The sequence below is a fragment of the Somniosus microcephalus genome, chromosome 4 (genome assembly GCF_052327205.1).
Source record: "Somniosus microcephalus isolate GS21.2 chromosome 4, FLI_Smic_1.0, whole genome shotgun sequence".
Taxonomy (NCBI): Eukaryota; Metazoa; Chordata; class Chondrichthyes; order Squaliformes; family Somniosidae; genus Somniosus; species Somniosus microcephalus.
In genome coordinates, this window is record NC_140990.1 from 33,935,122 (window position 1) to 33,997,236 (window position 62,115).

The 62,115-nt window shown below is 49.8% G+C and overlaps 2 pseudogenes; one reads left to right on the plus strand and one right to left on the minus strand.

Annotated features, from left to right (window-relative positions):
• The first annotated feature begins 14,369 nt into the window (after positions 1–14,369).
• On the plus strand, positions 14,370–15,607 carry LOC147118590 (syncytin-1-like; annotated as a pseudogene).
• Positions 15,608–25,847: 10,240 nt separating this feature from the next.
• On the minus strand, positions 25,848–45,800 carry LOC147118591 (uncharacterized; annotated as a pseudogene).
• Positions 45,801–62,115: the final 16,315 nt, after the last annotated feature.

The window sequence follows — 62,115 nt, forward strand, 5'->3', positions numbered from 1 at the left end:
CAGTTTCGGGGTAGAGGCGGTGGAGGTGTAGGACGAGGATGGGGTGGGGGGAGAGGACAGTTTCGGGGTAGAGGCGGTGGAGGTGTACGACGAGGACAGGGTGGGGGGAGAGGACAGTTTGGGGGTAGAGGCGGTGGAGGTGTCGGACGAGGATGGGGTGGGGGAAGAGGACAGTTTCAGGGTAGAGGCGGTGGAGGTGTAGGACGAGGATGGGGTGGGGGAAGAGGACAGTTTCGGGGTAGGGGCGGTGGAGGTGTAGGACGAGGATGGGGTGGGGGGAGAGGACAGTTTCGGGGTAGAGGCGGTGGAGGTGTAGGACGAGGATGGGGTGGGGGAAGAGGACAGTTTCGGGGTAGGGGCGGTGGAGGAGTCGGACGAGGACAGGGTGGGGGGAGAGGACAGTTTCGGGGTAGGGGCGGTGGAGGTGTCGGACGAAGACGGGGTGGGGGGAGAGGACAGTTTCGGGGTAGAGGCGGTGGAGGACAGGGTGGGGGGAGAGGACAGTTTCGGGGTAGAGGCGGTGGAGGTGTAGGACGAGGACGGGGTGGGGGAGAGGACAGTTTCGGGGTAGAGGCGGTGGAGGTGTTGGAAGAGGACGGGGTGGGGGGAGAGGACAGTTTTGGGGTAGAGGCGGTGGAGGTGTCGGACGAGGACGGGGTGGGGGGGAGAGGACAGTTTCGGGGTAGAGGCTGTGGAGGTGTCGGACGAGGACCGGGTGGGGGGGAGAGGACAGTTTCGGGGTAGAGGCGGTGGAGGTGTCGGACGAGGACGGGGTGGGGGGAGAGGACAGTTTCGGGGTAGAAGCGGTGGAGGTATAGGACGAGGACAGGGTGGGGGGAGAGGACAGTTTGGGGGTAGGGGTGGTGCAGGTGTCGGACGAGGACGGGGTGGGGGGAGAGGACAGTTTCGGGGTAGAAGCGGTGGAGGTATAGGACGAGGACAGGGTGGGGGGAGAGGACAGTTTCGGGGTAGAGGCGGTGGAGGTGTCGGACGAGGACGGGGTGTCGGACGAGGGCGGGGTGGGGGGAGAGGACAGTTTCGGGGTAGAGGCGGTGGAGGTGTACGACGAGGACAGGGTGGGGGGAGAGGACAGTTTCGGGGTAGAGGCGGTGGAGGTGTAGGACGATGACGGGGTGGGGGGAGAGGACAGTTTCGGAGTAGAGGCGGTGGAGGTGTCGGACGAGGACGGGGTGGGGGGAGAGGACAGTTTCGGGGTAGAGGCGGTGGAGGTGTCGGACGAGGACGGGGTGGGGGGAAAGGACAGTTTCGGGGTAGAGGCGGTGGAGGTGTCGGATGAGGACGGGGTCGGGGGAGAGGACAGTTTCGGGGTAGAGGCGGTGGAGGTGTCGGACGAGGACGGGGTGGGGGGAGAGGACAGTTTCGGGGTGGAGGCGGTGGAGGTGTTGGACGAGGACAGGGTGGGGGGAGAGGACAGTTTCGGGGTAGAGGCGGTGGAGGTGTCGGACGAGGACGGGGTGGGGGGAGAGGACAGTTTCGGGGTGGAGGCGGTGGAGGTGTTGGACGAGGACGGGGTGGGGGGAGAGGACAGTTTCGGGGTAGAGGCGGTGGAGGTGTCGGACGAGGACGGGGTGGGGGGAGAGGACAGTTTCGGGGTGGAGGCGGTGGAGGTGTAGGACGAGGACCGGGTGGGGGGGAGTGGACAGTTTCGGGGTAGAGGCGGTGGAGGTGTCGGACGAGGACGGGGTGGGGGGAGAGGACAGTTTCGGGGTAGAGGCGGTGGAGGTGTAGGACGAGGACAGGGTGGGGGGAGAGGACAGTTTCGGGGTAGAGGCGGTGGAGGTGTCGGACGAGGACGGGGTGGGGGAAGAGGACGGGGTTGGGGGAGAGGACAGTTTCGGGATGGAGGCGGTGGAGGTGGAGGTGTCGGACGAGGATGAGGTGGGGGGAGAGGACAGTTTCGGGGTAGAGGCGGTGGAGCTGTCGGACGAGGATGGGATGGGGGGAGAGGACAGTTTCGGGGTAGAGGCGGTGGAGGTGCAGGACGAGGATGGGGTGGGGGAAGAGGACAGTTTCAGGGTAGGGGCGGTGGAGGAGTCGGACGAGGACAGGGTGGGGGGAGAGGACAGTTTCGGGGTAGGGGCGGTGGAGGTGTCGGACGAAGACGGGGTGGGGGGAGAGGACAGTTTCGGGGTAGAGGCGGTGGAGGTGTCGGACGAGGACGGGGTGGGGGGAGAGGACAGTTTCGGGGTAGAGGCGGTGGAGGTGTAGGACGAGGACGGGGTGGGGGGAGAGGACAGTTTCGGGGTAGAGGCGGTGGAGGTGTCGGACGAGGACGGGGTGGGGGAGAGGATGGGGTCGGGGGAGAGGACAGTTTCGGGGTAGAGGCTGTGGAGGTGTCGGACGAGGACGGGGTGGGGGGGAGAGGACAGTTTTGGGGTAGAGGCTGTGGAGGTGTCGGACGAGGACGGGGTGGGGGGGAGAGGACAGTTTCGGGGTAGAGGCTGTGGAGGTGTCGGACGAGGACCGGGTGGGGGGGAGAGGACAGTTTCGGGGTAGAAGCGGTGGAGGTATAGGACGAGGACAGGGTGGGGGGAGAGGACAGTTTGGGGGTAGGGGTGGTGCAGGTGTCGGACGAGGATGGGGTGGGGGGAGAGGACAGTTTCGGGGTAGAGGCGGTGGGGGTGTCGGACGAGGACGGGGTGGGGGGAGAGGACAGTTTCGGGGTAGAGGCGGTGGAGGTGTCGGACGAGGACGGGGTGGGGGGAGAGGACAGTTTCGGGGTGGAGGCGGTGGAGGTGTAGGACGAGGACCGGGTGGGGGGGAGAGGACAGTTTCGGGGTAGAGGCGGTGGAGGTGTTGGACGAGGACGGGGTGGGGGGGAGAGAACAGTTTCGGGGTAGAGGCGGTGGAGGTGTCGGACGAGGACGGGGTGGGGGGAGAGAACAGTTTCGGGGTAGAGGCGGTGGAGGTGTAGGACGAGGATGGGGTGGGGGGAGAGGACAGTTTCGGGGTAGGGGCGGTGGAGGTGTCGGACGAAGACGGGGTGGGGGGAGAGGACAGTTTCGGGGTAGAGGCGGTGGAGGTGTAGGACGAGGATGGGGTGGGGGGAGAGGACAGTTTCGGGGTAGGGGCGGTGGAGGTGTCGGACGAAGACGGGGTGGGGGGAGAGGACAGTTTCGGGGTAGGGGCGGTGGAGGAGTCGGACGAGGACAGGGTGGGGGGAGAGGACAGTTTCGGCGTAGGGGCGGTGGAGGTGTCGGACGAAGACGGGGTGGGGGGAGAGGACAATTTCGGGGTAGGGGCGGTGGAGGAGTCGGACGAGGACAGGGTGGGGGGAGAGGACAGTTTCGGGGTAGGGGCGGTGGAGGTGTAGGACGAGGATGGGGTGGGGGGAGAGGACAGTTTCGGGGTAGGGGCGGTGGAGGTGTCGGACGAAGACGGGGTGGGGGGAGAGGACAGTTTCGGGGTAGAGGCGGTGGAGGTGTCGGACGAAGACGGGGTGGGGGGAGAGGACAGTTTCGGGGTAGAGGCGGTGGAGGTGTCGGACGAAGACGGGGTGGGGGGGAGTGGACAGTTTCGGGGTAGAGGCGGTGGAGGTGTAGGACGAGGATGGGGTGGGGGGAGAGGACAGTTTCGGGGTAGGGGCGGTGGAGGTGTCGGACGAAGACGGGGTGGGGGGAGAGGACAGTTTCGGGGTAGAGGCGGTGGAGGTGTCGGACGAGGATGGGGTGGGGGAAGCGGACAGTTTCGGGGTAGAGGCGGTGGAGGACAGGGTGGGGGGAGAGGACAGTTTCGAGGTAGAGGCGGTGGAGGTGTCGGACGAGGCCGGGGTGGGGGGAGAGGACAGTTTCGGGGTAGAGGCGGTGGAGGTGTAGGACGAGGACGGGGTGGGGGGGGAGGACAGTTTCGGGGTAGAGGCGGTGGAGGTGTCGGACGAGGCCGGGGTGGGGGGAGAGGACAGTTTCGGGGTAGAGGCGGTGGAGGTGTAGGACGAGGACGGGGTGGGGGGAGAGAACAGTTTCGGGGCAGAGGCGGTGGAGGTGTCGGACGAGGACGGGGTGGGGGGGAGAGGACAGTTTCGGGGTAGAGGCGGTGGAGGTGTCGGACGAGGACGGGGTGGGGGGAGAGGACAGTTTTGGGGTAGAGGCTGTGGAGGTGTCGGACGAGGACAGGGTGGGGGGGAGAGGACAGTTTTGGGGTAGAGGCTGTGGAGGTGTCGGACGAGGACCGGGTGGGGGGAAGAGGACAGTTTCGGGGTAGAGGCGGTGGAGGTGTCGGACGAGGACGGGGTGGGGGGAGAGGACAGTTTCGGGGTAGAAGCGGTGGAGGTATAGGACGAGGACAGGGTGGGGGGAGAGGACAGTTTGGGGGTAGGGGTGGTGCAGGTGTCGGACGAGGACGGGGTGGGGGGAGAGGACAGTTTCGGGGTAGAGGCGGTGGAGGTGTCGGACGAGGACGGGGTGGGGGAAGAGGACGGGATGGGGGGAGAGGACAGTTTCGGGGTAGAGGCGGTGGAGGTGTCGGACGAGGACGGGGTGTCGGACGAGGGCGGGGTGGGGGGAGAGGACAGTTTCGGGGTAGAGGCGGTGGAGGTGTACGACGAGGACAGGGTGGGGGGAGAGGACAGTTTCGGGGTAGAGGCGGTGGAGGTGTAGGACGATGACGGGGTGGGGGGAGAGGACAGTTTCGGAGTAGAGGCGGTGGAGGTGTCGGACGAGGACGGGGTGGGGGGAGAGGACAGTTTCGGGGTAGAGGCGGTGGAGGTGTCGGACGAGGACGGGGTGGGGGGAAAGGACAGTTTCGGGGTAGAGGCGGTGGAGGGGTAGGACGGGGTGGGGGGGAGAGAACAGTTTCGGGGTAGAGGCGGTGGAGGTGTAGGACGAGGACGGGGTGGGGGGAGAGGACAGTTTCGGGGTAGAGGCGGTGGAGGTGTAGGACGAGGACGGGGTGGGGGGGAGAGGACAGTTTCGGGGTAGAGGTGGTGGAGGTGTCGGACGAGGACGGGGTGGGGGGAGAGGACAGTTTCGGGGTGGAGGCGGTGGAGGTGTAGGACGAGGACGGGGTGGGGGGAGAGGACAGTTTCGGGGTAGAGGCGGTGGAGGTGTCGGACGAGGACGGGGTGGGGGGAGAGGACAGTTTCGGGGTGGAGGCGGTGGAGGTGTAGGACGAGGACCGGGTGGGGGGGAGTGGACAGTTTCGGGGTAGAGGCGGTGGAGGTGTCGGACGAGGACGGGGTGGGGGGAGAGGACAGTTTCGGGGTAGAGGCGGTGGAGGTGTAGGACGAGGACAGGGTGGGGGGAGAGGACAGTTTCGGGGTAGAGGCGGTGGAGGTGTCGGACGAGGACGGGGTGGGGGAAGAGGACGGGGTTGGGGGAGAGGACAGTTTCGGGATGGAGGCGGTGGAGGTGGAGGTGTCGGACGAGGACGAGGTGGGGGGAGAGGACAGTTTCGGGGTAGAGGCGGTGGAGCTGTCGGACGAGGATGGGGTGGGGGGAGAGGACAGTTTCGGGGTAGAGGCGGTGGAGGTGCAGGACGAGGATGGGGTGGGGGAAGAGGACAGTTTCAGGGTAGGGGCGGTGGAGGAGTCGGACGAGGACAGGGTGGGGGGAGAGGACAGTTTCGGGGTAGGGGCGGTGGAGGTGTCGGACGAAGACGGGGTGGGGGGAGAGGACAGTTTCGGGGTAGGGGCGGTGGAGGTGTCGGACGAAGACGAGGTGGGGGAAGCGGACAGTTTCGGGGTAGAGGCGGTGGAGGACAGGGTGGGGGGAGAGGACAGTTTCGGGGTAGAGGCGGTGGAGGTGTCGGACGAGGACGGGGTGGGGGGAGAGGACAGTTTCGGGGTAGAGGCGGTGGAGGTGTCGGACGAGGACGGGGTTGGGGGAGAGGACAGTTTCGGGGTAGAGGCGGTGGAGGTGTCGGATGAGGACGGGGTGGGGGGAGAGGACAGTTTCGGGGTAGAGGCGGTGGAGGTGTCGGACGAGGACGGGGTGGGGGAGAGGATGGGGTCGGGGGAGAGGACAGTTTCGGGGTAGAGGCGGTGGAGGTGTAGGACGAGGCCGGGGTGGGGGGAGAGGACAGTTTTGGGGTAGAGGCTGTGGAGGTGTCGGACGAGGACAGGGTGCGGGGGAGAGGACAGTTTCGGGGTAGAGGCTGTGGAGGTGTCGGACGAGGACGGGGTGGGGGGGAGAGGACAGTTTCGGGGTAGAGGCGGTGGAGGTGTCGGACGAGGACGGGGTGGGGGGGAGAGGACAGTTTCGGGGTAGAGGCGGTGGAGGTGTCGGACGAGGACGGGGTGGGTGGAGAGGACAGTTTCGGGGCAGAGGCGGTGGAGGTGTAGGACGAGGACAGGGTGGGGGGGAGAGGACAGTTTCGGGGTAGAGGCTGTGGAGGTGTCGGACGAGGCCGGGGTGGGGGGAGAGGACAGTTTTGGGGTAGAGGCTGTGGAGGTGTCGGACGAGGACAGGGTGGGGGGAGAGGACAGTTTCGGGGTAGAGGCTGTGGAGGTGTCGGACGAGGACCGGGTGGGGGGGAGAGGACAGTTTCGGGGTAGAGGCGGTGGAGGTGTCGGACGAGGACGGGGTGGGGGGGAGAGGACAGTTTCGGGGTAGAGGCTGTGGAGGTGTCGGACGAGGACAGGGTGGGGGGGAGAGGACAGTTTCGGGGTAGAGGCGGTGGAGGTGTTGGAAGAGGACGGGGTGGGGGGGAGAGGACAGTTTCGGGGTAGAGGCTGTGGAGGTGTCGGACGAGGACAGGGTGGGGGGAGAGGACAGTTTCGGGGTAGAGGCTGTGGAGGTGTCGGACGAGGACGGGGTGGGGGGGAGAGGACAGTTTCGGGGTAGAGGCTGTGGAGGTGTCGGACGAGGACGGGGTGGGGGGGAGAGGACAGTTTCGGGGTAGAGGCGGTGGAGCTGTACGACGATGACAGGGTGGGGGGAGAGGACAGTTTGGGGGTAGGGGTGGTGCAGGTGTCGGACGAGGATGGGGTGGGGGGAGAGGACAGTTTTGGGGTAGAGGCGGTGGAGCTGTACGACGATGACAGGGTGGGGGGAGAGGACAGTTTGGGGGTAGGGGTGGTGCAGGTGTCGGACGAGGATGGGGTGGGGGGAGAGGACAGTTTTGGGGTAGAGGCGGTGGAGGAGTAGGACGAGGACGGGGTGGGGGGAGAGGACAGTTTCGGGGTAGAGGCGGTGGAGGTGTAGGACGAGGACCGGGTGGGGGGGAGAGGACAGTTTCGGGGTAGAGGCGGTGGAGCTGTACGACGATGACAGGGTGGGGGGAGAGGACAGTTTGGGGGTAGGGGTGGTGCAGGTGTCGGACGAGGATGGGGTGGGGGGAGAGGACAGTTTTGGGGTAGAGGCGGTGGAGGTGTCGGACGAGGACGGGGTGGGGGGAGAGGACAGTTTCGGGGTAGAGGCGGTGGAGGTGTCGGACGAGGACGGGGTGGGGGAAGAGGACAGTTTCGGGGTAGAGGCGGTGGAGGTGTCGGACGAGGACTGGGTGGGGGAGAGGACAGTTTCGGGGTGGAGGCGGTGGAGGTGTAGGACGAGGACAGGGTGGGGGAAGAGGACAGTTTCGGGGTAGAGGCGGTGGAGGTGTCGGACGAGGACTGGGTGGGGGAGAGGACAGTTTCGGGGTAGAGGCGGTGGAGGTGTCGGACGAGGACGGGGTGGGTGGAGAGGACAGTTTGGGGGTAGAGGTGGTGGAGGTGTCGGACGAGGACGGGGTGGGGGAGAGGACAGTTTCGGGGCAGAGGCGGTGGAGGTGTCGGACGAGGACGGGGTGGGGGGGAGAGGACAGTTTCGGGGTAGAGGCGGTGGAGGTGTAGGACGAGGACGGGGTGGGGGGAGAGGACAGTTTCGGGGTAGAGGCGGTGGAGGTGTCGGACGAGGACGGGGTGGGTGGAGAGGACAGTTTCGGGGTAGAGGCGGTGGAGGTGTCGGACGAGGACGAGGTGGGGGGAGAGGACAGTTTCGGGGTAGAGGCGGTGGAGGTGTCGGACGAGGACGAGGTGGGGGGAGAGGACAGTTTCGGGGTAGAGGCGGTGGAGGTGTCGGACGAGGACGGGGTGGGTGGAGAGGACAGTTTCGGGGCAGAGGCGGTGGAGGTATAGGACGAGGACTGGGTGGGGGAGAGGACAGTTTCGGGGTGGAGGCGGTGGAGGTGCCGGACGAGGACGGGGTGGGGGGAGAGGACAGTTTCGGGGTAGAGGCGGTGGAGGTGTCGGACGAGGGCGGGGTGGGGGGAGAGGACAGTTTCGGGGTAGAGGCGGTGGAGGTGTTGGACGAGGACGGGGTGGGGCGAGAGGACAGTTTCGGGGTGGAGGCGGTGGAGGTGCCGGACGAGGACGGGGTGGGGGGAGAGGACAGTCTCGGGGTGGAGGCGGTGGAGGTGTAGGACGAGGACAGGGTGGGGGGAGAGGACAGTTTCGGGGTAGAGGCGGTGGAGGTGTAGGACAAGGACGGGGTGGGGGGAGAGGACAGTTTCGGGGTAGAGGCGGTGGAGGTGTCGGAAGAGGACGGGGTGGGGGGAGAGGACAGTTTTGGGGTAGAGGCGGTGGAGGTGTAGGACAAGGACGGGGTGGGGGAGAGGACAGTGGAGTTTGCACATTCTCCCCGTGTTTGCGTGGGTTTTCTCCGGGTGCTCCGGTTTCCTCCCACAGTCCAAAGATGTGCGGGTTAGGTTGATTGGCTGTGATAAATTGACCCTTAGTGTTAGGGGGATTAAATACGTGGGGTTACGGGGATAGGGTGGGATATGTGTTGGTGCAGGGGTTACGGGGATCGGGTGGGGTATGTGTCGGTGCAGGCTCGATGGGCCGAAATGGCCTCTATCTGCACTGTGGGGTTTCTGTGTGATTCTGTGTGTTTCTGTGAGGACGGGGTGGGGGGGAGAGGACAGTTTCGGGGTAGAGGTGGTGGAGGTGTCGGACGAGGACGGGGTGGGGGGAGAGGACAGTTTCGGGGTAGAGGTGGTGGAGGTGTCGGACGAGGACGGGGTGGGGGGAGAGGACAGTTTTGGGGTAGAGGCGGTGGAGGTGTAGGACAAGGACGGGGTGGGGGAGAGGACAGTTTCGGGGTAGAGGCGGTGGAGGTGTAGGACGAGGACGGGGTGGGGGGAGAGGACAGTTTCGGGGTAGAGGCGGTGGAGGTGTAGGACAAGGACGGGGTGGGGGAGAGGACAGTTTCGGGGTAGAGGCGGTGGAGGTGTAGGACGAGGACGGGGTGGGGGGAGAGGACAGTTTCGGGGTAGAGGCGGTGGAGGTGTCGGACGAGGACGGGGTGGGGGGAGAGGACAGTTTCGGGGTAGAGGCGGTGGAGGTGTAGGACAAGGACGGGGTGGGGGAGAGGACAGTTTCGGGGTAGAGGCGGTGGAGGTGTAGGACGAGGACGGGGTGGGGGGAGAGGACAGTTTCGGGGTAGAGGCGGTGGAGGTGTAGGACAAGGACGGGGTGGGGGAGAGGACAGTTTCGGGGTAGAGGCGGTGGAGGTGTCGGACGAGGACGGGGTGGGGGGAGAGGACAGTTTCGGGGTAGAGGCGGTGGAGGTGTCGGACGAGGACGATCCGGTGCCTGTTACAATTCTGGCCAGACTGGGCACTTGGCTAAAAATTGCATCAAAACAGCAGCAACCAAATTATAACTGGACTCACCCGGCTGGTAACGCTCCACCTCCACCTCCACCTCCACCTCCACCTCCACCTCCACCTCCACCTCCACCTCCACCTCCACCTCCACCACATCCGTATGTGACCCCAGCCCAGGTACATGCTAGACCTCAAACTACATTTTCTGTTCAAAATCCATTTGGACCACAAAATCAAAATTCAAATCAATTGGGCCAAGGATTCAATTGTCGGTATAATCAATGACTAGTTGCTCCATATCCAAGTGCTGCAAGTAAACAATTACCCGTTGTTTCATTAAATGCCACAAGCGAGCCTGAAGTAAAAATACGAATACAGGGAAAGGATATTCCATTTCTCGTGGATACTGCCGCCACCTTTCCGATCCTTACGAAACAGGATACACAGGGAATTCCTATTTCCACCAATCAAACCTCAGTAACTGGGCTATCTGGGACAGCTCATCAAATGGTTTTCTCCAATCCCATTAATGTCCAATTCAATGATTATGAAGACAGTCATTCATTCCTACTCTAATGAACCAACCATTCTTGCACCGGAAATATCAATTGAAGATTGAACAAATTTTTATCGGACCTGAAGGAATCGCGGCAGGAGTAGAATTCTCCTCCCATAGCCAGACCTTGTTTAAGGTTAAAAGTAGTGTTCCACACTGCACCCTTGTGGTTACAGACACATATAAACCCCAGGATCTAGGCCCAATGGTTCAAAGAATGCGAGGATATTTAGTGCAAAGGGAATGGCAGACATCTGGTGGAACTCTGGCTAGATATGACGGGGAGGGAGGCTTCTCTATCAAAATGGAGAGGGAAATATATTTCGATGCTGTCTTAGCAGAAAAGATACTTTCGGTCACCAGCTTTCTATTGCAACGTGAAACAGAAGAACTTCTTGCTAAAGTCCCAGAGCAGCTATGGTCTACTCACCCTAATGAAGTAGGGAAAATGCTTACCGCACAACCATATAAGGTAGCGATCAATTCAACCGTACCACTTCTTAAGAAACCCCAATATCCCTTGTCTCTAGCTGCAGAACAGGGTATCGAGCCAGTAATTACTTCGCTGCTAGCCCAAGGGATAATAGTCCCAACTAAAAGCCCTTGTAACACACCAATCTTTCCGGTCCAGAAACCCAATAGTGACAAATGGAGATTTGTTCAAGACCTACGAGTCATAGAGTCATAGAGTCATACAGCACAGAAAGGGGCCCTTCGGCCCATCGTGTCTGCGCCGCCCATCCATCCCTGTCCAGTCTAATCCCATTTTCCAGCATTTGGTCCATAGCCTTGTATGCAATGGCATTTCAAGTGCTCATCCAAATGCTTCTTGAATGTTGTGAGGGTTCCTGCCTCTACCACCCTTTTAGGCATTGAGTTCCACATTCCAACCACCCTCTGGGTGAAAAAGTTCCTCCTCAAATCCCCTCTAAATCTCCTGCCCCTTACCCTGAATCTATGCCCCCTTGTTATTGACCCCCCTACTAAGGGGAAAAGTTCCTCTTTGTCTACCCTATCTGTGAATGAAGCTGTGTTCCCAACTTATCCGGTCGTGCCCAATGCTGCGACTATACTTACCAGTATTCCAGTCAACTCAACGTATTATACGGTGATCGATCTATATTCAGCACTTTTCTCAATACCCATTCACCCAGAGTCTCAATTCCTTTTTGCCTTCACGTATAAAGGACGCCAATATACGTGGACAAGACTCCCGCAGGGATTTACCGAAAGTCCTACTATATTCTCAGTGTTTAAAGAAGGATCTAGAGGATGTGATTTTACCAGCAAGTTCTACACTCATACAGTATGTTGATGATTTATTACTCACCTCACCCTCCAAATCAGCCTGTGAAACAGATTCTCTTGTGCTGTTAAAAGCTTTAGCCTCGAAAAGACACAGTGTCAAAGGCGAAGTTACAATTGGTCTCAGAAAGGGTTCAGTATCTAGGACATGAATTGGTACGAGATACAAGACAATTGACACAAGACACAGTAAAAGCAATCTGCTCTGCTCCACTACCAATAACCAAGAGAGAAGTGAAACATTTCATCGGCATGTCAGGATATTGCAGACAATGGATTATGATTTATTCTGAAATAATTAGACCATTGTTGGACATGTCCATGCCCTCACTACCAGAAGATTTAGTTTGGAATGAAGCATCCCGGAACACTTTTCAGAATCTTAAACGGTCCCTCATATCAGCACCTGCTTTGGGACTACCGGACTGTGCTAAGCCATTTCATTTGTTCGCTCACCACAAGTCGGGTTTTGCACAATCTGTCTTGACTCAATTACACGGAGACAGACAGTGACCGATCGCGTACCCAACTAGATCCAGTGGCACGCGGACTACCAGGATGTCTTCCTTCTTTGGCAGCAGCTTATTATGCTGTACAACAGGCTCAGACAATAACTCTAAATCATCAGACTATTTTGTATATCCCACACTCTGTCGAGATTTTACTTACCAAATGCGCCACCCAACACCTAACTTCTGCAAGAGCCACTAAATACGAAGTTGAACTGTTATCAAATCCGAACCTTATCATCAAAAGATGTACTACCTTAAATCCAGCCACTCTACTCCCCACGGAAGAAGACGGCGAACCCCGTTCATGTGAGATGGTAACCGAACTGGTAACTAAACCACGTATCGATTTAACAGATATACCGATATGTAACCCTGATCTGGTGTACGACGTTGACGGATCAGCCCTACGAAATGACAGGGGCCAGCCCAAAGCAGCATATGCAGTTGTGACTCAGTATAACGTTGTTGAAACAGCCTCTCTTCCAGATTCCTTTTCAGCCCAGCAAGCCGAATTATTTGCATTGACTCGAGCATGCATTCTCGCTCAAGGACAAACAGTTAATCTCTACACTGACTCCAGGTATGCTTTTGGTGTAACTCATGACTATGGACAAATTGGGAAAATTCGCGGGTACCTGACCTCTTCAGGAACCACCATTAAGAATGTGGAACAGGTAGAAAATCTTCTGCGAGCCATTCAATGTCCTTTAAAACTTGCCATTATTAAATGCCAAGCACATACAGGCCACTTGGATGAGGCAGCACTTGGAAATGCCAGAGCTGACAATGCAGCTAAAGCAGCAGCTCTGTCAGACAAAGGGGAACAAGTATCAGCGTTCCCAGTAAGGGAAAATAATTCCACAGATCTACCGCCCACTATTAAAGATGTGCTGGCCTTTCAGTCACAGGCCAGTACGGATGAGGTATTAACCTGGGCAAGGGATCAATGTTGTAAAACTCAAGAAGGAATATGGGTTTACCATGACGGCCGCACGGTGGCACCCAAATCCTTACTTCCATGGATTGCCCGATGTGTTCATACATTCACACATGCGGGCAAAGGGGGGATGGCGGATTATATTTTGGCAACTTGGTATGCACCAGGTATTTCGGCAATTGGAAAACAAATTTGCGAAAATTGTGTTACCTGTCAGACAATGAATCCGGGTAAGACGGAAAAGGTAAAACCTGCCTCCCACCCAAACCGAACGGGACCTTTTGTACATTTACAAATGGATTTTATTGAATTACCTATGTGTATGGGATTTAAGTATGTTTTAGTTGTTGTCGATGTGTTTTCTAGATGGATTGAAGCTTTTCCTTGTAAAAAGGCTGATGCCACTACTGTTGCTAAATATTTGTTGAAAGAAATCGTGCCGCGCTTCGGAATTCCTGTTAAACTTTCAAGTGATAATGGGTCTCATTTTACTGGAACTGTTATAAAAGAAATGTGTAAAGCCTTACAGATTAACCAACATTTCCATTGCAGTTATCATCCACAATCAGCTGGACTTGATGAGAGATATAATGGAATGCTTAAAAACAAACTGGCGAAACTGGCAATGACACTGGACTAAAATGGGTAAAACTGCTGCCTTTAGCCTTGATGGTAATGCGATCCACAACTAACAGAACAGGCCTGTCACCACATGAGATAGTTATGGGACGTCCCTAACAGCTGCCTTTTACAGCACCGTTTACTGCAAAACAAATGGACATCCATAAAATGGAAGAAAATATGTTGAATTATTGTATTGCACTAACCAAATGTATTTCCAGCTTTCATTCACCGGTAAAAGAAGCTTAAGTCGAACCAGCAGAAGGGAAGTACCATAACCCGGAGCCCGGAGAATTCGTTTACATCAAGATTTTTAAACGAAAAAGCGGTCTACAACCCAGATTTGAAAGACCATACCAGGTTTTGCTGACAACTAATACTGCAATCAAGATAAAAGAAAGACCAACATGGATCCACACGTCCCATTGCAAAAAAGCACCCGATCCGGAGGAAAAGGCGAAGGAACCCGAGGGAGAGAAAGAGATTTCCACAGACTATGGGGACTGACCGGACTGTGCTTGACAGGATTATGCTTTGTGTTACTGACAGCACCAGAGGTACAGACACGTGAACAAAGGGAACTACATATAAATGTATTCATGGCACTGAGTCCTGAGTATGCACAAGAAAGAGATTTATCCAACTGTTGGGTATGTGCACATGTGCCCATTCACTCGAAAGGAGGCATCCCTCTAAGACCCATTCCCTTTAACGAATCAGACATGGCTGAGTGGATAATCAGTCAGAACGATACGCGCGGTAATACTTCCCAGAAAAGGCACACATCCTATAGGGGCACTACTAGTAGAGGATTGGAGGCCGGAATGGGAATCAGCAGGCAAAAATCTCACTGCCTTCCAGGGGTGGTACCAACCCAAATATAATCAGACTCGGCAGCCCCCATTCCTAGTTCTTACTAATACCTCAGGTATAGCGGCCCCAATGGGTAAAATATGTTTAGTAAGGAACATAGCAGGGGGCGAGAACGTGGGTAAAAGCAAATGCGCCCAGAATTTTACCATAACTCGACCCCACAACTGGCGCGATGTGGGTCAGTTTAACATGACAAATGTCCGTAATAAGACGAGTGGGGGTACCTGGACCGGTTCCAACCCTATGATGACAAAGAAGAAGTTGCAATTCACTTATAATGGAACCTATTTTATCTGTGGTCATAAGGCCTACCCCTGGATACCACAATCATGGACAGGATCCTGTTACTTAGGATATGTGATATCCTTAATTAGAACAACAAAGACCCTGAGGGACGCCTATGAAAGCCATCGACCTAAACGGGATTTGACATGGTTGAATGGAATGTTCAAGGTAATGATACCACCCTATGGGACAATGTCAAACGAGTGGAAAATACGGGAACTGGCTAAATTAGTAGAATCAGTAGCCAACGCAACCTCACAAACCTTTGAAAGGGTAAATGACGAAATGGTAGCCAGTCGGACAGTGGCTCTCCAAAATCGTATGGCCCTAGATTATCTCCAAGCCAAGGAAGGAGGGACATGCGCTTTGATTGGTGAGGAATGCTGAACGTACATCCCGGATCACTCAGAAAAGATCAGCAGTCTGGCAGAACTTATTAGAGAGAAGGTAATAGAGTACAAACAAATTACTGGCCTAGGCGGTACCACTTTGTGGGGTTGGGCATCCGGATGGCTAGGATCCCTGGGAAAATCCCTGGTACTTGCTGATAATCTTTTCCCTATACCTTCTGTTTGTATCAATCAAGTGCTGCTGTGTCGGAGTGGGAAAAACAGTGTTACCAACAGCAGCCACTACGAAGGTTATGGTAGCAACAACTGCTGAAGGATTCTGCGTGGAAATGGAAATAGAAAGACTAAGCAGGATTGGAATGGATTAAGTTGTCCTTGTGAAGGACAAAAGGGGGGAATGTGGAAATGTACCTTTTAAAACTGAATATAGTTACATGTGCCCCTTTTTGACAAAACAAAATGGAGTCCCAGTCCTCCCAGAAGCCTCTTCAGAAATGTCCTCTATTCTTTCCTTAAACATGTTAACCTTGACTAAACACTGTAAACCGTTGCTTATCTGCGTTGTAAACAAAGACCATTTACATGAGTAAAGGGAACCTTACACAAGCCACCTGGCCAGAGGCTTGGCCACCAGATAACAGAAGAAACATACTGCATGAAGTATCTACATTCCATTCAATACTGATAGTCTTAATTAAATAGTCTAGAATAAATAACTATCCATTGTATTATCAATAGTCTTTTGCTACGCCAGACTTTAGAAATATGTAAAAACTGAGTTAAGGATTAAAGAACTCTTTTTGTCCCTTTGTCTGACTTGAAAGACACATGATGAAACCATAACCTGTTTACTTTACTGTATCAATATGTTGTTAATCTGTAATTCTGGAGAGAGTCTCTGCTTAGCCTTTGACTGAGCGGGCCGCTCTCCTTGCCGCAAGTAAAAATTTATTAAAAGAACATCGACCGGAGCTGATCGTTTCAGAGTCTCATTGAGAGTCGAGATTTCGACAAGATACAGAGTAAAGCTCTCTCTACACTGTCCCATCAAACACTCCCAGGGCAGGTACAACACGGGTTAGATACAGAGTAAAGCTCCCTCTACACTGTCCCATCAAACACTCCCAGGGCAGGTATTGCACATGTTAGATACAGATTAAAGCTCCCTCCACACTGACCCATCTACACTCCCAGGGCAGGTATAGCACATGTTAGAGACAGAGTAAAGCTCCCTCTACACTGTCCCATCAAACACTCCCAGGGCAGGTACAGCATGGGTTAGATAGAAAGAAAAGCTCCCTCTACACTGCCCCATCAAACACTCCCAGGACAAGTACAGCAGGGGTTAGATACAGAGTAAAGCTCCCTCTACACTGTCACATCAAACACTCCCAGGGCAGGTACAGCACGGGTTAGATACAGAGTAAAGCTCCATTTACACTGTCCCATTAAACACTCCCAGGGCAGGTACAGCACGGGTTAGAAACAAAGTAAATCTCCCCCTGCACTGTCCCATCAAACACTCCCAGGGCAAGTACAGCACGGGTTCGTTACTGAGTAAAGCTCCCTCTACACTGTCCCATCAAACACTCCCAGGGCAGGTACAGCATGGGTTAGATACAGAGTAAAGCTCCTTCTACACTGTCCCATCAAACACTCCCAGGGCAGGTATTGCACATGTTAGATACAGATTAAAGCTCCCTCCACACTGACCCATCTACACTCCCAGGGCAGATACAGCACGGGTTAGATACAGAGTAAAGCTCCCTCTACACTGTCCCATCAAACACTCCCAGGGCAGGTACAGCACGGGTTAGATACAGAGTAAAGCTCCATCTACATTGTCCCATCAAACACTCCCAGGGCAGGTACAGCACGGATTAGAAACAGAGTAAATCTCCCTCTGCACTGTCCCATCAAACACTCCCAGGGCAGGTACAGCACGGGTTAGATACAGAGTAAAGCTCCCTCTACACTGTCCCATCAAACACTCCCAGGGCAGGTACAGCACGGGTTAGATACAGAGTAAAGATCCCTCTACACTGTCCCGTCACAGACTCCCAGAACAGGTACAGCACGGGCTAGATACAGAGTAAAGCTCCCTCTACACTGTCCCATTGAACACTCCCAGGGCAGGTATAGCACATGTCAGATACAGAATAAAGCTCCCTCTACACTGTCCCATCAAACACTCCTAGGGCAGGTACAGCACGGGTTAGATACAGAGTAAAGCTCCCCCTACACTGTCCCATCAAACACATCCAGGACAGTTGCAGCACGTGTTGATACAGAGTAAAGCACCCCCTACACTGTCCCATCAGACACTCCCAGGGCAGGTACAGCACGGGTTAGATACAGAGTAAAGCTCCCACTACACTGTCCCATCAAACACTCCCACGGCAGGTACAGCACATGTTAGTTGCAGAGTAAAGATCCCTCTACACTGTCCCATCAAACACTCGCAAGGCAGGAACAGGTTGGGTTAGATACAGAGTAAAGATCCCTCTACACTGTCCCATCACAGACTCCCAGGACAGGTACAGCACGGGTTAGATACAGAGTAAAGCTCCCTCTACACTGTCCCATCAAACATTCCCAGAGCAGGTACAGCACGGGTTATATACAGAGTAAAGCTCCCTCTACACTGTCCCATCAGACACTCCCAGGGCAGGTACAGCACGGGTTAGATGCAGAGTAAAGCTTCCTCTACACTGTCCCATCAAACACTCCCAGGGCAGGTACAGCACGGGTTAGATACAGAGTAAAGCTCCCTCCAAACTGTCCCATCAACACTGCCAGGGCAGAAACAGCACGGGTTAGGTACAGAGTAAAGCTCATTCTACAGTGTCCCATCAAACACTCCCAGGGCAGGTACAGCACAGGTTAGATACAGAGTAACGCTCCCTCTGCACTGTCCCATCAAACATTCCCAGAGCAGGTACAGCACGGGTTATATACAGAGTAAAGCTCCTGCTACACTGTCCCATCAACACTGCCAGGGCAGAAACAGCACGGGTTAGGTACAACGTAAAGCTCCCTCTACACTGTCCAATCGCACACTCCCAGGGCAGGTATAGCACATGTTAGATACAGAATAAAGCTCCCTCTACAGTGTCCCATCAAACACTCCCACGGCAGGTACAGCATGGGTTAGATACAGAGTAAAGCTCCCTCTACACTGTCCCATCAAACACTCCCAGGGCAGGTACAGCACAGGTTATATACAGAGTAAAGCTCCCTCTACACAGTCCCATCAACACTGCCGGGGAGATTACGCACGGGTTAGGTACAGAGTAAAGCTCCCTCTACACTGTCCCATCAAACACTCCCAGGGCAGGTACGGCACAGGTTAGATACAGAGAAAAGCTCCCTCTACACTGTCCCATCAAACACTCCTAGGGCAGGTACAGCACGGGTTAGATACAGAGAAAAGCTCCCTCTACACTGTCCCATCAAACACTCGCAAGGCAGGTACAGCACGGGTTAGATACAGAGTAAACCTCCCTCCAAACTGTCCCATCAACACTGCCAGGGCAGAAACAGCACGCGTTAGGGACAGAGTAAAGCTCATTCTACAGTGTCCCATCAGACACTCCCAGGGCAGGTACAGCACGGGTTAGATACAGAGTAAAGCTTCATTTACACTGTCCCATCAAACACTCCCAGGGCAGGTACAGCACGGATTAGAAACAGAGTAAATCTCCCTCTGCACTGTCCCATCAAACACTCCCAGGGCAGGTACAGCACGGGTTAGATACAGAGTAAAGATCCCTCTGCACTGTCCCGTCACAGACTCCCAGAACAGGTACAGCACGGGTTAGATACAGAGTAAAGCTCCCTCTACACTGTCCCATTAAACACTCCCAGGGCAGGTACAGCACGGGTTAGTTAGAAAGTAAAGCTCCCTCGACACTGTCCCATCAAACACTCCCAGGGCAGAAACAGCACAGGTTAGGGACAGAGTAAAGCTCCCTCTACACTGTCCAATCGCACACTCCCAGGGCAGGGAGAGCACATGTTAGATACAGAATAAAGCTCCCTCTACACTGTCCCATCAAACACTCCCAGGGCAGGTACAGCATGGGTTAGATACAGAGTAAAGCTCCCTCTACACTGTCCCATCAGACACTCCCAGGGCAGGTACAGCACGGGTGAGATACAAAGTAAAGCTCCCTCTACACTGTCCCATCAAACACTCCCAGGGCAGGTGCAGCACAGGTTATATACAGAGTAAAGCTCCCTCTGCACTGTCCCATCAAAAACTCCCAGGGCAAGTACAGCACAGCTTAGATACAGAGTAAAGCTCCCTCTACACTGTCCCATCAAACATTCCCAGGACAAGTACAGCACGGGTTAGATAGAGAGTAAAGCTCCATTTACACTCTCCCATCAAACACTCACAGAGCAGGTACAGCACGGATTAGATACAGAGTAAAACTCCCTCTGCAATGTCCCATCAAACACTCCCAGGGCAGTTCCAGCACGGGTTAGATACAGAGTAAAGCTCCATCTACACTGTCCCATCGAACACTCCCAAGGCAGGGACAGGTCGGGTTAGATAGAGAGTAAAGCTTGACACTGTCCCATCAAACACGCCCAGGGCAGATACAGCGCGGGTTAGATACAGAGTAAAGCTCCCTGTACACTGTCCCATCGCACACTCCCAGGGCAGCTACAGCACATGTTAGATACAGAGTAAAGATCCCTCTACACTGTCCCATCAAACACATCCAGGGCAGTTGCAGCACGTGTTGATACAGAGTAAAGCACCCCCTACACTGTCCCATCAGACACTCCCAGTGCAGGTACAGCACAGGTTAGATACAGAGTAAAGCTCCCTCTAAACTGTCCCATCAAACACTCCCAGGGCAGGTACAGCACGGGTTAGATACAGAGTAAAGCTCCCTCTACACTGTCCCATCAGACACCCCCGGGGCAGGGACAGCACGTGTTGATACAGAATAAAGCTCCCTCTACACTGTCCCATCAAACATTCCCAGGGCAGGTACAGCACAGGTTATATACAGAGTAAAGCTCCCTCTACACTGTCCCATCAGACACCCCCGGGGCAGGGACAGCACGTGTTAGATACAGAGTAAAGCTCCCTCTACACTGTCCCATCAAAGACTCCCAGGGCAGGTACAGCACGGGTTAGATACAGAGTAAAGCTCCCTCTACACTGTCCCATGAAACACACCCAGGGCAGGTACAGCACAGGTTAGATACAGAGTAAAGCTCCCTCTACACTGTCCCATCAGACACTCCCAGGGCAGGTACAGCACGGGTTAGATGCAGAGTAAAGCTCCCTCAACAGTGTCCCATCAAACACTCCCAGGGCAGGTACAGCACGGGTTAGATACAGAGTAAAGCTCCCTCTACACTGTCCCATCAAACACACCCAGGGCAGGTACAGCACAGGTTAGATACAGAGTAAAGCTCCCTCTACACTGTCCCATCAGACACTCCCAGGGCAGGTACAGCACGGGTTAGATGCAGAGTAAAGCTCCCTCTACAGTGTCCCATCAAACACACCCAGGGCAGGTACAGCACAGGTTAGATACAGAGTAAAGCTCCCTCTACACTGTCCCATCAGACACTCCCAGGGCAGTTACAGCACGGGTTAGATACAGAGTAAACCTCCCTCCAAACTGTCCCATCAACACTGCCAGGGCAGAAACAGCACGCGTTAGGGACAGAGTAAAGCTCATTCTACAGTGTCCCATCGGACACTCCCAGGGCAGGTACAGCACGGGTTAGATACAGAGTAAAGCTTCATTTACACTGTCCCATCAAACACTCCCAGGGCAGGTACAGCACGGATTAGAAACAGAGTAAATCTCCCTCTGCACTGTCCCATCAAACACTCCCAGGGCAGGTACAGCACGGGTTAGATACAGAGTAAAGATCCCTCTACACTGTCCCATTAAACACTCCCAGGGCAGGTACAGCACAGGTTAGATACAAAGTAACGCTCCTGCTACACTGTCCCATCAACACTGCCAGGGCAGAAACAGCACGGGTTAGGTACAGTGTAAAGCTCCCTCTACACTGTCCAATCGAACACTCCCAGGGCAGGTATAGCACGGGTTAGATACAGAGTAAAGCTCCCTCTGCACTGTCCCATCAAACTCTCCCAGGGCAAGTTCAGCACGGCTTAGATACAGAGTAAAGCTCCCTCTGCACTGTCCCATCAAACACTCCCAGGACAAGTACAGCACCGGTCAGATACAGAGTAAAGCTCCCTCTACACTGCCCCATCGACCACTCCTACGGGAGGTACAGCACGGGTTAGATACAGAGTAAAGCTCCCTCTACACTCTCATCAAACACTCCCAGGGCAGGTACAGCACGGGTTGGATACAGAGTAAAGCTCCCTCTACACTGGCCCAAACACTCCCAAGTCAGCTGCAGCACGGGATAGATACGGAGTAAAGCTCCCTCTACACTGTCCCATCAAACAATCCCAGGACAAGTACAGCACGGGTTAGATACAGAGTAAAGCTCCATTTACACTGTCCCATCAAACACTGCCAGGGCAGGTACAGCACGGGTTAGATGCAGAGTAAAGCAACCTCCACACTGTCCCATCAGACACTCCAAATGCAGGTACAGCACGGGTTAGATACAGAGTAAAGCTCCCTCTACACTGTCCCATCAAAGACTCCCAGGGCAGGTACAGCACAGGTTAGATACAGAGTATAGCACCCACTACACGGTCCCATCAAACACACCCAGGGCAGGTACAGCACAGGTTAGGTACAGAGTAAAGCTCCCTGTACACTGTCCAATCGCACACTACCAGGGCAGGTATAGCACATGTTCGATCCAGAATAAAGCTCCCTCTACACTGTCCCATCAAACACTCCCAGGGCAGGCACAGCATGGGTTAGATACAGAGTAAAGCTCCCTCTACACTGTCCCATCAAACACTCCCAGGGCAGGTACAGCACGGGTTAGATACAGAGTAAAGCTCCCTCTACACTGTCCCATCAAACACTCCCAGGGCAGGTACAGCACGGGTTAGATACAGAATAAAGCTCCCTCTACACTGTCCCATCAAACACTCCCAGGGCAGGTACAGCACGGGTGAGATATAAAGTAAAGCTCCCTCTACACTGTCCCATCAAACACTCCCAGGGCAGGTACAGCACGGGTTAGATACAGAGTAAAGCGCTCCTACACTGTCCCATCAAACACATCCAGGGCAGTTGCAGCACGGGTTAGATACAGAGTAAAGCTCCCTCTACACTGGCCCGACAAACACTCCCAGGGCAGGTACAGCACGAGTTAAATACAGAGTAAGTCTCCCTCTACACTGTCCCATCAAACACTCCCAGGGCAGGAACGGCACAGGTTAGATACAGAGAAAAGCTCCCTCTACACTGTCCCATCAACACTGCCAGGGCAGAAGCAGCACAGGTTAGGTACAGAGTAAAGCTACCTCTACACTGTCCAATCGCACACTCCCAGGGCAGGTACAGCACGGGTTAGATACAGAGTAAAGCTCCCCCTTAACTGCCATCAGACACTCCCAGATCAGCGACAGCACGGGTTCGATACAGAGTAAAGCTCCATTTACTCTGTCCCATCAAACACTCCCAGGGCAGGTACAGCACGGATTAGATACAGAGTAAATCTCCCCCTACACTGTCCCATCAAACACTCCCAGGACAAGTACAGCACGGGTTAGATAGAGAGTAAAGCTCCATCTACACTGTCCCATCGAACACTCCCAAGGCAGGTACAGGTCGGGTTAGATACAGAGTAAAGCTCCATCTACACTGTCCCATCAAACACTCCCAGGGCAGGTACAGCACGGGTTAGATATAGAGTAAAGCTCCATCTACACTGTCCCATCATACACTCCCAGGGTAGGTACAGCACGGGTTAGATACAGAGTAAAGCTTTACACTGTCCCATCAAACACGCCCAGGGCAGATACAGTGCGGGTTAGATACAGAGTAAAGCTCCCTCTACACTGTCCCATCAAACGTACCCAGGGCAGGTACAGCACGGGTAATATACAGAGTAAAGCTCCCTCTACACTGTCCCAAACACTCTCAGGGCAGGTACAGCACAGGTTAGATGTAGAGTAAAGATCCCTCTACACTGTCCCATCAAACACATCCAGGGCAGGTACAGCACGGGTTATATACAGAGTAAAGCTCCCTCTACACTGTCCCATCAAACGTACCCAGGGCAGGTACAGCACGGGTTATATACAGAGTAAAGCTCCCTCTGCACTGTCCCATCAAACACTCCCAGGGCAGGTACAGCACAGGTTAGGTACAGAGTAAAGCTCCCTCAGCACTGTCCCATCAAACTCTTCCAGGGCAAGTTCAGCACGGCTTAGATACAGAGTAAAGCTCCGTCTACACTGTCCCATCAAACACTCCCAGGACAAGTACAGCACGGGTTAGATAGAGAGTAAAGCTCCATTTACACTGTCCCATCAAACACTCACAGAGCAGGTACAGCACGGATTAGATACAGAGTAAAGCTCCCTCTGCAATGTCCCATCAAACACCCCGAGGGCAGTTCCAGCACGGGTTAGATACAGAGTAAAGCTCCATCTACACTGTCCCATCGAACACTCCCAAGGCAGGTACAGGTCGGGTTAGATACAGAGTAAAGCTTTACACTGTCCCATCAAACACGCCCAGGGCAGATACAGCGCGGGTTAGATACAGAGTAAAGCTCCCTCTACACTGTCCCATCAAACACTCGCAAGGCAGGAACAGGTTGGGTTAGATACAGAGTAAAGCTCCCTCTACACTGTCCCATCAAACACTCCCAGGGCAGGTACAGCACAGGTTAGATACAGAGTAAAGCTCCCTTTACACTGTCCCATCAAACATTCCCAGGGCAGGTACAGCACAGGTTATATACAGAGTAAAGCTCCCTCTACACTGTCCCATCAAACACACCCAGGGCAGGTACAGCACAGGTTAGATACAGAGTAAAGCTCCCTCTACACTGTCCCATCAAACACTCCCAGGGCAGGTACAGTATGGGTTAGTTACAGAGTAAAGCTCCCTCTACACTGTCCCATCAAAGACTCCCAGGACCGGTACAGCACGGGTTAGATACAGAGAAAAGCTCCCTCTACACTGTGCCATCAACACCGCCAGGGCAGAAATAGCACAGGTTAGATACAGAATAAAGCTCCCTCTACACTGTCCCATCAAACACTCCTAGGGCAGGTACAGCACGGGTTAGATACAGAGTAAAGCTCCCCCTACACTGTCCCATCAAACACATCCAGGGCAGTTGCAGCATGTGTTGATACAGAGTAAAGCACCCCCTACACTGTCCCATCAGACACTCCCAGGGGAAGTACAGCACGGGTTAGATACAGAGTAAAGCTCCATTTACACTGTCCCATTAAACACCCCGAGGGCAGGTACAGCACGGGTTCGTTACTGAGTAAAGCTCCATCTACACTGTCCCATCAAACCGTCCCAGGGCAGGTACAGCACGGGTTAGATACAGAGTAAAGCTCCATCTACACTGTCCCATCATACCCTCCCAGGGCAGGTACAGCACGGGTTAGATACAGAGTAAAGCTCCATCTACACTGTCCCATCATACACTCCCAGGGTAGGTACAGCATGGGTTAGATACAGAGTAAATCTCCCTCTACACTGTCCCATCAAACACTCGCAAGGCAGAAACAGGTTGGGTTAGATAGAAGCTTCTTCTACACTGTCCCATCAAACACACCCAGCGCAGGTACAGCATGGGTTAGATACAGAGTAAAGCTCCCTCTACACTGTCCCATCAAACATTCCCAGGGCAGGTACAGCACAGGTTAGATACAAAGTAAAGCTCCCTCTACACTGTCCCATCAAACACTCCCAGGGCAGGTACGGCACAGGTTAGATACAGAGTAAAGCTCCCTCTACACTGTCCTATCAAGCACTCTCGGCAGGTACAGCACAGGTTAGATACAAAGTAAAGCTCCCTCTACACTGTCCCGTCAAACACTCCCAGGGCAAGTACAGCACGGGTTAGATACAGAGTAAAGCTACCCCTACACTGTCCCATCAAACACTCCGAATGCAGGTACAGCACGTGTTAGATACAGAGTAAAGCTCCCTCTACACTGTCCCATCGCACACTCCCAGGGCAGCTACAGCACATGTTGGATGTAGAGTAAAGATCCCTCTGCACTGTCCCATCAAACACTCCCTGGGCAAGTACAGCACGGGTTAGATACAGAGTAAAGCTCCCTCTACACTGTCCCATCAAACACTCCCAAGGCAGGTACAGGTCGGGTTAGATACAGAGTAAAGCTCCATCTACACTGTCCCATCATACACTCCCAGGGTAGGTACAGCACAGGTTAGATACAAAGTAAAGCTCCCTCTACACTGTCCCATCAAACACTCCCAGGGCAAGTACAGCACGGGTTAGATACAGAGTAAACCTCCCCCTACACTGTCCCATCAAACACTCCCAGGGCAGGTACAGCACATGTTAGATGTGGAGTAAAGATCCCTCTACACTGTCCCATCAAACACATCCAGGGCAGTTGCAGCACGTGTTGATACAGAGTAAAGCACCCCCTACACTGTCCCATCAGACAATCCCAGGGCAGGTACAGCATGGGTTAGATACAGAGTAAAGCTCCCTCTACACTGTCCCATCAAACACTCCCAGGGGCAGGTAAAGTACACATAAGATACAGAGTAAAGCTTCGTTTACACTCCCTGGTTCCCCTCCCTCTCCTCCCCTGAAGGTACTGACTCTGGCTGGGTTCAGTTCTACACTCCCTGGTTCCCCTCCCTCTCCATCCCCTGAAGGTGCTGACTCTGGCTGGGTTCAGTTCTACACTCACTGGTTCCCCTCCCTCTCCTCCGCTGAAGGTGCTGACTCTGGCTGGGTTCAGTTCTACACTCACTGGTTCCCCTCCCTCTCCTCCCCTGAAGGTGCTGACTCTGGCTGGGTTCAGTTCTACACTCACGGGTTCCCCTCCCTCTCCTGAATATTGACTGTTTTAGATTCGGGCCTGGGGCCGTACTCGGTGAATGATCGAGTGAATCCCTTCCCACACACGGAACAGGTGAACGGCCTCTCCCCAGTGTGAACTCATTGGTGTCTCAGAAGCTCGGATGAATTAGCGAATCCTTTCCCACACTCAGAGCAGGTGAACGGCCTCTCCCCAGTGTGAGCTCTCTGGTGTCGCTGAAGGTGCGATAACTGAGTGAATCCCTTCTCACACACGGAGCAGGTGAACGGCCTCTCCCCAGTGTGAATACGGTGTGTCAGCAGTTCGTTTCTGCTTTTAAAACTCTTCTCATAGTCAGAACATTTAAAAGGTCTGTTATCTGTGTGAATACCCTGGTGCTTCAGCAGGTTGGATAAAGTAGTGAATCCCTTCCCACATTCAATGCAGGTGAACGGCCTCTCCCCGGTGTGAACTCTCAGGTGTATCTGGAGGTTGGACGACAGAGTGAATCCCTTCCCACACACGGAGCAGGTGAATGGCCTCTCCCCGGTATGGCTGCGTCGATGAGTTTCCAGCTTGGATGGGTAATTGAATCCCTTTCCACAGTCCCCACATTTCCACGATTTCTCCGTGGTGCGGGTGTCCTTGTGTCTCTCCAGGTTGGACGATCAGTTGAAGCCTCGTCCACACACAGAACACGTGTACGGTTTCTCCCCGCTGTGAACGGCACGAGGTTTTTTCAGGCTGCGTAACTGGTTAAAGCTCTTTCCACAGTCAGTGCACTGGAACACTCTCACTCGGGTGTATGTGTGTATCTCGGTGCTTTTCCAGTCACACTGACGTTTGAAATCTTTTTCCACAGACAGAACAGACAAACATTTCTCCTTCCACAATCAAAGGCTGAGGATATTCAGGTCCTGATAAAGCAACTGACTCAGTCAGATCTTGATGTGATGTCTGGTTTGAGCTTCCCGCCTGCAAATCCTCCCATTCTAATACCCTGTAAAAAGGAGTTTATATAGAATATACAGCACAGGCCATTCAGCCCAACTAGACTGTGCTGTGTGTTCATACACCACACAAGTGTCCTCCCACTCCATCGACCTCATCTCAGCCTTTCAGCATATGTTTCTATTCCGTTCTCTCATGTACGCATCTCGTTTCCTTTGAAAGCACCAAAGCTATTTGCCTCAACCACTTCCCGTATTAGCGATCCCACCACCAAACACATCTTCCCCTCACCTCCCCTTTCAGCATTCCGAAGGGACCGCTCACACTGCATCACCCTAGTTCACTCCTCTATCACCCACAACACCCCTTCTCCTTCACCCGGCACCTTCCCGTGCAAGTGCAGGAGGTGGAACACCTGCCCTTTTACCCTTCCCACTGTCCAGGGCCCCAAACACCCCTTCCACGTGAAACAGCGATTTAATTGTACTTCTTGCAATTTAGTATACTGTATTCGCTGCTCACGATGCAGTCTCCTCTACATTGGGGAGATCAAACGCAGATTGGGTGACCACTTTGTGGAACACCTCTGTTCAGTCCGTAAGGGTGACCTCAAGCTTCCGGTCGCCTGTCACTTTAATTCTCCGCTCCACTTCCACTCTGATCTCTCCATCCTCGGCCTCTTACACTGTTCCAATGAAGCTCAACGTAAGCTCGAGGAACAGCACCTCATCTTTCGATTAGGTACTTTACAGCCTTCTGGACTCAACATCGAGTTCAACAATTTCAGGCCATAACCTCGGCCCCAATCATTTTTTCTCTCTCTCACATGGCAGCTGTTGATCCTCCTGCCATTGCCATTTACACTTCATCTAGAGTCATCTTTTGTTTCTTAACTTGTCCCATTACCATCTCCTTTTGCCTCACACCATCATTCCTTTTGTCTCTTAATCTCTCCTGCCTTCCACCCTATCACAGACCTTCCCTTTTGTTCTTTCCTCCCCTCCCCCCTCTTCCTGCCCCTACACTTGCTTAAAAACCTGTTACATCTCCAACTTTTTCCAGTTCTGACGAAGGGTCATCGACCTGAAACGTTAATTCTGTTTCTCTTTCCACAGATGCTGCCTGACCTGCTGAGTATTTCCAGCATTTTCTGTTTTTATTCTTGTATTAGCGAGTTCCACATTCTAACCACTCTCGGAGTAAAGAAATTTCTCCTCATTTCCCTGTTGGATTTATTAGTAACTATCTTGTATTTATAGCCCCTAGTTTTAGATTCTCAATTCAATTTTATTTGTCATATATGCAGCAGACGTGTGTACTGCACAATGAAATGTTGATTTTTACAATTCTCTCCACATCTATCCTGTCCAAGCCATTTATAATTTTAAAGACCTCTATCAGGTCTCCTCTAAGTCTTCCCTTTTCTGAAGAAAAAATCCCCAACCTGTTCAATCTTTCCCGATAGCCGTACACTCTCAGTTTACAAAAGCCATCACTGAGTCCAGGATAGAAATTGAGAACATTCTCTCTTCCTGGTGCCTGTCCTAAGGTGGCCGCGCATGCGCCCTGCTGTGACTTTAAACCCCTGGGTAACCCGGGTGAGTCACTGACCAATCAAACCCGCAGCTGGACACACACGTGACACACAATCTACCAATGGTTTTCACCCCCGGGGCACTTGGGTCAGGTTGGGAACAGGTGCCCAGATGCCCCGCCCACTCATTGTTCCTGCACCAAGATGGCCGCACAGTGAAGCTTCCCACTCTCCTTTACCAGGATGGCGGCCGTTAACCTGGGCCTATTACCGGGAAAAAGCCCCGCAGCAGCAATCGCGGGACCATTAGGTTATTAATCGGGGCTTGCGGCCTACACCAGGTGTTTATGAAGCCTATCCGCCCATATTCCGGGATCATTACGCCCCCGAGCCCCGCCATCCATTACCCGCTGCCGATGCGACTCTCCAGCCTTTGTACTTTTACATCACTCGCATTGCGCATGCTCCATCGCTCTCCGGTACTGCGCCTGCGCACTAGGCTCCTGTAGTGTGAATAGGGCATATTCGCCCTCGCGGGGAATGTTGGGTAAAAGCCTCTCCATTGAAAGACTACATTAGCATATAGAAAATTATTATCTGTGATCGGCGTGAGATTGGAGCCGGAGGGCCAAGTCATAAAATTAGGAAGCAAATAATACAGAAACCCAAGTGCACGGGCCATCCGCTATAGTTCTGTCCTGGATGTGATTAACATCAGCAACAGTAGAATCCAACCCCTGCAGTCATTTGTGAACTCGCTGGTGTTTCAGCAGGTGGGTAAACGAGTGAATTTCTTCCCACACACACACATTTAAACATCCTTTCTTCAGTATTGTGTCTCAAATCCTTTGCCCTTTTAACGCTGGAGTGTTAATAGGTGGGAAAACTGAGTAAATTCCTTCCCGCACGTAAAGTATCTAACCGATCTCTCTCTGGTGTGACTGTGCTGGTGTGTCAGTAAATGGGGTGAACGAGTGAATCCCTTTCCAATCACACAGCTGCTGAACGGCCTCTCCCCTGTGTGAACATGCTATTGTGTCTGTAGGTGAGATGAGTGAGGGAATCTCTTTTTAAGCTCAGCTGGTGTGCAGCCTCTCCCCGGTGTGACTGTATCCATGAGTTTCCACCTCAGACGGGCAACTGAATCCGTTCCCACTGTCAACAACAACAACAACTTGCATTTATATAGCGCCTATAATGTAGAAAAATCGTCCTACGGCCTTCGGAGTGGTCCCCACTGTCCTGGTCAATATTTATCCCTGAATCAACATCACAAAAAACAGATCATCTGGTCATTATCACATTGCTGTTGTGCGAGCTTGCTGTGTGCAATTTGACTGTTGTGTTTCCTACATTACAACAGTGACTACACTTCAAAAGTACTTCATTGGCTGTAAAGCGCTTTGGGACATCCTGAGGTTGGTAAAGGCGCTATATAAATGCAAGTCTTTCTTTCTTTCACAGGAGCGTTAACAGTCCCCACATTAACACTGTAGATTCTCGGCATGTCTGTGCTTCTGTCTCGAATTTGGTCTCCCAATCACTACTATAACTTCCATGCAATAAACATGGAAATACACATATTTTGCCAACTTAAATCAATGGCTCTGATAAATGGTCTGTTACATCGCATAACACCCCTATGGTTGTAAAACAGCAGATCCTCTGGCCCAGGATGAGCCGTGCCTTGGTAGATCTGCTGGTGATGTAATACAAACGGTCATTGTTTGTGTATTCCATGTTTGTTGCATCACACCAATTTATTTAAGTCAATTTTCTCACAGCTGATTGTCTCATAGGTAAATTTATTCCAACAATCTTAATAACTCATGTTCCTTTTACCAAGGTGTTCACCAAGAAAGACGACTTTGCCAAAGCCACGGTAAACGAGGAGGTTGCTGGGATACTGGATGATGTAAAGGTAGATATAGAGGAGGTACGAGAAAGGCTGGCAGTACTTAAAGTGGATAAGTCACCCGGTTCGGATGGGATGCATCCTAGGTTGCTGAGGTAAGTAAGGGTAGAAATTGCAGAGGTGCTGGCCACAATTTTCCAATCCTCCTTAGATACCGGGGTGATGGCAGAGGACTGGAGGATTGAAAACATTACACACTTGTTTGAAAAAGGGGAGAAGGATAAATCTGGCAATTACAGGCCAGTCAGTTTAACGCCGGTGGTGGGGAAGCTTTTAGAAGCAATAATCCAGGAGAAAGTTAATAGCCACTTGGACAAGCATGGACTAAAAGGTGAGCCAGCATTGGATTTGTTAAGGGCAAGTCATGTTTGACTAACTCGATTGAGTTTTTTGATGCGGTAACAGAGAGGGTGGATGAGGGCGGAGCAATTGATGTTGTGTATATGGACTTTCAAAAGGCATTTGATAAAGTACCACATAATGAGCTTGTTCGCAAAACTAAAGCCCATGGGATAAAAGGGGCAGTGACAGCATGGATACAAAGGTGGTTACGGGATAGAAAACAGAGAGTTGTGTTGAATGGCTGTTTTTCAGGCAGGAGGGAGGTATACAGTGGTGTTAGAACATAAGAACATAAGAAATAAGAGCAGGAGTGGGCCATTCGGCCCCTCGTGCCTGCTCCACCATTAAATAAGATCATGGCTGATCATCGACCTCAACTCCACTTTCCCGCCCGATCTCCATATTCCTTGATTCCCCTAGAGTCCAAAAATCTATCGATCTCAGCCTTGAATATACTCAAAGACTCAGCATTCACAACCCTCTGGGGCAGAGAATTCCAAAGATTCACAACCCTTTGAGTGAAGAAATTCCTCCTCATCTTGGTCTTAAATGGCCGACCCCTTATCCTGAGCCTAAGCCCCCTAGTTCCAGACACTCCAGCCAGGGGAAACAACCTCTCGGCATCTACCCTGTCAATCCCCCTCAGAATCCTGTATGTTTCAATGAGATCACCTCTCATTCTTCTAAACTCCAGAGAGTATAGACCCATTCTACACAATCTCTCCTCATAGGACAGCCCTCTCATCCCAGGAATCAATCTAACATAGAAACATAGAAGATAGGAGCAGGAGTAGGCCATTCGGCCCCTCAAGCCTGCTCCGCCATTCAATGAGATCATGGCTGATCATTCAAATTCAGTACCCTGTCCCTGCCTTCTCCCCATATACCTTGATCCCCTTAGCCTCAAGAAATATATCCAACTCTTTCTTGAATATATTTAATGAACTGGCCTCCACCGCCCTCTGCGGCAGAGAATTCCACAGGTTCACCACTCTCTGGGTGAAGAAATTCCTCCTCATTTCAGTCCTAAATGGCTTACCCCTTATCCTTAGACTATGACTCCTGGTTCTGGACTCCCCAGCCATCAGAAACATCCTTTCTGCATCTAGTCTGTCCAGACCTGACAGAATTTTATAGGTTTCAATGAGATCCCCTCTCAATCTTCTAAACTCCAGTGAGTATAAGACCAATCGACACAATCTCTCCTCGTACGTCATTCCTGCCATCCCAGGTATCAGCCTGGTGAATCTTCGCTGCATTCCCTCCATGGCAAGAACGTCCTTCCTCAGGTAAGGAGCCCAAAACTGTGCACAGTACTCCAGGTGCGGTCTCCCCAAGGCCCTGTACAATTGGAGCAAGACTTCCTTACTCTTATACTCTAACCCCCTTGCAATAAAGGCCAACATGCCATTTGCCTTCCTTATTGCTTGCTGTACCTGCATGCTAGCTTTCTGTGTTTCTTGCACGAGGGCACCCAAATCTCTCTGAACACCAACGTTTGAAAGTTTCTCACCATTTAAAAAGTATTCTATTTTTCTATTCTTCCTACCAAAGTGAATAACCTCACATTTCCCTACATTATACTCCATCTGCCACCTTACTGCCCACTCACTTAGTCTATCTATATCCCTTTGCAGGCTCTGTGTTCTCCTCACAGCTTACTGTCCCACCTAGCTTTGTATCATCAGCAAACTTGGATACATTACACTCGGTCCCTTCATCTAGGTCATTAATATAGATTGTAAATAACTGAGGCCCCAACACTGATCCTTGTGGCACCTCACTAGTTACAGCCTGCCAACCTGTAAAAGATCCGTTTATCCCTACTCTCTGTTTTCTGTCCATTAACCAATCCTCTATCCATGTTACTATATTACCCCCAGGGTTCAGTAGTAGGACCTCTGCTTTTTGATAGACACTAATGACTTGGACTTGTGGGTAGAGGGCACAATTTTGAAATTTGCAGATGACACGAAACTTGGAACTGTAGTAAACTGTGAGGAAAATAGTAATAAATTTCAAGAGGACATAGACAGGCTGGTGGAATGGGCGGACACATGGCAGATGAAATTCAACACAGTAAAGTGTGAGGTGATACATTTTGGTGGGAAGAATGAGGAGAGACCGTACACACTAAATGGACAATGTTAAAGGGGGTGCAAGAACAGAGAGACCTGGGGGTGTTTGTGCACAAATCTTTGAAGTTAACAAAGCAGATAATAAAACAATTGGGATCCTGGGCTTTATAAATAGAGGCATTGTGTACAAAAGCCAGGAGGTTTATGCTAAACCTTTATAAAACATTAGTTCGGCCTCAGCTGGAGTATTGTGTCCAATTCTGGGCCCCACACTTTATGAAGGATGTGACGGCTTTGGAGAGGGTGCAGAAGAGATTTACTAGACTGGTTCCAGGGATGAGGGATTACAGTTACGTGGGGAGACTGGAGAAGCTGGGGTTGTTCTCCTTGGAGCAGAGAAGGTTAAGAGGAGATTTGATAGAGGTGTTCAAAATCATGAACGGTTTTAATAGAGTAAATAAGGAGAAACTGCTTCAAGTGGCAGAAGGGTCGGTAACCAGAGAACACAGGTTAAAGTTCTGACGAAGGGTCATCGACCTGAAACGTTATCTCTGTTTCTCTCTCCACAGATGCTGTCTGACCTGCTGAGTATTTCCAGCATTTTCTGTTTTTATTTCAGATTTCCAGCATCCGCAGTATTTTGCTTTTGTAACACAGATTAAACACAGAGGCGACTTGAGGAAACATTTTTTTTTTACACAGCGAGTGTGGTAAACCACTGTTATAGTTATCACTGTATATTGTTCTCACTGTTCTCACTGTCACATCACTACACGAGGTCGCCTCTTGTCGCACTGTTATACCTGGGCTGACCACCTCCGACTCCGCCCATTACCTGCCCAGGTATAAAGGTAGCTGACTGGCTAGTATTCCTCCCTGTTGGATCGGATCACCCACGAGGGTGGGCTCTGTTATTTAGCCAATAAAAACCTTCAGTTACGTTCTTAACTCGTCGCCTTTTATTGGACTAATTGATAGGCATATCAGCGAGTAGTTAGGCCACAGCTCTAGAATACTGCGTGCAGTTCTGGTCACCACATTACAGGAACGATGCGGTTGTACTCGAGAGGGTCGAGGAGATTTACCAGGATGTTGCCTGGACTGGAGAATTTTAGCTGCGAGGAAAGATTGGAATGGCTGGGGTTGTTTTCTTTGGAACAGTGGAGGCTGAGGAGAGACCTTATTGAGGTGTATAAAAATATGAGGGGCCTAGATAAGGACATAAGACATAAGACGTAGGAGCAGGAGTAGGTCATTTGGCCCCTCGAGAGAGAGTGGACAGGAAGGACCTATTCCCTTAGCAGAGGGGGCATAGATTTAAAGTAATTGGTAGGAGGTTTAGAGGGGATTTGAGGGGAAATTTCTTCACCCAGAGGGTGGTGGGGGTCTGGAAGGGTGATAGAGGCAGAACCCTCACCACATTTAAAAAGTGCTTGGATGTGCACTTGAAGTGCCGTAAACTACAGGGCTACGGACCAAGAGCTGGAAAGTGGGATTAGGCTGGAGAGCTCTTTGTCGGCTGGTGCAGACACGATGGGCTGAAATGGCGACCTTCTGTGCTGTAAATTTCTCTGATTCTGATGATATTAATAACCCCGATAACTGGGCTGGAGTTTAATATTCTGGATATATAGCCGATTGTATTCTCGGGGCTGCAGTGTCCCTTTAAGAACCGCTGTCTGTGATCTTTCCCCTTAATTCAGGGACTCTCATCAGAAATTATTTTACAATAAAATTATAAACTTTTAACTCCATCCTAAATTGATCTTTGGTACAAAATCTACAATTTATTGTCTGAAAAGTTCCACTGATTAATATCTCCAATTAGAAAGTGCTGATTAATCCTCACTGACAATTCTTACTGACTTGCACATTACACACAGTGGCACCTCCATTATCCACCAGAAAGAAGGGGAATGGGAATTGGTGGAGAATCGAGAGTCCCCAAGTGTTGCCCCTCCCGTCTGGTACAGCAATCCCCTCGGCACGGGAATGGAGACAAGTCCAGTTATAGTAACAGGATGAGTTAAAGGTATTTACTCAGACGGGCGGAAGGTGGGAAGTGGTGTTCCACGGGGATCGGTGCTGGGACCACTGTTGTTCACCATTTACATGAATGATTGGGACTTGGGAATCAGAAGTACAATTTCAAAATTTGCAGATGACACTAAATTGGGGGGTGTAGTTAATACTGAGGAAGACTGCGATAACATCCTTGTAGAATTACTCAGTTGTGTTCAGTAAATAGCGGCATCTTTTCATTTGCTTTGACTGATCACATCACTATATAGTTACGTGAAAAACAGAAATCATTAACAGCTCCCAATTTCAGAATTGTCAGATTCAAACTCAACCACTTCCAAGTACAATCTAACATTTCAAAAATTGTAATGGATGTAGGTGAGATATTAGGACTGTTGTCTGACACAATCCGAACACAGTGACACACAGACAGATGGGCAGGTGTAGCTTCATAGCGAATCCTTTCAAGCCTCACTAAAAAGTGGCAGACTGGCAATCCATTGTTCACTAATGGAGTTGTGATCTTTGTAAATTAAGAAAGGAAATGCATGGGAATGTGTCAAAGAGTTGATTAACAGAGTGGGGCATCATCTCCCTTTGATTTCTATTTCTGACACCAGGCAACAGAAAAAGGTCATTACAATACGACATAAACAGATGCTTCAGGTGTGAGACATCAGACTTCAGAACAACACGTCTGCCAGCTCTGGCCACAAACCTCAGTACAGCCAACCTTTCAGCAGCTGCAGCCCGGATTAAATAACTAGTAGTTTAACATGTCTAGTAGAGCTTTTGTATCAGAATAGAAGAAATGTATTTGTGACACACACACAATTAATAATTAAATCACAATGTGATTGTGAGGATCGATTATTGCCTCTTGATACCTTCCATGCCCACCGGTCGAGGAAGGTATCAAGTGAACCGGTGGACACCGCCTGCTCCCTCTCCAGGGCCACCCGGGCAGAGACAAGACTGCGGGAGAGAGGCAGGCAGCCAGAGTGACCCCCCATGGGCCCCACCCATCCTGGACCTACAAATTGCTGTTTTCGCCAGGCCCAAGAGCAGGTCCAGGAGAAGATCCTCCGACTTACCCACCCCCCTCCACACCGGGCGGCCAAAGATTAGGAGCGTGGGGCTAAAGTGTAACCAAGAGTTGAGGAGCAGCCCCTTCAGGTAACTATACAGGGGCTGGAACCTCTCACACTGAATATATACACGGCCCATGGAGTCCTCTAGGCCGCAAACATCACATCTGGCCTTGGAGTCCGGAAAGGAGCTTAGAAACTGTTTAACGACAGCTCCCTGCAACAGTCTCCACCCCAGATCCCCAATGGTGCAGGGAAGGACTCCCGCATAGAGAGCCCTCCATTGGGGAACCTCGCCTCTGCCGGACAGCAAGATGACCCACCCGTCTGATTGAGATTGGGCAATAAACTAAATTAATCAATAAATGATACAGAAACCCGAGTCCCCGGGTCCCCAGCCCTGGTGTGAAGTACGCTGGCCACCAATTTTCTGTTACTAACTCACACCTCAGGCCCCACCCAGTCTGGTTTAATTACTAAATGTTTTCTAACTCGGGTTCAGGCCTGTCATTCTGAGGGAAACTTACAAGGCCTCATTTATTGGTGTGTCCCACCCGAGCGGCTGTTAATGGCTTTAATAAACTGGCAGCAAGGTTTTTTTTAAAGGTGGAAAGTGGTGAAAAACACCACTAGCAATGCCTCAAAACTCACGGACAGAGAAATCCACTTCATCAGCGCTCCTACCACAGGACTCAATATCCACCCCCTCCACCACTGGTGCACTGTGTCTGCGGTATGTACGGTCTACAAGATGACCATGGTCAGGCCGTGTGGAGTCAAGGGCCAGACAGCAGAATGGATGGAAAGATTGCAACAGACTTCCCTTAACTCCAACCCTCTGATTTCTGTTTTGTAGCCAGCTTTCCACCCATTCTGCTGCCTGGCCCTTCACTCCACACGGCCTGACCTTGGTCATCTTGTCGATCTTACAAACTGTTATGGATATCAAGCTGGTTACAAAACAGAAAACAGAGAGTAGGGGTTAAGAGTGGCAAAAGGTGGGAAGCGGTATTCCACAGGGATCAGTGCTGGGACCACTGTTGTTCACCATTTACATAAACGGTTTGGACTCGGGAATTGGAAGTCCAATTTCAAACTTTGTCGATAACACCAAATTGGGAGGTAGAGTTAATACTGAGGAAGACTGTGACAAAATCATGGGTTAAACTCCCTCTCTAACAGCACTGTGGGAGCACCTTCACCACACGGACTGCAGCGGTTCAAGAAGGCGGCTCACCACCACCTTCACAAGGGCAACTAGGGCTGGGCAATAAATGCCGGCCTTACCAGCGACACTCACATCCGATGAACGAATGCAACAAAAACGCAAGAAGACATTAATAAGCTTCCAGAATGGGAGGGTAATTAGAAAATGAATTTTAAGATAAGTGGTGCATTTTGGTAGTAAGAATAAGAAGGCCACATACTGCTTGGAAAATAAGAGTCTAAATGGGGTAGAGGAGCAAAGGGATCTCGGGGTCCAGATACACAAATCACTAAAAGTAGCGACGCAGGTTAATGAGGCCATAACAGGAGCAAACAATGGACTGGGGATCATTTCTAGAGGGATAGAATTGAAAAGCAGCAAAGTTATGTTAAACTTGTATAGAACCTTGGTTAGACCACACTTGGCGTACAGTGAACAGTTCTGGTCTCCATATTATAAAAAGGATATAGAGGCACTGGAGAAGGTGGAAAAAGGCTTTGCAAGGATGATCCTAGAACTGAGAGAATATATTTATCAGGAAAGGCTGAACAGGCTGGGGCTCTTTTCTCCAGAATAAAGAGAAAGCTGATGGGTGACCTGATCGAGGTCTATAAGATGATGAAAAGGTTATATCGGGTGGACCTGGAGAAAATGTTTCCACTTGTGGGGGAGTCCAAAACTACAGGTCATAAATATAACACAGTCTCTAATAAATCCAATGGGGAATTCAGGGGAAACTTCTTTACCCAAAGAGAGGTCAGAATGTGGAACGTGCTACCACAAGGAGTAGTTGAGGCGAATAGCACAGATACATTCATGGGGAAGGTAGATAAGCCCATGAGGGAGAAAGGAATAGAAGGATATGCTAATAGGGTTAGATGAAGAGTGGTGGGAGGAGACTCGTGTGGAGCAGAAACACCGGCATTGACCAGTTGGGCCGAATGGCCTGTTCCTGTGCTGTAGACTCTGTAATTCTATGTAACTCTGTGTAACTATGTCTTCTGACTCCTGACATAGCTGGAAAAGCTTTTACTATTATTACCACAATTGTACATCATCTTCCAAAAGATCTCTGAGCCTCTCTAATGGCTGCTTTTGACTCCCTCAATTGTGGGTGATATTTGTCTCTATTCTCCTGTAAACTGAACTCACCTTGATCTGAACTGAGTTCAATGTAAGACAGTTCGGGGAGTCAGACATCATTCACCCCTAGACCTACGCTGGCCGGTAAAACCCCAGCCGGTTCCTTAGTAAGGAGCCATCTGGTTCCTCAGTGTATATTTGTGAGGATACCGAAACCCAGCTTTCTTACCGTCCACTCCTGGAGGCCCCACTCCCTGAGCCTACAACCTTCAGCAGGGTCAGTGGTGGAGTTCCACAGCGGGAGTGATCCCAGAGTAACTGTCAGGATCGCACCCCCGTGGATGTTCCGGGTTGTGTATTTTTAGTTATCCAGGTGTCTAACACACACATCAATAAAACAGGGAATTCCTGGAAACACGCTGCAGGTCCTTCTTTATCTGGAGATCAAATGTCTGTTGTATAATTGTACCAGCAGTTAACAGGCTCCTGTGAACTCCTCCCTCTGCTATTTTAATGTAGACTTTAACCAATTTATTTTAAACAGGTTTATTTTAAATGGGTTAACGCCTGCCTTAAAATGGTAGACTCAGGACTGTCCCACAGACGCGTTAAATCTACATAGAATAATTACCACAGTCATTTTTAGACTGGAAACTTAAACCTGCTGTTTCACTTTCAGTTAGGAACAAATCGCAGTTTTACATCAATCTCTGATTTGAAAGCACGTTTCCAGCATTCACCGTTGTTCTTCCTGACTCTAAACACAGTTGTAAAGGAGCCTTCTGTTCCATGTCTAGGAGCTCTGAACCATGGAAGAGAGCGGCTGGGACACATCTCTTACAGGCCTCAAGGTTAACCCACACGGCAACTTTGCTGTCAGTGAAGAGAGACGAGAAAGACCAAAGTGCTGTTTGCCCCTCTCAGTGTGGCCCTGAGGGACTGTGTCCAGCTGAAGTTCTGTTCCATCCATACCATCCTTCCCCCAGATTGTCCTTTCTGAGCTCCAGCCAGGTGATGCTAAACACTGGGTGGGAAAGAAAAAAATCTACAGGAATGTGTTTAAAACAAAGCTGATTTATTTGACATCTATCCAGAATATTAATAACCCCTATAACTGGGCTGGAGTTTAACATCAGCAGAAACAAACTGTCATAATGAACATGGTTCAGTCCTGCATTTGATTAACAGCAGCAATAACAGCAGAATCCAACCCCTGCAGTCACTTGTGAACTCGCTGGTGTCTCAGAAGGTTGGATGGCTGAGTGAATCCCTTCCCACACACAGAGCAGGTGAACAGTCTCTCAGCAGTGTGAATTCGCTGGTGTGTCAGCAGGTGAGATGAACAAGTGAATCCCTTCCCACACATGGAGCAGGAGAACAGCCTCTCCCCAGAGTGAACTTGCTGATGTTTCAACAGGTCGGATGACTGAATGAATCCCTTCCCACACACGGAGCAGGTGAACGGCCTCTCCCCAGTGTGAACATGCTGGTGTCTCAGAAGGTCGGATGACTGAGTGAATCCCTTCCCACACACAGAGCAGGTGAACGGCCTCTCCCCAGTGTGAACTCGCTGGTGTCTCAGCAGATCCTTATTTCTATTAAATCTCTTCTCACAGTCAGAACATTTAAATGGTCTATCCCCAGTGTGAACTCGCTGGTGTGTCAGCAGGTGGGATGTATGACTGAATCCCTTCCCACACACGGAGCAGGTGAAGAGCTTCTCCCCAGAGTGAACTTGCTGGTGTTTCAACAGGTAGAGGCAGCGCGGCAACTTTAAAAGGAGGGGCGAGGCGAGGCCCGACCACAGCAGCTGACCTGGGAGTGCAGTGAGCAGCGACGCCCGACCAGAGCGGACCTGCGTGAGGTAGAGGCAGTGCGGCAACTTTAAAAGGAGGGGCGAGGCGAGGCCCGACCACAGTGGCTGACCTGGGAGTGCAGTGAGCAGCGACGCCCGACCAGAGCGGACCTGCGTGAGGTAGAGGCAGTGCGGCAACTTTAAAAGGAGGGGCGAGGCGAGGCCCGACCACAGAGGCTGACCTGGGAGTGCAGTGAGCAGCGACGCCCGACCAGAGCGGACCTGCGTGAGGTAGAGGCAGCGCGGCAACTTTAAAAGGAGGGGCGAGGCGAGGCCCGACCAATTCAACAGCAGGGGAGAGAGGTAAAAAGTAATCGAAGTGTGACGTCACCAGGAAGGAGGTAAGTGATTGGTTGGATTGGTTGGTGAGTATTTCTTCTTTTTATTACAATCTTAAATTCTGCAGTTTTTTTCTAGGGTCTCTGTGCTGTAGTGGAGACAGTTGGTAAACCATTTAACTGGTGTAATAAGAGGGATTGATTTAATTTAAATCCAATTAATTAAAGGGGATACTAGCATCTACAATCGGGAAGAGGGTGTCCATAACTAACAATAAATTTTTTTTAAATTAATTACATAGAATGGAGCAGGTGATGTGTTACTGTTGCGAGATGTGGGAGCCGGTAGACCCCATTGAGGCTCACGGTGATTATGTCTGTGACAAGTGTCTGCTGCTACAGGATCTCCAGCTCCGTGTTGATGAGCTGGAGTCTGAGCTTCAGATACTGCGACACATCAGGGAGGGGGAGAAGTACCTGGACTCTGTGTATCAGGAGGTGGTCACACCATTGAAGTTAATTAATTCAGATGTAGCCCATGGCCAGGGTCAGGACGGTGTGACTACGAGTGAGGCAGGTACGGGGAACCAGGAGGTAGTGTTGGAGGAGCCGCAGCCCTTGCTCTTGACCAACAGGTTCGAGGTTCTTACTCCCTGTGGGGACGGGAGCAGGGGCAGCAGGGAGGATGAGCAACCTGGCCACAGCACCGTGGAACGGGGGGCCATTCAAGAGGGGGGAGTAAATAGAAATGTTGTAGTGGTAGGGGATAGTATTATTAGGGGGATAGATAGAGTTCTCTGCAGCCAAGAGCGAGAGTCCCGTAGGCTGTGTTGCCTACCCGGTGCCAGGGTTAAGGACATCTCCTCTGGGCTGGAAAGAAATTTGCAGTGGGAGGGGGTGGATCCAGTCGTCGTGGTCCATGTTGGTACAAACGACATAGATAGGACTAGGAAGCCGGTCCTGTTAAAGGAGTATGAGCAGCTAGGAGTCAAATTAAAAAACAGAACCTCAAGGGTAATAATCTCTGGATTATTACCTGAGCCACGAGCGAATTTGGCTAGGACAAATAAAATCAGCGAGTTAAATGTGTGGCTCAAAGACTGGTGTGGGAGAAATGGGTTTTGCTTCCTGGGACACTGGCACCAGTACTGGGGCAGGAGGGAGCTGTTCCATTGGGACGGGCTTCACTTGGCCAGTGCTGGGACTAGGGCCCTGGCGGATCATATAACTAGGGCTGTAGAGAGGGCTTTAAACTAACTAGTGGGGGGGAGGTTCCTAGAGAACAAATAATAAAAATGACAACAGAGAAGGTCATAGACTTAGGTAGCAGTGGGGAAATGAAAAACCAGAGCGTGTCAGGAAGGGGCAGAAGGTATGGAGTAAAAGGTAAAGTAATAAAAAGGGCAAAAGCAGGAATTAAGTGTCAAAAAACACATTTGAAAGTTCTCTATCTGAATGCATGTAGCATTCGTAAGAAAATAGATGAGTTAATGGCACAAATAGCTACATATGGGTATGATCTTGTGGCCATTACAGAAACATGGCTGCAGGGTGACAATGCCTGGGAATTAAACATACCAGGTTATTTAACGATCAGCAAGGACAGGCAGGAAGGAAGGGGAGGTGGGGTGGCTATGTTAATAAAGGAAGGAATCACTGTAATACAGAGAAATGATATTGGGTCAAAAGATCAGGATAATGAAACAGTTTGGGTGGAGATAAGGAATAATAAGAGGAAAAAAACTAGTGGGCGTAGTCTATAGGCCTCCGAACAGTTGCAACTCGGTTGGTTGGAGTATCAATCAGGAAATAGTTGAGGCTTGTAATAAGGGAACATCTATAATTATGGGGGATTTTAACTATCATATTAACTGGACAAATCAAATTGGGCAGGGCTGCCTTGAGGATGAGTTCATTGAGTGTATTAGGGATGGGTTTCTTGAGCAGTATGTAACTGAACTGACCAGGGGGCAAGCAACCTTAGATCTGGTCCTGTGTAACGAGACAGGATTAATTAAAAATGTCCAAGTAAAGGATCCCGTTGGAATGAGTGACCATAACATGGTGGAATTCCATGTTCAATTAGAGGGTGAGGAGGTTGTATCTCAAACAAGCGTGCTAAGCTTGAATAAAGGAGACTATGAAGGTATGAGAGCAGAATTGAGCAAAGTGGATTGGGAAAATAGATTAAAGGGTAAGACGATACATGATCAGTGGTGTACATTTAAGGAGTTATTTTACAACTTCCAAAAAAAGTATATTCCACTGAGAAGAAAAGGGTGTAAAAGAAAAGACAGCCATCCGTGGCTAAGTAAAGAAATTAAGGATAGTATTCGACTAAAAACAAGGGCATATGAGGTAGCCAAATCTAGTGGGAGGATAGAGGATTGGGAAAACTTTAAAAGACAGCAAAAAATAACAAAAAGATTGATTAGGAAAGGGAAGATAGATTATGAAAGTAAATTAGCAAAAAATATAAAAACAGATAGTAAGAGTTTTTATAGTTATATAAAAAGAAAAAGGGTGGCTAAAGTAAATGTTGGTCCCTTAGAGGATGAGACCGGGAAATTAATGGTAGGAAATATGGAGATGGCAAAAACACTGAATGAATATTTTGTATCAGTCTTTACAGTAGAGGACACCAAGAATATCCCAACACTGGACAAGTAGGGGGCGATAGGGGGGGAGGAGGTAAACACGATCAAAATCACTAAGGAAGTGGTACTCGGTAAAATAATGGGACTCAAGGCGGATAAATCGCCTGGACCTGATGGCTTACATCCAAGGGTCTTGAGGGAAGTTGCGGTAGGGATTGTGGATGCATTGGTAATAATCTTCCAAAACTCCCTGGACTCAGCAAAGGTCCCAGCAGACTGGAAAACTGCTAATGTAACACCCTTATTTAAAAAGGGCAGTAGACAGAAGGATGGAAACTATAGGCCGGTTAGCCTAACATCTGTGGTAGGTAAAATTTTGGAGTCCATTATTAAGGAGACAGTAACAGGACATTTGGATAATCATAGTTTAATAAGACAAAGTCAGCATGGTTTTATGAAGGGGAAGTCATGTTTGACAAATTTGCTGGAGTTCTTTGAGGAAGTAACATACAGGGTGGATAAAGGTGAACCAGTGGACGTAGTGTATTTAGACTTCCAAAAGGCATTTGACAAGGTGCCACACAAAAGATTATTGCTTAAGATAAAAAATCACGGGATTGGGGGTAATATTCTGGCATGGATAGAGGATTGGCTATCTAACAGAAGGCAGAGAGTTGGGATAAATGGTTCATTCTCAGACTGGCAATCAGTAACCAGTGGTGTTCCGCAGGGGTCAGTGCTGGATCCCCAACTCTTTACAATCTATATTAACGATTTGGAGGAGGGGACCAAGTGTAACATATCAAAGTTTGCAGATGACACTAAGATGGGAGGGAAAGTAGTGAGAGAGGAGGACATAAAAAACCTGCAAGGGGACATAGACAGGCTAAGTAAGTGGGCAGAGACTTGGCAGATGGAATACAATACTGGAAAGTGTGAGGTTATGCACTTTGGCAGGAAAAATCATAGAGCAAGTTATTATCTTAATGGCAAGAAACTGGAAAGTACTGAAATTGAAGTACAAAGGGATCTGGGGGTCCTGGTGCACGAAACTCAAAAGGTTAGTATGCAGGTGCAGCAAGTGATTAAGAAGGCCAATGGAATGTTGGCTTTCATTGCTAGGGGGATAGAATATAAAAATAGGGAAGTATTGCTTCAGTTGTACAAGGTATTGGTGAGACCGCACCTGGAATACTACATACAGTTTTGGTGTCCATACTTAAGAAAAGACATACTTGCTCTCAAGTCAGTACAAAGAAGGTTCACTCAGTTAATCCCGGGGATGAGGGGATGGACATATGAGGAGAGGTTGAGTAGATTGGGACTCTACTCATTGGAGTTCAGAAGAATGAGAGGCGATCTTATTGAAACATATAAGATTGTGAAGGGGTTGGATCAGGTGGATGCGGGGAGGATGTTCCAGATGATGGGTGAAACTAGAACTAGGGGGCATAGTCTTAGAATAAGGGGCTGCTCTTTCAAAACTGAGATGAGGAGGAACTACTTCACTCAGAGGGTGGTAGGTCCATGGAATATGTTGCCCCAAAAAGCTGTCGAAGCTACATCATTACATAAATTTAAAACAGAAATAGACAGTTTCCTAGAAGTAAGGGGAATTAAGGGTTACGGGGAGCGGGCAGGAATTTGGTCATGAGTCTAGGTTCGGATCGGTCATGGCCCTGTGGGTAGCGGAGTGGGCCCAGGGGCCGTGTAGCCTGATCCTGCTCCTGTTTCATGTGTCTAATTCTGTTAGATTCAGGAGATAGTCCTGTCATAGTGGATTGGCGGTTAGGATCAGATCAGCCATGATCTTATTGAATGGCGGAGCAGGCTCGAGGGGCCAATTGGCCTACTCCTGCTCCTATTTCTTATGTTCTTATGTTCTTACGTAGGTCGGATGACTGAATGAATCCCTTCCCACACACAGAGCAGGTGAACGGCCTCTCCCCAGAGTGAACTCGCTGGTGTCTCAGTAGATCCTTTTTTCTTTTAAATCTCTTCTCACAGTCAGAACATTTAAAAGGTCTCTTATCAGTGTGAACAAGCTGGTGTGTCAGCAGGTGGGATGAGCGAGTGAATCGCTTCCCACAGACGGAGCAGGTGAATGGCCTCTCCCCAGTGTGAGTGCGCTGGTGTACAGTGAAGTCAGATGATCGCCTGAACCCAGTCCCGCAGTGAGAGTACTTGAATGGTCACTCGTCAGTGTGAACACGTTGATGGCACATCAGTTTCCCGGAACTTTTATAGCACTTCCCACAGTCCGGGCATTTAAAAGGTCTCTCATCAGTGTGAACTTGCCAGTGTTGCAGCAGATTGGATGAATTAGTGAATCCCTTCCCACACAGGGAGCAGGTAAACGGCCTCTCCCCAGTGTGAACTCGCTGGTGTGTCAGCAGGTGGGATGACCATGTGAATCCTTTCCCGCAAATGGAGCAGGTGAACGGCCTCTCCCTGGTGTGTATGCACTTGTGTCTCAACAGGCCAGATGATTGGCCTTGTCCACACACAGAACACGTGTACGGTTTCTCCCCGCTGTGAACGGTGCTTTTTGCTTCCATGATCAATGGGTAATGATATTCAGATCCTGATGAATCGAGTGACTCTGTCAGATCTTGAAGTGATGTTTGGTTTGAGTTCCCCGTCTGCAAATCCTATTCTTCTAATACCCTGTAAAATGAGTTTAAAACAGGAAAAACGGAGCGTGAGAGAGAACCCACAAAAACACAAAGGCAGGTTGTGAAATTGAGCTCAATGAATCTGGTCATTTGTGGGGCTGGCAGTAGAAAAAACGTCAGCACGAAAGGTGCCAAATAAAAGCAGAGACACTCAATGCTTTCAAGGGGAAACTGGATAGGCACTTGGGGGAAATAAACTTACAGGGCTACGGGGATAGAGTGGGGGAATGGGACTGATTGGATTGCTCTACAGAGAGCCGGCACGGACTTGATGGGCCGAAAGGCCTCCTGTGCCATTATGACTCCAAGAGATTGTCACAAAAACCCAACTGGTTCACTAAGTGTCCTTCAGTAGCCTCTATGGGAGGAGAGAGAGAGGTGGGCGGGGGTGAAGGTGAGGGCTTTTATACATCTGCAACCCGACCAGAACTTTGACAGAACCTCCCAAACCCGCGACCTCTACCACCTTGAAGGACAAGGTGTATGGGAACAGCATCACCTCCAAGTTCCCCTCCAAGTCACACACCATCCTTGGACATATATCGTCATTCCTTCATCGTCGCTGGGTGAAAATCCTGGAATTCCTTACCTGGCAGCACTGTGGGAGCACCTTCACCACACGGACTGCAGCGGTTCATTAAGGACGTCCAGCTTCATCTTCTCACCGGGCAACTGGGGATTGACAACGTCTTACGACGCCCACACCCAAGAATGAATTCAAAAAATCTGTAGATGTAAAACAGATTAAAAGCCTCTACAGAAATACTTGTTCCTAAAACAATACACTTTTACATTGTAGGGACAGTGTCTGTTTAACAACCTAATCTCCCCCAGAATCCACCTCCCTTGACAGTCTCACATTGGAAATTGTTGGGTCCTCCTGGGCTCAGAAGTACTGGGGGTTAAACCCAGCAGCTTCTCCTCCATCTCCACTCCAGCTCAAACTGAAGCAACAAAAAGACCTACACAAGCGGCCAGGGACCGACTTCCGCATCCAGCGCCCGCCCTGATACAAGCTGGCTCTGGATTGGCGGCTCTGCTGTGTCGATCCAGTTGTGGCTTCTCCTGTCCGGTCACTCGCGCGCATGCTCAGCTCACACTGCCATGTGATTGACGGGAGCTCTGGACCAATAGCAAGAGGGGGCGGGGCGGGAGGACCGAACGGGCGGCAGGTCCTCCAACCAATCAGAGTGTGGGAAAGGCAGGGTTTGACTTTTAACACTGAACAATAGGTGAGCTGAGCATGCGTAGGCGGCGGTGACCAGGAGAGACAATCATTGACTCATTGATTTTATTCTCACTCTGCACACAGCGGGTGTGGAACTGAACCCAACCAGAGGAGAGGGAGGGGGAAAACTGGGAGTGGAGGAACAAAATGTTGGAGATGGTGCGATGGGTTTGGATTTCAGCACAGGGAGGAGGGAGAGTGTGTGGGACGGGGATTTACAGCTTTGGGGGAACAAGAGAGGAAAGAATGTTTGATAGAAACTAGAATTGTCTGTTCTGAATTTCTATCCTGCACTTACAGTGATGACTTTTGTAAACTCCTTTTACACGGTATTAGAAGGGGAGGATTTGCTGATGGGAAACTCAAACCAAACATCACGTCAAGATCTGACAGAGTCACTCGATTCATCAGGACCTGAATATCATCAGCCTTTGAATGTGGAAGGAGAAATGTTTGTCTGTTCTGTCTGTGGGAAAAGATTTCAAACATCAGTGTGACTGGAAAAGCACCGAGACACACACACCCGAGTGAGAGTGTTCCAGTGCACTGACTGTGGAAAGAGCTTTAACCAGTTGCACAGCCTGAAAAAACATTGCACCATTCACAGCAGGGAGAAACCGTACACATGGCAATCAGCCATGATCTTATTGAATGGCGAAGCAGGCTCGAGGGGCCGATTGGCCTACTCCTGCTCCTATTTCTTATGTTCTTATGTTCTGTGTGTGGACGAGGCTTCAACTGATCGTACAACATGGAGAGACACAAGGACACCCGCACCATGGAGAAACCATGGAAATGTTGGGACTGTGGGAAGGGATTCAATTACCCTTCTGAGCTGGAAACTCATCGACGCAGTCACACTGGAGGGAGGCCGTTCACCTGCCCCGTGTGTGGGAAGGGATTCACTCAGTCATCCAGCCTCCATGCACACCAGCGAGTTCACACTGAAGAGAGACCGTTCACCTGCATTGAATGTGGGAAGGGATTTCATGCTTCATCAAACCTCCTGACACACAGCGAGTTCACACTGAGGAGCGATCTTTTAAATGTTCTGATTGTGAGAAGTGCTTTAAAAGCAGAAAGGATCTGTTGACACACCAGCGAGTTCACACTGGGGAGAGGTAGTTCACCTGCCCCGTGTGTGGGAAGGGATTCACTCAGTCATCCCACCTTTGGACACATCAACTTGTTCACTCTGATAACAGACCTTTTAAGTGTTCTAACTGTGAGAAGAGCTTTAAAAGTAAAAGGGATTACTGACACACCAACACACTCACACTGGGGAGAGGCCATTCACATGCTCCTTGTGTGGGAAGGGATTCACTTGTTCATCTCACCTTCTGAGACCAACTTGTTCACACTGATGACAGACCTTTCAAATGGTCTGACTGTGAGAAGAGATTTAAAAGCAGAAAGGATCTGCTCACACACCAGCGAGTTCACACTGGGGAGAGGCCATTCACCTGCTCTGAGTGTGGGAAGAGATTCACTCAGTCAAACAACCTGCCGAGACACCAGCGAGTTCACAAATGACTGCAGGGGTTGGACTCTGCTGTTTTTGTTGTTGCTGATGTTAATAACCCCTATAACTGGGCTGGAGTTTAATATGCTGGATATATGTCAAAAAAAATCTGCTTTGATTCAAACACATTGTTGTAGATTATTGTCTTTCCCACCTGAGTGTTTAGTATCACCTGGCTGGAGCTCAGAAAGGACAATCTGAGGGAGGATTGTACATCGGGAACAGAACGTCATCCTGGATACAGTCCTTCAGGGCCACACTGAGAGGGGCAAACGGCACTTTGGTCTTTCTCACCTCTCTTCACTGACAGCAAAGTTGTCATGTGGGTTAATCTCGAGGCCTGTAAGAAATGTGTCTCAGCCGCTCTCTTCCATGGTTCAGAACTCCTAGGCACGGAACAGAAGGCTCCTTTACAACTGTGTTCAGAGTCAGGAAGAACAATGGTGAATGCTGGAAACGTGCTGTCAAATCAAAGATTGGTGTCAAACTGCGATCTGTTCCTGACTGAACGTGAAACAGATTTAAGTTTCCAGTCTAAAAATGACTGGTAATCATTGGACATGTTTGTGTGACAGTCCTGAGTCTACCATTTTAAGGCAGGTATTAACTCATTTGAAATAAACCCATTTAAAATAAATTGGTTAAAGTCTGCATTAAAGTAACAGACGGAGTTCACAGGAGCCTGTTAACTACTGGTACAATTATACAACAGACATTTGATCTCCAGATAAAGAAGGACCTGCAGTGCATGTAGTGTCCGTGTGTTGATAAAGACACTGAAGACAGGAGTTGGTTCATAGATGTTTACTAAGCAAAGTCTGGGGGGGGGGGGTTCTAACGGATATACACAATATACAGGCTTATATAGCCCGAGTGGTAATTACCGGCATTACAGCACACCTGGGGCTCTTAAAGGCACATACACTACAATTCCTCCCTTTTAGCTAACCAGTACATCATATTTTAAGTAATTATTAATTACATGTTATAAGCAAAATAATATACACATTGCTGTAGTTAATTAATTATAAGTCAGTCTCTCAGGAGGCTTCCTGACTCGGTCCAGATAACGCCTTGGGGGTGTAGTAGTTTCTGGTGGTGTCGTAGGTTCTTCTGGCAAGGCTGATTCGGCTTGAATGCCAGTGTCGGGTTCATCGGGTTCCAGTATCACCGGATCAGAGGTAGATATGGGTATCTCTACTTCATCGTTAGATGTATAGAGTTGTGGTGTAGGTTGTCCCTTTTCGGATGACTTTATGATTTGGTCAGCATGGCGCCTTATTATGCTTTCTCCGATGTCCACGGTATACATCAGTGGTCCTAGTCGTGTGCAGATAGTTCCAGGCTGCCATTTCTTGGTACGGTAGTCCCGGGCCAAAACTTGTTGACCTATCTGAAAGGTTCTAGTTGGCCTTTCATTCATGCCTTGAAACTGCCGGTTCTCCACGTCCCTTCTGATGTTGGGCTTGACCAAATCCAGCCGGCATCTTAGGTTTCTATTGAAGAACATCATGGCGGGAGTTTGGTTGGTAACCATATGTGTTGCATTCCTGTATGCGAATAAGAAGTTATCCAACTTGTGCTGAAGTTTTATGTCTTCATTACCCATGGCCTTTATGGCCTTAGAGTCATAGAGTCATAGAGTTTTACAGCACAGAAAGAGGCCCTTCGGCCCATCGTGTCCGCGCCGCCCATCCATCCCTGTCCTGTCTAATCCCATTTTCCAGCATTTGGTCCATAGCCTTGTATGCAATGGCATTTCAAGTGCTCATCCAAATGCTTCTTGAATGTTGTGAGGGTTCCTGCCTCTACCACCCTTTCAGGCAGTGAGTTCCAGATTCCAACCACCCTCTGGGTGAAAAAGTTCCTCCTCAAATCCCCTCTAAATCTCCTGCCCCTTACCCTGAATCTATGCCCCCTTGTTATTGACCCCCCTACTAAGGGGAAAAGTTCCTCTTTATCTACCCTATCTATGCCCCTCATCATTTTGTACACCTCAATCAGGTCCCCCCTCAGCCTTCTTTGCTCCAAGGAAAACAACCCCAGCCTGTTTAGTCTTTCTTCATAGCTGAGGCGCTCCATCCCAGGTAACATCCTGGTGAATCTTCTCTGCACCCTCTCCAAAGCAATCACATCCTTCCTATAGTGAGGCGACCAGAACTGCACACAGTACTCCAGCTGTGGCCTCACCAGCGTTTTGTACAGCTCCATCATAACCTCCCTGCTCTTATATTCTATGCCTCGGCTAATGAAGGCAAGTATCCCATATGCCTTTTTAACCACCTTATCTACCTGTTCCGCTGCCTTCAGAGATCTATGTACATGTACACCAAGGTCCCTCTGACCCTCTGTACTTCCTAGGGTCCTACCACTCATTGTGTATTCCCTTGCCTTATTTGTCCGTCCAAAATGCATCACCTCGCACTTTTCAGGGTTAAATTCCATTTGCCACTTTTCCGCCCATCTGACCAACCCGTTTATATCGTCCTGTAGCCTGAGGCTTTCCTCCTCGCAATTTACCACCCCACCAATTTTCGTGTCATCTGCGAACTTACTGATCATACCTTTTACATTCTCATCCAAATCATTTATGTAGATCACAAACAACAAGGGACCCAGCACCGATCCCTGAGGTACCCCACTGGACACAGGCTTCCAGTCACAAAAGCATCCTTCGACCATCACCCTCTGCCTCCTGCCACTCAGCCAGTTTAGGATCCAACGCGCCAAGGCACCCTGGATCCCATGGGCTCTTACCTTCTTGACCAGTCTCCTATGCGGGACTTTGTCAAAAGCTTTACTGAAGTCCATGTAAACCACATCCACAGCATTTCCCTCATCCACCCCCCTAGTCGCCCCCTTCTTGAAGGTCTGGACAAACCTTTCAGCCAATCCATTGGTGGTGGGATGGTATGGGGCGGACGTGTAGTGCTTAACCCCATTGTTTTTTGAGAACTTTCTGAATTCTTCGGACACAAATTGCGGTCCATTATCAGAACATATTTGTTCCGGCAGCCCATTCCTGGCAAATATGGTCCTTAATACTGTGATGGTTTTTTCCGTGGTGGTGGAGGACATCTTTATTACCTCCGGCCACTTGGAGTGTGCATCAGCTGCGATTAAGAACATTGAGTGCATAAATGGACCAGCAAAGTCGATGTGCACCCTTTGCCAGGGAGATGAGGGCCACTCCCATGGATGTAGAGGGGCTTGTGGTGGAGCGTTTTGGACCTTCTGGCATCCTAGGCAGCTCTTGGTCATTTCTTCGATGTCTCCATCGATACCTGGCCACCATACAAACGCCCTAGCTAGGTTCTTCATTTTCACTCCACCCAGATGCCCCTCGTGAAGCTCCTTTAGCACTTTATCCTGGAGTTTGGGTGGAATTACCACTCTGGATCCACACATCAAGGTTCCTCGGCACACTGACAGCTGTTCTCTTCTTTGCGAGAATGCTGGCAACAGTGGTTCGCCATGTGCTGGCCATCCCTTCACTGTTAAATCGTAGACCCGTGAGAGAGTCGGGTCATTTCTCGTCTCCCTTTCAATGGCAGAATTTGTTACTGGTAGACATTCCACTATGGTAGAGTGGAACATCTCTACTGGGTCTACTGTAGGTGCCTCTTCTACCATTGGCAACAGTAGGCACGATAAACCGTCAGCATTCCCATGCTGTTTAGATCCTTTGTACTCTACGTTGTATTGGTGTGCCCCTAGAAAAAGGGACCACCTCTGTAGCCTTTGCGCTGTCATAATGGGAACACCCTCTTTAGGGTTGAATATGGAGATGAGGGGTTGATGGTCAGTCAACAAGGTAAATTTTTGTCCTTGTAGGTAATGGTTGAATTTCTTCACTCCCCATACCAGGCTGAGTGCTTCCCTGTCGATTTGGGCATAGTTACGCTCAGCTGAGTGTGACGCAAAAGCTATCGGCCATTCTGAGCCATCAGGGAATTTATGGGATAATACTGTTCCTATGCCATAAGGGGATGCATCGCACGCCAGTCTGATTGGCAGTGATGGGTTGTAATGAGCCAAAACTTCTTCGGATGTGATTAAGTCTTTGCATTTATGGAAGGCACGTTTACAGTCTTCGTTCCATTTCCAAATCACTCCTGTTTGTAGAAGTTCATTAAGAGGGTGTAGAAGAGTTGATAAGTTCAGTAAAAATTTATGATAGTAATTTATTAATCCCAGGAACGACCTTAATTGTGAAACATTTTCAGGTGCTGGGGCTTTTATGAACGCTTCAATTTTTTCAGGTGACTTATGCAACCCATCATTATTAATTATGTGGCCACAATATATCTGATTTTGGAAAAATTCGCACTTGGGGCGATTTGCTCATAGGCCCCGTTCTTTCAGCCTAGTGAGCACCTGCTCCAAATTGGCAAGGTGCTCGTTGTCGTTTTCTCCTGTTACAAGGATGTCGTCTCGGTAGCATTGAGTCCCCGGAATCCCTTGCAGGACTTGCTCCATAGCTCTTTGCCAGATAGCTGGAGCTGATGCTACTCCAAAAACCAGTCGATTGTACTGGTACAGGCCTTTGTGTGTGTTTATCGTGAGATACTTTTTAGAGGCCTCCTCAACCTCCATCTGTAGATATGCCTGTGCCAAGTCAATTTTGGTGAAACGTTTCCCTCCGGATAGTGAGGCGAAAATATCTTCTATCCTCGGAAGAGGATACTGTACTGTGTGAAGGACCGGGTTTACAGTCACCTTGAAGTCTCCACAGATGCGAATTTTTCTCTGTTCTTCAGATTTATCATTATTCAATGCTTTTTTCATGACTGGAACGATGGGTGTTGCCCACTCGCTCCAATCTCTTTTGGATAATATGCCTGCTTTTTCCAAATTCTCCAGCTCTGCCTCGACTGCTGGACATATTGCGTATGGCACCGGTCTTGCCTTAAAAAATTTGGGAATTGCTGCATCTTCCACTTTTATTGAGGTGGTGATGCCTTTCAAGGTTCCTAGTTTCTCTTGAAACACTTCTTTGGCGTTGGCCAAGATGTCTTTTAATCGTTCAGGTATGATGTCATCGTTGTTTTTTTTCTTACTGGTCACCGTCAGTTCCTGAATGGAGTGCCAGTCTAAACGTATCTTTCTGATCCATTCACGTCCCAACAACAGTGGACCACCATCTTGTAGAATGTATAAATACAACTTTTGTATTTCTTTGCTGTTGTATACAACAGGCACCCTTATTTTTCCATTGGGGTATACTTTCTGCCCCGTATATGTTTTTAAGATAATGGATGTGTCTTTTAGAGGTATATGCGAAAATAGCCTCTCGTAATCCCGTCGATTTATTACGGTTAGAGCTGATCCTGTATCTAGCTCCATTTTAACTGGGGACCCTGCTATCATGAGGGTAACCCAAATGGTTTGGTAATCCTCTTTGGCAAGTACATTATTTAATTTGAGACAGCTTAGTCTCTTGTTTTCGAAGTCGCTATCGCTCTTCTGGTCTTCGGAGCTACTGTCCGTCATCATTTGTACCTTCCTGTACTTTACTTTATTGATTTTTTTTTTCTGTCTGTGGATTTATTTTGTCCAGATCGGCATACCCGTGCAATGTGTCCAATTTTACCGCATTGCCTGCATGCTTTGTCCTTGAACCAGCAGTCCCTGTGGTTATGGGTGGATCTGCCACAGCGATAACATCTTTCGATACCCTGTGTCATTTCATGGGTGCCGAAGTCCTGTGTCTTTTGTTGTATCTCTGCAGCCCCTGTTGCTGCTGCTTCGTATGATACAGCCATACTGAAAGCTTTGTCCAATGTTAAATCTTTTTCAGAAAGCAGCCTTTTTTGTGTTCCTTCACTTAAGAGGCTGCAAACGAATTTGTCTCGAAGATAATCTGATAGTCCTGCCCCGAATTGGCAGTACTTTGATAGATTTCTTAATTCGGTTAGGTAATCAGCATTACTTTCATTCTTGTGTTGATTTCTCTTGAAGAACTTGAATCGTTCCGCTATCAGCAGCGGCGTAGGGTTTAAGTGTTCCTGCAGGGTATCAACAATTTCTTTAAAATTCTTGTCCTTTGGTTTGGCTGGAGTGATTAAATTTCGTAACAGCCTGTATGCCTTTGCGCCCATTAAGTTCAGCAGTACTGAAGCTTTTTTTTCATCTTCTATTCCATTTGCAGTGCAATATACCTCTACTCTTTCCACATATGTGGTCCAATCCTCTATTTCACTAACAAAAGGATCAATATTGCCAGACTTAGGCATTTCAGAAAAGATATGGCGCTTCCCACGCTTTTCTTTAGCAAAGATATGGCGCTTCCCGCCGCTGCTGCCGATGACAACGCTGTTTACCGCGGTTCTTTAATTTTTTTATTTACTGTTGGAGACTCGTTCCCGCCGGACTTTCCAGGTCTGAACGCTGACCTGCTTGCCACGCCGGCCGTCTCCCGAGTGCTCCCTCCCAGTCCGTTATTGCTTGCCTCCGATTTCGCTGCCTGTCTCAGCTGTAGAGCCAGCCGCTGGAGCCCCAGCCTGACGCCCAGGAAGGATTAGCGCGGTACCTGCCACCAGCTTGTGAAACCACAGCTTCTCTCACTTTCTTGAGTCTTCTGGACGCCCGAGGAATCAATGTCCTTGAGGTGCTGCCGAATTGCAGGTAAGTCCGTTTCCACTTCGTCGCCACTGTAGTGTCCGTGTGTTGATAAAGACACTGAAGACAGGAGTTGGTTCATAGATGTTTACTAAGCAAAGTCTGGGGGGGTTCTAACGGATATACACAATATACAGGCTTATACAGCCCGAGTGGTAATTACCGGCATTACAGCACACCTGGGGCTCTTAAAGGCACATACACTACAGTGTGTTTCCAGGAATTCCCTGTTTTATTGATGTATGTGTGTTAGACACCAGGATAACTAAAAATACACGACCTGGAACATTCGACAGTTACCCTGGGATCACTCCCGCTGTGGAACTCCACCACTGACCCTGCTGAAGGTTGTAGGCTCAGGGAGTGGGGCCTCCAGGAGTGGACGGTAAACATAGAAACATAGAAAACATAGAGATAGGAACAGGAGTAGGCCATTCGGCCCTTCGAGCCTGCTCCGCCATTCAATGAGATCATGGCTGATCTTCGTCTGAGATCATAGCTGATCTTACCAGTTCAGTACCCCGTCCCCGCCTTTTCTCCGTAACCCTTAATCCCCTTAGCCTTCAGAAATATATCCAATTCTCTCTTGAAAATATTTATTGAATTAGCCTTCACAGCCCTCTGTGGCAGGGAATTCCACAGGCTCACCACTCTTTGAGTGAAGAAATTCTTCCTCATCTCTGTTTTAAATGATTTGCCCGCTATTTTTAGACTGTGGCCCCTGGTTCTGTGCTCCCCGGCCATTGGAAACATTCTCTCTGAATTCAGCCTGTCCAGGCTTGCCATAATTTTATATGTTTCGATGAGATCCCCTCTCAATCTTCTAAACTCCAGTGAGTACAAGCCCAAACTATTTAATCTCTCTTCGTAGGTCATTCCCGCCATTCCAGGTATCAGCCTGGTGAATCGCCGTTGCACTCTTTCCATGGCAAGAACATCCTTCCGCAGATGGGGCGACCAAAACTGTACACAATACTCCAGATGCGGTCTCACCAGCACCTTGTACAGCTGTAGTAAGGTATCCCTATTCCTATACTCGAACCCCCTTGATATGAAGGCCAACATACCATTTGCCTTCTTAATCGCCTGTTGCACCTGCATGCTCTCCTTCAGTGACTGGTGCACAAGAACACCCAGGTCCCTCTGCACTTCCCCATCTCCCAATCTATTGCCATTTAGATAATAATCTACCCTCCTGTTTTTACCCCCAAAGTGGATAACCTCGCATTTATCCACATTATAGTGCATCTGCCACGTATCCGCCCATTCCCCCAACCTGTCCAAATCGCACTGTAGCCTCCTGACACCCTCATCAGAGCCCACCCCTCCTCCTAGTTTAGTGTCGTCAGCGAATTTGGAAATATTGCATCCAATTCCCTGATCCAGATCATTTATATATATTGTGAACAGCTGGGGTCCCAGGACAGATCCTTGCGGCACCCCGCTGGTCACTGCCTGCCACTCCGAAAACGAGCCGTTTATTCCAACTCTCTGTTTTCTATCCGCCAGCCAGTTCTCTATCCACGTTAATACTTTGCCCCCAATCCCATGAGCCTTAATTTTGCATGATAATCTTTTGTGTGGAACCTTATCGAAGGCTTTCTGGAAGTCAAGGTACACCACATCCACTGGCTCTCCCCCATCTATTTTACCAGTTACTTCCTCAAAAAATTCCAGCAGATTAGTCAAACACGATTTGGCTGGGTTTTGTTATCCTGACAAATATATGGCGAGGAACCAGAGGACTCCTTACTAAGGAATTGTCTGGGGTTTTACCGGCCAGCGTAGGTCTCGGGGTGAATGATCCCTGACTCCCCGAACTGTCTTACATTGAACCCAGTTTGTAACAAGATGAATTCAGTTTACAGGAGAATAGGGGCAAATATACCCAGAATTTGAGGGAGTCAAAAGCAGCCATTAGAGAAGCCAAGAGATCTTTGGGAATGAAGATGCTGCACAATTGTTGTAATAATAGCAAAAGCTATTCGAGCTACATCAGGAGTCAGAAGCCACAGTTACACAGAGTTACATAGAATTACAGAGTCTACAACACAGGAACAGGCCATTCGGCCCAACTGGTCAATGCCGGTGTTTCTGCTCCACACGAGTCTCCTCCCACCACTCTTCATCTAACCCTATTAGCATATCCTTCTATTCCTTTCTCCCTCATGTGCTTATCTACCTTCCCCATGAATGTATCTGTGCTATTTGCCTCAACTACTCCTTGTGGTAGCACGTTCCACATTCTGACCTCTCTTTGGGTAAAGAAGTTTCTCCTGAATTCCCCATTGGATTTATTAGAGACTGTGTTATATTTATGACCTGTAGTTTTGGACTCCCCCACAAGTGGAAACATTTTCTCCAGGTCCACCCGATATAACCTTTTCATCATCTTAAAGACCTCGATCAGGTCACCCATCGGCCTTCTCTTTATTCTAGAGAAAAGAGCCCCAGCCTGTTCAGCCTTTCCTGATAAATATATCCTCTCAGTTCTAGGATCATCCTTGCAAAGCCTTTTTCCACCTTCTCCAGTGCCTCTATATCCTTTTTATAATATGGTGACCAGAACTGTTCACTGTACTCCAAGTGTGGTCTAACCAATGTCCTATACAAGTTTAACATAACTTTGCTGCTTTTCAATTCTATCCCTCTAGAAATGACCCCAGTCCATTGTTTGCTCCTGTTATGGCCTCATTAACCTGCGTCACTTCTTTTAGTGATTTGTGTATCTGGACCCCGAGATCCCTTTGCTCCTCTACCCCATTTAGACTCTTATTTTCCAAGTAGTATGTGGCCTTATTATTCCTACCAAAACACACAACCTCACACGGATCTATACTGAAATTCATTTTCCAATTACACTCCCATTCTGCAAGTTTGTTAATGTCTTCTTGAATTTTGTCGCAGTCTTCCTCAGTATTAACTTTACCTCACAATTTGCTGTCATCAACAAACTTTGAAATTGTACTTCCGATTCCCGAGTCCAAATCGTTTATGTAAATGGTGAACAACAGTGATCCCAGCACCGATCCCTGTGGAACACCACTTCCCACCTTTTGCCAGTCTGAGTAGCTACTCCCAACCCCTACTCTCTGTTTTCTGTTTTGTAACCAGTTTGCTATCCATAACAGTTTGTAAGATCGACAAGATGACCCAGGTCAGGCCGTGTGGAGTGAAGGGCCAGGCAGCAGAATGGATGGAAAGCTGGCTACAAAACAGAAATCAGAGGGTTGGAGTTATGGGAAGTTTGTAGCGACCTTTGTGTGTGTGTCACAAATACATTTCTTCTATTTTGATACAAAAGCTCTACTAGACATGTTAAACTACTAGTTATTTAATGAGGGCTGCAGCTGCTGAAAGGTTGACTGTACTGAGGTTTGTGGCCAGAGCTGGCAGACGTGTTGTTCTGAAGTCTGATGTCTCACACCTGAAGAGTCTGTTTATGTCGTGTTGTAATGACCTTTTTCTGTTGCCTGGTGTCAGAAATAGAAATCAAAGGGAGACGATGCCCCACTCTGTTAATCAACTCTTTGACACATTTCCATGCATTTCCTTTCTTAATTTACAAAGATCACAACTCCATTAGTGAACAATGGATTGCCAGTCTGCCACTTTTTAGTGAGGCTTGAAAGGATTCGCTGTGAAGCTACACCTGCCGATCTGTCTGTGTGTCACCTACATCCATTACAATTTTTGAAATGTTAGATTGTACTTGGAAGAAGTTGAGTTTCAATCTGACAATTCTGAAATTGGGAGCTGTTAATGATTTCTGTTTTTCACATAACTATATAGTGATGTGATCAGTCAAAGCAAATTAAAAGATGCTGCTATTTACTGAACACAACTGAATAATTCTACAAGGATGCTATCACAGTCTTCCTCAGTATTAACTACAGCCCCCAATTTAGTGCCATCTGCAAATTTTGAAATTGTACTTCTGATTCCCAAGTCCAAATCATTCATGTAAATGGTGAACAACAGTGGTCCCAGCACCGATCCCCGTGGAACACCACTTCCCACCTTCCGCCCGTCTGAGTAAATACCTTTAACTCATCCCGTCACTATAACTGGACTTGTCTCCATTCCCGTGCCGAGGGGATTGCTGTACCAGACGGGAGGGGCAACACTTGGGGACTCTCGATTCTCCACCAATTCCCATTCCCCTTCTTTCTGGTGGATAATGGAGGTGTCACTGTGTGTAATGTGCAAGTCAGTAAGAATTGTCAGCAAGGATTATTCAGCACTTTCTAATTGGAGATGTTAATCAGTGGAACTTTTCAGACACTGAATTGTAGATTTTGTACCAAATATCAATTTAGGATTGAAGTAAAAGTTCATAATTTTATTGTAAAATAATTCAGGGACTCTCATCAGAAATTAAGGGGAAAGATCAGACAGCGGTTCTTAAACGAACACTGCAGCCCCGACAACTCAATCAGCTATATATCCAGAATATTAAACTCCAGCCCAGTTATAGGGGTTATTAACATCAGCAGAAACAAACCCCAACTATCAGAATGAACAAGGTTCAGTCCTGGATGTGATTAACAGCAGCAATAACAGCAAAATCCAATCTCTGCAGTCACTTGTGAACTCGCTGGTGTCTCAGCAGGTTGGATGACTGAGTGAATCCCTTCCCACACACAGGGCAGGCGAATGGCCTCTCCCCAGTGTGAATGCGCTGGTGTTTCAGCAGGTTGGATGACTGAGTGAATCCCTTCCCACACACAGGGCAGGTGAATGGCCTCTCCCCAGTGTGAATGCGCTGGTGTATCAGAAGGTCGGAGGAATGAGTGAATCCCTTCTCACACACGGAGCAGGTGAACGGCCTCTCTGCAGTGTGAATGTGCTGGCGTATCAGCAGAGTGGATGAATTAGTGAATCCCTTCCCACACACGGAGCTGGTGAATGGCATCTCCTCAGTGTGAACTCGCTGGTGTGTCAGCAGGTTGGATGACTGAGTGAATCCCTTCCCACACACGGGGCAGGTGAATGGCCTCTCCCCAGTGTGAATGCGCTGGTGTTTCAGCAGGTTGGATGACTGAGTGAATCCCTTCCCACACACACGGCAGGTGAATGGCCTCTCCCCAGTGTGAATGCGCTGGTGTTTCAGCAGGTTGGATGACTGAGTGAATCCCTTCCCACACACAGGGCAGGTGAATGGCCTCTCCCCAGTGTGAATCCGCTGGTGTATCAGAAGGTCGGAGGAATTAGTGAATCCCTTCTCACACACGGAGCAGGTGAACGGCCTCTCTGCAGTGTGAATGTGCTGGTGTATCAGCAGAGTGGATGAATTAGTGAATCCCTTCTCACACACAGTGCAGGTGAACAGTCTCTCCCCAGTGTGAATTCGCTGGTGTGCAATGAGGTGAGATGAGTGCTTGAACCTCTTCCCACAGTGAGAGCAACTGAACGGTCTCTCCTCTGTGTGAACTTGCTGGTGTCTCAGAAGGTGGGATGACTGACTGAATCCCTTCCCACACTCGGAGCAGGTGAACGGCCTCTCCCCAGTGTGACTGCGTCGATGAGTTTCCAGCCGGGATGGGGAGCTGAATCCCTTCCCACAGTCCCCACATTTCCACGATTTCTCCGTGGTGCGGGTGTCCTTGTGTCTCTCCAGGTTGGACGATCAGTTGAAGCCTCGTCCACACACAGAACACGTGTACGGTTTCTCCCCGCTGTGAACGGTGCGATGTTTTTTCAGGCTGTGTAACTGGTTAAAGCTCTTTCCACAGTCAGTGCACTGGAACACTCTCACTCGGGTGTGTGTGCCTCGGTGCTTTTCCAGTCACACTGATGTTTGAAATCTTTTCCCACTGACAGAACAGACGAACATTTCTCCTTCCACATTCAAAGACCGATGATATTCCCTGTAAAAGCAGTTTACAAAAGGCATCACTGTAAGTTCAGGATTAAAATGCAGAACAGATAATTCTAGTTTCTATGGAACATTCTTTCCTCTCTTATTACATAGAATTACATAGATTGTACAGCACAGAAACAGGCCAATCGACCCAACTGGTCCATGCGGTGTTTATTCTCCACACGAGCCTCCTCCCATCTCTCTTCATCTCACCCTATCAGCATCTCCTTCTAATCCTATCTCCCATGTGTTTATCCAGCTTCCCCTTAAATACATCCCTGCTCTTCACCTCAACTACTCCCTGTGGCAGCAAGTTCCACATTCTCAGCACTCTCTGGGTGAAGGAGTTTAATCTAAATAGGACTTTCCTGGGCAGCCAATCAGCACTGCTGCCTCTTTTGTGCATTTCCTGACGAGGCGAAACAGTTGATATTTTCTGATCAAAAAGAGCTGAGCTCGGCAGCATTAGTCCTGTTTTGCCTCCTTTGGAGGCCAGGTGTACGAGCAGAGTGAGCGCAGCCTTCACAGCAACCGCAATAAAATTGTTACAGTTGTGAAGGAACTTTGAGTAAGTGCACTGGACCATAAACAATGTATGTGTGTACAGTTTTGCTGTCCATACTTAAGAAAGGACATACTTGCTCTCGAGTCAGTACAAAGAAGGTTCACTCAGTTAATCCCGGGGATGAGGGGATGAACATATGAGGAGAGGTTGAGTAGATTGGGACTCTACTCATTGGAGTTCAGAAGAATGAGAGGCGATCTTATTGAAACATATAAGATTGTGAAGGGGTTGGATCGGGTGGATGCGGGGAGGATGTTCCCGATGATGGGTGAAGCTAGAACTAGGGGGCATAGTCTTAGAATAAGGGGCTGCTCTTTCAAAACTGAGATGAGGTGGAACTACTTCACTCAGAGGGTGGTAGGTCCATGGAATATGCTGCCCCAAAAAGCTGTAGAAGCTACATCATTACATAAATTTAAAACAGAAATAGACAGTTTCCTAGAAGTAAAGGGAATTAAGGGTTACGGGGAGCGGGCAGGAATTTGGACATGAGTCTAGGTTCGGATCGGTCATGGCCCTGTGGGTAGCGGAGCGGGCCCAGGGGCCGTGTAGCCTGATCCTGCTCCTATTTTGTGTGTCTAATTCTGTTAGATTCAGGAGATGGTTCTGTGATAGTGGATTGGCGGTTAGGATCAGATCAGCCATGATCTTATTGAATGGCGGAGCAGGCTCGAGGGGCCGATTGGCCTACTCCTGCTCCTATTTCTTATGTTCTTATTATTGTCTTATTACGCTACTGTAAATGTTTTAAAGGCTCT